Raw genomic sequence first — 72089 nt, 5'->3', positions numbered from 1 at the left:
ACAATCATCATCATCGGTGCCTGGCCAGGCATGCGCAGTGGGGGTGTGGACGCCGCACAATGGCGCCCACACAACGGCGGAGGGAACAGGCTTGACCATAAGCTGCTTCGCATCTAAAATATTGAAAAATGATCACTTATTGGGTAGTTAATTACACCAGAGTTTAGAGAACCAGAATCCAAATTGGTTATGAAAAGATCTAACAGGGTTTCAGATGTTTCTGTCAGCCTTGTTGGTAATGTAATTACATCACAACAGGGTTTCAGATGTTTCTGTCAGCCTTGTTGGTAATGTAATTACATCACGACAAGAATGAACACTAACTAAGCTTTTAAACTGTTGTAATCCTGCTCCGATCAAGAACGTTGATGTTAAAACCGCCAACTAAAACTAATTTGCATTGTTCATTACTCACAAATTCTAAAAAAACCTTCCATAAATGAAAAAAAACCGACACAAATCAACACCTGGTGGGCGATAGCAAACACAAAACACACACCTACGATATCGAACCGTAAGAACTTCGAAGGTGGAAGTAACACAAGAAGAATCAGCAAGGGACTCGCATTCCGTCTCGTTTATAATCAGCAGACACTGCACATGCTTGCAGATGAGGTGATTCATGTCAGAATTGTATGCTGCTTTTGTAAGCCGTTGTATAACAGTTCGTATTACTTTGGTTGTTACTGTTTGATGTTGCATTGTAGAAACCTGTACTCAGTGTTTTTTTGCATGCTTCCCACCACTGTGATGACAACGTTGGTGCTGTGGCTATCGTGATAAATAAATAAATAAATCTGTCTGGCTTGTGGGGAACCCTGCGAGCACAAACTCCGAGTTTATTGCCGAAGCCACCGCTAGAGAAAGGGCACTTCAGCATAGGCAAAAGCAGTGCTACCGAGTTGATGCCACTATCTCCCGCGCAAACTAGACGACAGAGCCACGGAGCAATGATGATCTTCACGAACTTTGTGCGAGAAGAAATTTCTGCGAGAAGAGCGCTGCACACAGCAACTCAAACAGGTGATCTGGGAAGCATGGCAGCACCCCGCAAAATGCGCTAAGCTTGTCCTCAAGCTCCTCTGCATCCCGAGACAAGCTCTCGGCCGAGAAAAGGGTGGCGAAATGTCCCACGAATATCTCGGCTATATCTTCAGCCCTCGTGCTACCCGACCCATCGGCGAGTGTAACTTCTGGAACAGTAGCTAACCAGACCTCGTCAAGCGATCCAGCTCTAATATGCCGGAGTACGGAGGGGTCCGAGACGGGCCTGCCCAAAGTCTGCGCACGGCTCGCCGTTTGGGATGACTGCCGTAAGAGGGACTCGTAGCGTATTTTCAGCAGGTTGACATAGTCCCGCAAAGCGAAGGTTAAGTTGCCCCCTCCCTGTACGATACGAAGTCTCCTCAACGTGTCGTTAAGCGCGGCCGTGAAGCGCACCTTGCCCGCACGACCCTCCTTAACTAAAAGAATGCGCCAGTGTCCTTCAACTCATCCCAAGGGAGAGAACTGTACTTGCACAGAACAGTCATCGAAGCCGGAAGTGCTGCAGAACTATCCCTGTCGGTTAGCAGGCGCTCGTCCATGCGGTCCTCAGAAAAAAAGAAGATTCATGCCTACATTTTATGATCCTAAACTAAATCCACACACTCTTAACTTAATTCCTCCTCCCATTCTATGAAACTCAAGCGTAATGTACTTGTCTCTTCTTACATATGCGATAACTGTGTATAAGATAGTCATTGAATTTTTTACGTACGAGTGTTCAAAGTGCTTATGTTCAGTGTCCAATGGCATGACATTTGTATTTCTCACTTGCGATGCATCTTTTCTTCTGTTCTTCTATTTTTCTTCCTTAGCCAATGAATGTTCATGTATGACTGGTGATTTATGCGTGTGTAATCAGGTGAATCGGCGCTTTGTCAGGCCTCCTGTGCCTTTACGCCGATCCCCCCATGCAACTTGTGTCTTTCTTATTGTCTGTAATAAATTTCTATTTCTAAAAAAAATGGCAGAATCTCCACTTCGTGGATGATGGTGAGGGCGCGGAGTACGGGAACTCGCAATTACATTCAAGTTGCCCCCCAGTGACATCCGGTTCGCGCCCCGACCATCATTCGATTTTAGCCGTGAGTTGCACCTTGAATATTCCCTAAATGAAACTGCAACTCACGGCTCAAATGGAATTTCGCTTGATTTTTGCTTGATGGTGCTGTGCGCACAGATGGACGCGGATGGACATTGGGAGGTCCTAAGGTACTCCGCACTGTTAGAGGCGAGGGAAAAAGCCGTTTGACTCTCGGGTACTAACTCACGGTCGTAGCGCAATTAAAGAGCGGTCAATTGTCACTAACATTCACACCACTCGAAGTGTTCTCGAGTGTTGTGAGAGCCTGCAAAGTGCCGTAGCAATGCTCCAGATAGATTTGAAGAAGGCTTTTGACCTGGTGTCACACGAACTTTCCTTAGAAGTTGTAGAGCACGTCAACGTAGGTGGTGTTATCAAGGGTGTACGCATGTCCTATAGTGGGTGCTCCACAAAGCTCGCCGTCAATAAGACGCTGAGTAAATCCATTCAAGTTAAGCTAGGCGTGCGTCAAGGATGGCCGTTGTCTCATCTGCTTTTCTGTGTATATATTGAAGCGTTTTATGTGCGTATAGCTAGGAGTGAACGCGTCAACGGCTTCCGCCTAGAGTCATGCGAGGTGCGGATTTTAGCGTACGTTGACGATATAGCACTCTTTTGCGTTGATAAAGGTAGCATGAGCGTTGCTACCCTGAAGTTGTTTCGCAAATATAGTGCCAGTGACGTTAATTGGCAAAAATGTTTGGCTTTTTGGCATGGCCACTGGGACAAGGCCCCGGATGTCTTCGAGTGTGTCAGCTGGCAGACGACGCCAGCGAAGTACCTAGGAGTGCCTTTAGAAAATTACACCGATAGCGACCCAACCTGGCGCAGGCAGGACATCGAGCTGCGCGAAAATGCCGAAAAATGAAAAAGCACTGGTCTGTCAATGTTTGCGAGAGCCTCAGTGTGCAATGTGTTTTTTATGAGTAAACTATGGTATGTTTTACAGGTATTGCACGGTTCGCGGATGACAATACAGGCACTCCACCGTGTTTTTGCAGTGTTTATTTTGGAGACGACATGGGAACAAACGAGCCGCATGAACCTGTTTCGGCGCGTGCGCCTCGGAGGCCTTTCGCTCTCACATTTGTTTTTGCGGCAGGTTGTCAATCGTTTTTTGTTTCTGCGGGACGTCCAGGAACCTTTCTTGCGCACTGCGTGTCAGATGAAACTAGCTAGGTCACTGCCTGATTTTATTGTTTCGACAGCGTGTTTTTCATTTGGCGCACCCAGAGGATATTTCCGTGAAGTGGTTCTGGCAGCCCAGTTCTTACAAGCCCGCTTCAATCTTGAATACTTGTCCAGTGTGACGCGAAAAAAACTTTACCAAGACCTTGCAGATATTGTATTACTTGTGCCATTGTATAGATCAATCGACCGCGCAGGGCCAGGCCAGGATCTTCTTAAGCGTGTCAAAAGAAGGGCGGTACCACTGTGGGTGAAAACATTTTTTTTTTAAACTTCACGCTGGCGTGCTACCCGTAAAGACGTGTAAGAAAGAGAAGGGTTTGTACCCTCCAGGGGGCGTTCAGTGTTATCCGTGGAAAAAACCCGAGTCGATCGAACATGTGTTTTTAGAGTGTTGGGGTGGTGTGTTTTTCTGGGATGCGCTTCAGCGCACATTAAAGAAAGATTTCTCGCTAGATGCACATGGAATCCGGTTTTTGCCCATCGAAGGTGAGGATGGTGTACCGTACGACCTCGTCATGGTTCTGGCCCTGCATGGCATTTGGAAGTCGCGTATGGCCATACGCCATCGTGATGTTGATGCCAAACGCTCTAAGGAATATTTTTCCGAGTCCATTCGGTTGATTATTGAAGTATGGAGGGCTCAGCCTGAGCCTCCAGAATGGTTGCCTCTGATGTAAACATTAACAAGCATGAAACAATTTTAGCTGGCTTTCTGCTACCCAAGCGTCAGTTAGCAGTTTTATAGATGTAGTGTTTTGTTGTGGTTGTTTGTATTGTCAAAGTACGGCAATAAAGAAAAAAAAACGGTTGTAGCCCAATGGGTACTAACTCTGTCTGGTCTACACGACACAGGCTCGAATCCTCCCAGTGCCTGTGTGGTTTTTTTTCGATTGTAAATGCTATGCGCACGAATGCGGACGGACATTGTGCGGTCCGAAGGTACTCCGCACCTAATAGTAGCCGATACAAAGACCTGCTGTGCTAAATAACACGAGTCGCCTAAACCATACACACTGCATGTATCACTTCACAACTATATCACACCACTCATTACACACACAGTTCCCTCTACGGTTCTCCACAGTTCACTAGTACACACACTACTAGAACCACTATTACACCGAAAGATCACAGTAGATCACCTCCTCGACAGTTCACGACAACACTTCACCATCGATACCACAATCAATGGGGTAGAATAGACACTTCTGTTGGTTGTTTACCAGACGAATACACCAAGTGGACCACCGCTGAAGGAACTTCTCTTCCCCCAGTGCGGCGAGCTCAGCCTCCACATGATCGCAGAGACGCGAGCGAATTTTCGTAGCATGAGAAACATGCACTTTTGCGGCCGCGCTCTAAGCGCCGCAAAGCCGCTCCTTTTCCAGATGATCTGGGCACCAACGCACAGTAAAAACAGAACAAATGCGTCGCGCGACATTGTGCGTGCGTCGAGTTTGTGCCCAAACATCCGAGATAACAATTTCCAGTAGGTCTTTCCAACCTGACAATCGAATATCGCAGGCTGCGCGGTTTCACGCAGCCCGAACTACGGGCACCTAGCTGTTCGAGGGTGCCACACCCCATGCTACGATGCGTTCTGCGGTGGGCAGGACCCCCCGGCCGCGTTGCCAGCTGAGATCTCTGGCGCCGGCCGGTAAAGATGAGGCCTTCAGGTGCTTCCACCTTACTGCCCTGCTCTTTCGGAGCTGGTCCTCAGTGGGCTGCATCACTGCTAGGGTTTCGAAAATTTTACTCGGTGATGTGTTGAGGACGTTCATGTTAGGGAGTTGCCTTTTGAAATTTCTGAACGACTTATAAGACGGGGGGAGGGTGCTCGGCTGATGGTCCTACCCGCACACCATCGAAATACAATGCTCGGTCAGTGCTAAGGAAGAACTCACAGCGCCTTCTCCCCGGGTATTCCTCATCACGCTCGAGGTTGAACAAGCTCCTTATTGCGAGGAGACTACTCGTAGTATCTAAACAGGGGAAACTGAAACCGCCCATGCTGCTTGGAAGTGGCAAGCAAGTGCGGGCCACTTTTTCAGTTTTCCCACGCCAGACAAAGGAGCCGAGAATAGTTGCCATTTTCCTGAGCACATGCCGCCGTGGCCGCGCCACCCTCGCTACGTAGTAGTAGGCTGCCGACACGCAGGGTTTTAAACATAGCTGCTCTCCTAAAAACAAAGAATCAGTGTAACACAAATTGTAACCGGCTTACAATCAGGTACTGCTTGTTCTTGAAGATTGCCGAAACAGACATGGAGCATTACATAAATCTTGAAATGATGTTAGCTTATTTTGAACCGCTTCTATTCATTATATAAATTTAGTACGTGCTACGTTGTAGCGTCAGGCGTTGGAAAAGAAATGGCCGGGTGTTTCGCACCGTGACCACATGAGAATACGTCATGGGACGCTGACAGCCCGAGATCCTGAGGGGCTTTGCGCCTAAAACAACGAAAACATCACCTACTTTGGAGTATGAAATAATTTAGAAATATATCCGGGATCGCCCGCTGCATCTGGCGGCGTAAGCCCAATACGAGACGCCTGCTTTTCCCGTTCTAACCAAATAATGATTTCTCAGCCGGAGCACTGTTAACACATTGTTTTCATAGAAAGGAGAATTTATTAACGGAGGCCCTTTTGGCAGCAATTTTTCAGATAAAGCCGCAATTTGCATAGCCAAAAACCCGTTTCCGGCCAATGCCACGCCGCACTTCCAGGTGAACTACTCACTGCGGTTGCACTCATGGAGATATGGAGTGCTTTCTCAGAATCACGTTGACACTAGCCCCCGATTCCGCTTTATGTAGCCTAGTGAGAAACTCTGTGGATGGTGCTTGTAAAGCAGCTTATCCCGCACCGCTCATAGAAATATTTATAGCGGCTTTTTCTTTTTTGCAGTTGGAAAACTCGGTCTGAAAAGAAAACGTGACAAGGACAATTTAGATGTGAACAGTCCGCACAATTCGTCAGTTCCCTAATAAGAGGTGCGGTGCAAATTGTTTTTCGGCAGCCCGAATTTCATCGTCACGGGCGAGCTACATCAATGTTCCAGCAAGACCTCCCCTATTCGCCCCCCCCTCCATTTTTTTAGGGGCGAAGCTCCTTAAGTCATGGGTCTGTCCATTCCTTGTGTCTCGTGGTACGTGACCGCCGCATGCTTTCGGATTGATTGATTGAAAAACCTTTTTTAAGACAGGAAGACCAGAGGTCCGAGCGTGGTAAGGGAAGAAAGGAGGGAAATGGAAGCCAATAACTTAAGCACTTGTCCACATTGATGTCTCGATGAAGTCCAATAGTTGAGGCAGTCCTATACATATATAGGCCGGAGTCTTAATTGTGTCCACTGCTAAATAGTCCAAGCACGACAGTCACAGATGGCGCTCTTATACCAGTCGTGCTAGGCCACTCTTTAGAGAATACGTCGCTATTTGTGCGAGTAAGGACGTGTCCAGTAGAGTTGGGTCTGGTTGAGGGCTGGGGCGGTGAAGGTACGGTGGCGATTGAAGGCTGGACATGTCCAGACCAAGTGCCGGAGGTCGGCTGGGAGGCTCGACTGGCAATGAGGACATCGGGGAGGAAGGTGAGGCGTGTACCATTTACGAACTGTTTCCGGTGTGAAGGCAGTGTTTGTGATAAACTTGTTGATGAAGATCTGGCCACTACGTGGTAAGGGCGGAAGAGATGTCGCAAAGTGGGCCGCGTTGCACGCGCAAGAACCGGCTGCAACCGGCAGCGCAAACTCGGCACCGGGAGCGCGAGATTGTCTGTGTTCGCCAACGGAGGCGCGAGCGCACGTGCACTGCGAGGGGGAGATCACGCAAGAGATCACGCCACGAACGCAGGCAGTCGTTCTCGGAGATCGAACGAGACGCAATGACCTTTGCTCGTTTCCTCTCGTCTTGTTCGGGCACAAGTTCGCCCTAAATAAAAGTTCTTTCTTTACCGTTGTGTCCCATCCTACGTAACAAATTGTGGTGGAGGTGCGGGGTAGTCCTCGATGGCGCGGGGTCTTTCACCAGGTCTGGGCCTGGGAGCATTGACTCCGAAAATAAAACCAAAACTCCCACCTCCCCTCGCGGGAACCCCTGTGTAGATGCGACGCATAGGCGGAGTGGCGAAGGGACCGCGTTTTATAGCGCGCATAACGTTGAGGGGACCGCGTAAGCCGGTCCCAGTCGATGACGACGTTGGCGTACTTGTAAAGCGGCGTGGACTCTAGGTGTTTGAGCCAAGCGTGGATGTTGCTTCGCCCACGCTGCAGCGCGCCCGAAGGAGAGGAAACCGCGGGAGAGAGTACTGCACATGCGCCGGCCCCAGCGCGCCTGCCGCGGCTATGACGCAACGTGCCGCGGCTATGACGCAACACAATCCAACACAATCCACTTTAATCCAATCCAATCCAAATCCAATCCAATCCAATCCAAGCCAATCCAATGCAATCCAATCCAATTCAATCCAATCGAGTCCAATCGAGTCCAATCCAACGCCCCTCACGAGAGAGTGTTCGCTATCGGAGAGGAGAGGGGGTGAGCGGCGGAGAGCGCAGCTGGCGCGGCGAGGAGAATGGGGGAGGGGTGGACAACGCCGACAACGACGACGACGCCGGAAGGACAAGGCGAGTGAATCAAATGTTCTGCATCTAAAAGTTGATTTGTACAATGTACGCACACAGTCTTACGTCTTTCTTAATGATGTAATGGGCGAACTTTCACTGGAGAGTTACGGTTACCGATGATCTCCCCCTCTCGAGCTTCGCCCCACTTATCATCATTCATTCCGTGGATATGGCGTGATTTTTTTTTTCCTGTTCAGCACAGCACTTAAGCACCCGCTGCTGTGGTTTCATGGCGTCGCCGGGCTTATAACTGACCGAACGAAGAGAATATAGAAGACAGATGGAAGACGGAGGAGGAAAGTGTGATGAAAGGGCCAGGGGGAGGGTGGTATGCCGAGGTTACGCTACAGAAACCCAGCACGCGCTTCGTGGTGCACGCGCATGGGTCCTCAGAGGACTGCTCATTGCTCCCTGCTCTTTCAACAAAACGAGTCTCTCTCTCCTCTTCGCTGCACGACTCATCCGAACCCACGTAACATATGCGCGGGAGGTTCAAACGCAATTCGCAACAACATGCTCGGCGGCGGCGACAAGCTGCAAGATAACGGCAGAGTAGCGCGCGTCGCCGCGCGTTCGCTGATCAAACGATCACTTCCCGAGACGCAGCAGCTATGCGCCATGACCGAAGATACTGCAGTTCGCGCAGCGCACAAATTTCGCATTAGGACGTATCGTATTCGTCAGCCATTTTTTCGCCGTAATTTTTCCACCACCTGTCCTGCGCACGTTCGTCATTTCTTGTCGGCTAGGTCAATCCGAAACAGATTGAGATTGTCATGAGGCTAGTAGTTCGAAGCCGCCAGTATGCGTGTACACGCACACGGAAGCCGATTGCACAGTGGACGCCGGGGGTGACCGAAAGGTGCGGGAAAAGGACGGACGCGCGTCTCAGCGTTCGCCGCATTGCGCAAAGCGACGCGGATCAATCGGTCGCCTTCGCCGTATCGCCGTCCATCGGAAATGCAGATGGATTGGACCTCACGGCTCCGGCCGTCCCCGCGGTCAAATAGAGGGAGAGGGACAGTGGCGTGTACGGCAGCACCTAGCGACCGCTTTAATATTCAGCGATGGCCATTTAATCCCGAGCGCAAACAATGTCAGCGGACGCTCCCGGTAGACTGCGCCTCGGGCGGGTGCTTTGATGGGGGAGGGGACGAATTCATGATCGCTTGTCCCATCGATGCCCGTGGCATGTGGGAGGCCCCCGGGGCGAGATGACGCAAGCCGCTGCTTTCTTCGGAAGCGCGTGGCAGCGGCGGTGCCGCGCGGTTTTCCATGCTTGCTGAGTGAAGGCACATAGACCAAAGGGCAAATAGCGATCGATGTTAAAAGGCATTATTTGAGCGCCTGCTTTCACAGGGATTTGCCCCACGCTACAAAGCCTTTTTCCTCAAACACTGTCGCTAATTTTGTCCCTTCGTGTGCTGTTTCTTGATTTTTTAATTCATGTCTTTCTTCCTTAGACTGGTCCCTTATTCTTCATTTTAAACTTCTTTCCTTGTCTAACACGGGACCACCTACAATAGTGCGTGAAAAGGGCCAAACATCTCACTTTTGGAATCCAACAGTGATGTTGCGGATGTTGCCGGATATTTTGAAAGCCTTTGCTACCAATCCGCCAATGTGGTCCATTGTGATTCGGTCGCCTGCGTGGCTAACCATCCATTCAAAGCAGGAGTCGCTGTATGCTGTATTGAATGCCTTGAAAAACCTGACGTCAAGGGGTTGTAGCTTGTGCGATAAATGTGAAGGCATGGAGAGCATAACGATTCCTTTGTCCCTGGCATATTGGATGACATCGAAGTTCCTGGTGTGGCTGGAAAGACCACCCAGAATAATCAGTACCTTGTGGTCTCGGGAATAGCTGACAACCTCCACAAATGGCTTGAAAAAGTGAAAAAAAAAACCGTAATTCCCCCAGCCATTATCTGACACGCATTGTATTGTACCAGACGATGGGGGGCGCTGTCAGTGACGGTCTAAGATGCTTACGAAGGAATTCCCTCGCTGGATAAATAACAAACCCCGTTGGACTGGCGCAGCAAATGACTGCAACTATGTGCGGCATTGCCGACACACTCCTTTTACCTATTGAGGGAATTATTTCTGAAGGTTTGTGCACATTTTGGACACCAGCCTCGTCTAAATTGAGAATTCGTGAACGTGTCAGCTTCTTTTTAGTTATAATGCATTCAGGAGCGTCGAAGTGTTCAGTTGCTGGTGATATGGAAAGCGACAGAGCTCTCATAATTGAAAGTCCTTCTGGTTTTCGAAGCAACAGAATCGCTTTGTGACGCCTAAAGAATGAAGACGGCCAGTGTTTGACTGCTAATTTCTTTTCCTTGTTGAATGAGTGTTCGATGTTAAATGCTTCGTAAAAATGATAAACTAACCTTTGCACATCTTTGCACGTCAGCCCGAACAAAGCTCTCCCCATGCATAGGATGTGTTCGAGGATTGCTTCTCTTGTTCTTCTGACGAAACTCTTCTTTTCGATCCCAACACGCGTTTGTTACCGGCTTGGCTTTGAAATACTTCCCGTTTTTTTACGCGCCTATGGAGAGCATCCTTAGGAACACGGAACAACCTCTGTGCAGCGCGAAAGGAGTGAGTCTCGTCCTGACCAGCATATAGTGCTGTTTAATGTCGTTTTTCTCCCAGAAAGCTCTAGAAGATATTCTATTCTACGTCCGCAAAATTATGAACCAAATAAATATATTGTATAAATAGCGCAACTAAACAATTGACTTATTACGACAGTATAAGCTAATTTAATGCCTTTTTGTCGCGTTTTACCACCCTCACATGCCCGAAATCAATACATTTTTACCTTTGGCCCAGGACACCAAACGTACTGAAATTTTGGTGGAATGTAGCCACCAGTATAAAGTAACAACATAAATACTTACGTTGTTGTAGTGACCGCGGAGTACCTTCATGCACGGATCTTAAAATTTTTCCTAGCAGATTTTCACCCCTTTTTGGCTAGTCATGAACACACTGATTTCAGATGCGCAATTTTTCCCGCGTGAACGCTGCGAGCAGTAACTTAACTTTTTCACCAATGAACGTGCAAAACTACCGGTTATTTTTGAATGACAGAAACAGAACCTACTTTTGTACTAGCCATAGAAAGCGGCTGCAAAGTCAAAATCTCGCCTTTTGCCCCGTGTCTCGTTTTGTCCCTCCTTACACTAGTATTTGGGACCGCTTGAAACAGCGTGAGGCTGATTCTTTTCTGTATATTTTTGTTTTAATTTAGCTTTTTGTATCGCCTACTTGCGACGGAGTTTTTAAACCCTGGTTTCGCATTTATTTTCTCAAAATCGATGCATATTTTAAATAATTGTAATTTTTCTTTATGCAATTTTGTTTATTCCTAGCAATTCCCAGGCTACCTTCGCGCAAGTAGTGTTGACATGTATGATGCGTGTAATCGTTGGTAGTAATTTTCAAATGTTTTGCTTTTATTTGCTTGGACCTAGCGGAGGCATAGAGCGGGCGATAGTGGTTCTTCGCTCTATGAAGAGCTACCGCAGCGAGGACAGCGCTGGTTACCCCAGTACCACAGGTTACGAGCAGGACCGGATTAACAGTGCGCAGGGCCCGGTAAAACAAAAATGAGGGCCCCTCCCCCACTACCCGCCTTACCCTCTCGTCATTCTTCAGATATGACGCTTTTTAGAATTCACTACAACGAACACATGCCGTGTTCCTTCGAAGAATCTTTGGATTGTTGATGAGCATCGTCCGGGCTTGTACTTTCTCGCAGAGCATACGCGGAGAGATCGTCGTTAGAATTGTACTATACCAGGAGACCAAGAGACATCGCAGCAATAATATTTGTTGGGATAGTCGGTTCATATTGAAGGCCGCGGCGGCCGCTTTTCTGATGGAGGCGAAAAGCAAAAACGGCCGTGTGTACGAGATTTCGGCGCACGTTAAAGATCCCCAGGTGGTCAAAATTATTCCGGGGCCCTCCACTACGGCGCGCCTCCTCATCGCCTGCTTTGCGTCGGTGCGTTAAACCCTACAATCAATCACTGGTTCACACTAAAAGAAGGGTAAACTGATCGAGAAGTTACGACGAAAGGAAGAAATACATACGAGACTTAGAAGTTCAGTGTGAGTGTCCTATGCGTTTTTTTTCTATTTGTCTTAACCTTTAGCGCTGTTTGCCTTTGTTTGGATAGACATCTTCACTCGAAACTCGGCAGCCGCATTCGAGAAAAATGGCTTCTTCTACCTGCTTCACTAATTAGGCAGCACACGCTTTGGTTGTCGGCGTGTGAGCACTGCCGAAGTAGCAGGTGAGCCTCTTTCAGAAACTGTTCTCATATCTCTTCAGCAAATACGCTACCGATTGTCTGGTTTTTTGTGATTTGCTCCCGCAACAGAGATTTAAGGTCTCCTAAGACAGCCCTTCCATACAAACAGTGATATTATGTATATTGTATATGTGAACTGAGCACAACAAATAATTTAGATGGTTGATTATTCAAATGTTTTCATCATGCAGGGAGCGAAATCTTTTAGAAATGTCGGTGCCCATAGAAAACACAATCAATACCGAACTTAAAAAAAACGTTTTTGATAATATTCTGAAGTAAACAATCACAAGTATTTTCATTTATGTACAGACAATTGACTTTTAAACAGGTAGTTCGCTTGCATTCTTGCAGGCAATATCCAGTTTTATAAGAGCAGGAAATATAAAAAGATTGCACCCGCCTTTTCTGGTATCAAATTTCGGAATTCATATAAATTTGTCAAGAATTTGCTACTTCAACAATGTGCAGAAAATAGGTTATGTGTTTCGCAACAATTCAACCTTCAAATGGGACAGGTGCGCGTATTACCTTGTTTTCTCGTTTTACTCATCTTTTCCGAAACAAAGGATTGTGTACTTCATGCCTTGAATGTAGTACGTTTCTACAAGCGTTTTTCTGCCCTTTGCTAGGTTAGCTTGTTGATGAGATCTCAACCCTTCACGCTTCAACAAATTCCAGTCCGGCTGCTCTCTGTGCCCACCAACTGAATCAGCTGCGTCGCTGTACGCGACGCATGGTGTTTTGAGAGGGAAACGTTTTTACCTCAGACAGAAGAACTATTTGCATGATATAAGGATTATGCACATTATGCAACGAACAACATTTTAGAAGCATCCATTATTTAAATAGATGATCCATGTCCTAATAAGGCCAAATTAGCAGGAGGCTCAAACTTTTCTGAACCAGACCACAAAGTCTGACATTTTTTTTCAGCCCTCGGGGACGCCCCCTTAGCCGTGGGGGCCCGGTTCATTTGAACACCTTGAATCACAGATAATCCTCCCCTGTTTACTAGCAAATAACTCTATGCATTAAGAGGCAGGGAGAGAGAAAGGGAAGTTAACAATCTCTCACGCGGTCAAGGAAAAATGGGCAAAACATAGAAACTATAAAGGTTGGAGCAGGGCGCAGACAGGTATGCCCATGGTGAGAGCACTGAACGCCCAAGTTCAGTCATTGTCCCGGGAATCTTCCGTTCAATAGTTTGGCAGCGGCAGGAAGTGCATGAGCTCCTTGGTCGCCTATTGGGACAGAAAAGGCTAACGAGAAAAAATCTCCTCCTCAGAAAATGACGCCCGAGATTCCTCGTGGCGGCAGTTTGTTTCTTTCAGACGGGTAAAATGGGCAATCACGCCAAATCGAAGTAAGAAGGAATCCAAGGAACAAGCAGGTGGACTCATTCTGTACGAATGATTCCCGATAGCAAATGAACGCACCACACTGCGAAGTAATTGTGACTGCTGGCAGTCACTTCCCCACTGCTTTTCCCAAACCCACCAGCCTGCACCCCCCTCCTTTTTGAACATGCTACAAGTGTTCTGGAGCTACTTGCCGCTTTTATAGGCACTGAATCTCTCCGATAATTTAGAGCACCATGGTCTGTGTGACGACGTAGCCTATGTACTCACGGTGAATGGGGTAGCGTACGTGTCGATGGGGGTGGTTGCAGCAGCTTTTTTTTGTAGTCATTTAAAGAGAACGTCTTGCTACAGTGGTATAAACGACTCTTCCTTACCCACCCAATTCTAACGCACGGATTCCACCAGAAACGCTTCCGGCCTGCAGAGGTGGTTAACGGAAAATATCCAACGGAGGTGTGGTATGAACAATATTTTTAGCATGGAGCCACGAGGATATTCTGGCTTTGAGTGGGTACTCCGATATCCATTTCTCGTGGGCTCGTGTGGGGTTTAACTTTCTCCTACAAACCGTTTCGAATCAGCTATTAAACGAAGGTTGTGTTGAAATCACTTCTAACAACGTTTTGAAGTTTAGGCCATGTTATTGATAATTATTGTGCTTTTCATCACAATTTTAGTGCTTCAGTTTTTATGTAATGGGCGGTAGAAGAAAACCAGCATGCGCGGTTTGCTGTCGCCGCGCCAACTGCCACAGGTACAACATAATATAGAGTTCGTATTCCGCGTTTTCTTTTACTAGTTTTACGAAATATTCCATGAATATTGTTTGAAACAAAACTCTTAGCCCTTTTCGACTGCCGAATCAAATTCCCACAGGAATTATCCAATCACCAGTTTTAGGAGGTGAGCAACCACGAATAAGTTCAATCCGAACTGCGGGGATAACTTGTAGAGGCGCCAGCTTCTATAATGGGGTTATCTGCCGAACGCGTTAAATAAAAATTGAGGACAATCAACTATCACTGACAATTTCGATCAGAGATGCGCGGAGCGTTACACTGGCGGTCACGAGCAGCAGTCACATTCGGGGATCGACATAATATTCCGATAAAACCCCGAAGATAGTAAATGCTTCATTGCAAATAAGCGCAGTGTAGATACGTACGGCTTCAATTAGTACTGTTGCTCAGGCCGCACTCAAAGCAATTACATTCGGTCTCCAAACTTCAGACCTCCTAGACTTGGGCAACATTCCTTCGTCTCCAATCTCCACAGGCCAATCCGAATCGAAAGCACGTACCTGCTTGCGAGTTCATTTGAACGCGGCGTTCGATCGCTATGACAACCAGTAACACGTGATCGGCGCACTCCTCAATCACGAAAGTTTCGCGAAGCCCTACTGTTTCGCAATAGCCGAATTCGCTTACACTGGAGCGCGTTGTGGCGATCGATTATGTTCAAGATTGAATGTCCTGCCCAGTCCACCCACCCTTCAGAGCAGTCTAGACGCTGTCACAAACGCTTCCATGGTCTCCACGGAATGTATTTCCACACGCCTTTCCAGAACTATAGGGTACATAGAACAAGCGCCCCTACGCCCTTGTGGACGGTTTGCGTAATTTATAACTCTTACTCGTGTTAGAAAGGCATGCACTTTGGCTCGGAATTGTACTGACTTGAAAACGTTTCAATTTCTCTTAACAGTGACTAGTGTCGAAAAAACAAAAGAAAAGTGTGAGAGTGGGAGGGCCAAACTTCAGGTTTGCTGATGTACAAGTTCACTTGAAACAGCAGCTAGCCGCGCGGTTCAACGCGCCTCATTGGCCGATCGTAGCCCATTACGCTAATGGCGGCTGACGTGTTCGCGAGATCACTTTTTTCTCTCTCTCCCATCTCGGTGCCTTCCGCGCTTGTGTCTGTGTCCTTTGTGACCGGCAATCTGCAGCAACCGATCGTGAGCTCGCACAACACCCAAAAGCGTCGATGCCCGGGCCACTCGGATGCTGCTTCCCTTCTCTTTTTTTACACTTCCCGCGTATTAATCACTCCCGTCGGCAACCGACTCGCTGCAGAAACGACGCGCTGCTGCACCGAAGGGCACGTCGGCCCCGAACTACGTGCGAACGCGTATTTGTGTGTGTCTGTGTGCGCCGCGTCCCAGGGGGGACCGCAGGGTCCTCCTCTTACTCCACTCATTTTCAGGCAGGTTTCTGCCGTTGTGTGCCCGGTCCGCTGTGTCGTGAGCGGCTGAATTTGGTGCGTTGATTTGGTCATACAAACGTCGTCCGTCACGTAGCCCAACACAATGACGCAGGGCCCAGTCGATCCGACAGAAATGCAGCAAACACGCGAGTATAACGTTTTAAACAAGTAAAGTTTTCCAGCGGACTTTAAAAATTTGGCGCGAACTTTCGTAATGTAAAAATAAGGTTTAGGTTCTTTGTAGTAATAGTTACCGAGCCTTCACCAGAATTCTTGTGTTTTTAAAGGGAATCTGTAGCGGTGCTGATGTACGCTTTCAGTCATCTATGAAGCACGGCGAAAGCTGTAGTTATTACCAGAACAGAGCCGTACTTCGGGGTTTACTCGCCACAGCAGAAACATATTTTAGTCTCTACTCTGCTTTTGCTCCAATTTTCTTACAGAACCTTTGGGATCATTTTATTTTCTGTATTTGAAAGGAAGCCAGTCAATATCGCAGATTGGCTTCAAGTTCCACAAGCACACAAAAAATGCCCGCACCTTGAAAAACGCTTGGAAAAGAAGGAAAAAGAGCCTTTCAGGTGAATTTCTAATTTATCCAGTGTGACAGCGTAGGAAAGTAATGCTCGACTGGAGTATTTCCTATTTCGTGATCCATTAGCTTAGCGGCTGGATGCGTTTATTTACTATGTGGTAAAAGCGTTCTATGTCTTTAAAAAGGTTGAAAATGTATTTCAGTAGCATTTAAAGGGACACTGAAGTGATATGTAAACATTGCGGGATTACTTGCGCAAATTGTAGTCCGGAGTCCCCAGACCATGTTTCGACCACCCTGGGCGCATTTACGCGATTTTATTTAGTAGAAAAATTAATTCGAAAATGCTGTCCTCCTCTCTTTACGCTCGCCCATTTTCTGCGGCGTTTTCGTGTGACGTCGAGAGGAGCCGAGCTCGCAATTGGCTGCGCTACTGCACGGCTCCCCTGCCTTCAGACAGTCAGTCGGCCCAGCGTTTCGTCCGCCGGCCGCCGACGGGTCGTCGCAATTCGTTCGCCCAGTTGAAACGAAGCCAGGACACGTTTGTGAATGGTAGAATCTGCCTTTCTTTACTTGGTTAGTTTGTACACTGTATCTAGCTCCAAGTCAAGGTCGCTTCACACAAGCGCTGCGACGCTTCGCTGAATGGTACGCCAGTAAGGCCTCTTGAAGGCGGGAGAAGAGTCAGCGAAGTCAATATAGGTACTAAGGAAATAAAATCAACTGATATTTTTACCGTACAGCTTAAAACTAGGGTGCGGGAAGTACTTTTTTGCGCTGGGCGAACATACACAGCGGTCAGCAGCACGACTACGCATCTGCGAACGCTTTTCCGTCTACGAAATGCAATTGCTAGACGTGAACTATTGTGGAAGCTCGGGCGACGCTTACTGCACGAGCGCAATACAACAAATAGTCACCTAAGCTGCTTGAAATGCCAAAACTAAATAAAAGTGTAAACTGGTTGTACAATATATACCCTATATTACCAGTGCCGGCGGAGCCCGCTCCGTGGCCGAGTGGTTTGGAGGGTTGGATGTGCCACCGCAAGTATTTTGGAAGTCAAGAGTTCGAATCCCCGCGGGTACGTGCTTTTTTTTTTTTCTGTACGTTAAAGTTAACTTTTTTGTTTTCCGCCGATGTTTTCTATATTGAGGTCACCTTTTTTTGGGCCGCAACGTTCATGGCTCCACGAACTAGTTCGCAAAACGCGCGCAGGCTGGCACTGGCGCGCTAGCGAGTTCTCGTTGGCGTGCTGTTGCCATAAGCACCGACTGCTTGCAGGCAGTGGGCAATGAACAGACCCTTGGCCTGGTGCGAACACGCTTTTTACGATACAGGCATGAGGGAGGCAAGCTCCAAATATGGGGGAAAAGCGCATGACATTTGGGCGTCTGCGGGTACGCGGAGGGCGTTCATGCACTGCGTAGGTTTCGGCTAGTGAATGCTACGATTCCAAGCCGTCCTAGGAGGCTTATCTTTATGCATTTTTACAGCTGACAACATGGCAGAAGCACGGTACGATGATTACTGAGTTATTGAGAATGCCCATCCAACAACGCCACCGGTTGTGTTGTACAGAACCGAAACCGAAACTTGTTTGGTTGCTCACCTTGGGCATCGTCCAATCACGGTGCTCGCTCCTCCTAACGTCACAGTTTTAGTTGGTGCGGCCGCCGCAAACCGCGCATGGTAGTTTTTCTTCTTTCGCGCTTTGTAAAATAATTACCGATTTGTCAATCGTAAAAACGATGAAAAGTGTGCTAATTTGAGCCAGTCTACGCAGTGCAAGCAAAAACGGGAGCTTGACAAATTCACTTCAGTGTCCCTTTAATGGACTCCGACGTATTCCTGGCTCATTTACATAGATGTTTGAACCATAAATATATTTATTAATGTCATGTCCCTCGAACCTTTCTCCTCACCGATGTTCCGAAGTTTGCAATGACGGCACACTGGCAAGTCCTCAGGACTAAATTTCGAAGATTACTAGCATGTTTAGCATGTACAACCTGTGCTCGAGCAATAAAACAAAATCAATAGTACCATATATGCTGCAAATATTGAAATTCCAAATTTAAAAGCCTGAGGTACCATAAAACGCGTTAAAATGACAGATTAGTGTGCCGTTATTACGATAACTGGAGACTTAACCCCGAATGGCGCTGGTGTTCTTTATTACAGAGCAAGTAAGACTTTGAACCTCCGCTAAATAGGCAAATAATATATAAGTCGGGACAAACTGCATAGATAAGTCTTCTACTAGTGTACTTAAGTGTACCTTTAAGCATGGATATTACGGGGAATCGGTAAGACTGAGGTATTTCAGGCGTTATTGCAATCGGCGTTAGAAGGCTTGAGGGCGCAGGCATTCGAGGTTAATGCTATTGGAGTTGCCCAATCGGATGAACTCGTGCGAATTTCGCAACATCAAACAGTAGGCACACACTTCAACTCCGTACCTGCAGGTAAGGTCCCCTCAAACTGGTACCTTTGGTACGATCACATTTCCCTAAGAACCACTGTATACAAGATCATGATTTATTCATGAATGTTGCATTCATTTATGCAGACTACCCTCACCAGGATCTGTAGAAAAAAAAATTTCGCTTATCAGCGCCTGAATTTGATTGGACCTGATTATGGGGTTTAACGTGCCGAAACTACACAGGTTGTGAGGTGCGCCGTAGTGAAGCACTCCGGAATAATTTTGACCACCTGGGGATCTTTAACGTGCGCCGACATATCGAACAAGCAGCTCTTTTCGCCTCCATCAGAAAAGTGGCCGCCGCGGCAGGGGATCGAACCTGCCTTCTTGTGCTGTGCATCAGCACGCATTAGCGACTGAACTCACTCACTCACTCACTCACTCACTCACTCACTCACTCACTCACTCACTCACTCACTCACTCACTCACTCACTCACTCACTCACTCACTCACTCACTCACTCACTCACTCACTCACTCACTCACTCACTCACTCACTCACTCACTCACTCACTCACTCACTTTATGCAGGATTTTAAGGCTTCCAAGAATGCATTAGAGGTAGATTTTAAGAACAACCATTCCAGCTTTTGCCCGACCAATGTTACTACAACTGAAAATTTTCTATACATGAATAAATCTTACGGGTGCCAAAAAACACGCAAACATGTTTTATAGAACCATGTAGAGGTTTCCTTGGGCGCTGTCTTCTACTACATCTGAAGGCGTAGCCACCACACGGTTTCGCTAGTGTTTGAATTAGCGTTTACAGATTCGATAGGGCTGCCCTTTGGAGCTGGATGAATGGAGGAGATATACTTTTATGTTTTAGCAGCAGCCCTGCCTTGGATGAAAACACGACCCGATTTCCACCACGTGGGTTCTCGCACCAACACTGCGCACATACCGCCGGCAGTTCTAGCCCGACTACATTCCTCACAAACTTCCAACTGAGTTATGCAAGCAGTATACCCCACCCCGGGAGCAACAACTTTGAGCATTCGTGGGTCTGTGAATACTTCGAGACACTATAGCAGCTTTGCCTAATACAGGGTATTTGCGGTAGACCTCCACTACCGTTATTCGGTCCGACATTACACAAGGAATTAGCAGCAATCATGGAAACTAATGACACGAAAAAAATAGCAGTGGCTTAGCTCGGCTATGTCAGGATATACGTAGCGTGAGCTAAGGTTCATCAATCCTATCCGATCCAGTCCAATCCAACACAATCCAATCCAATCCAATCCAGTTCATTCCATTCACTGCTCTTCACGCATGTGCAGCACGCTCTCTAGGAGCTACGCCAAACGGCTATCAACGGCTCCGGCGCAGCGTCAGACTTGGCTACTGTGATTGAGGCGCACACCTGGGCACGCGCTGGTGCCAGTGCGTCTGCCACGGCTATGACATCCCTTCTCCTCCAGAATGCGCAGACCGGCGAATGTGCAGACCGAATTTGCTACACACCCGTACTCCAATTGGATTGGATTTCCAATTCAATCCAATCCAATCTAATTCAATGCTCCTTGCGCTGGCGCAGCACGGCCCTTCAGGGTCCACGCAAAACTGCTCAACCTCGGCTAGTGTAGCTTACGCTACAAAAGGAGAGGTGGTGAAGGCCTTTGTATGTTTTTTTTTCTAGAATGCTTCGCATCCAGAATTTCGTTTGGTTTTTTACAATTTGGCGCGATGTAAACCGTACCTAGAGAACAGTTTTCTTGTACATGCGTGCGTGCAGTCATGGACAAGTGGAAAGTGGACAGGAAAATATGAACCAGAAAACGTAAAACCGAAAAAAATGTGGTTCATGGAGATCACGCAATCAGAACGTCGGGGTAAATTTAGAAAGTAACATTTCCAAACTTTGTTACTGTTATGGAGCCATGCCACAATGGGAATTTCGTGGAAAGAAGTTGCATTATTTGTGTGGTTAGTTTCGCTCTTTCGCATTTCATTTTCCAAAAACTGCGCATGCATCATGACCTATCCCCATCGTAATCACATCCCAACAGGTCGTCAATATCTTTCCACAGCCGACGTATACTGCACATCGTGAAGTGACGAATCGTGGAGGGAAGGTTTATATTTTTGGAGGGAATATGCGCAGATCTTGCCGTCTTCCTTTGTGAGCTGGCGACCTGTAACAGCCACAAAACAAACCCCGCCATCGTACACAACTCAGGGATACCAGAAGGAGCGAACTCCTCTTTTCCAATGACAAATGCTTTCTTATCCCCTGTTATCTGAAATTACAGCTTAATCGATAAAAATGGTTTTGCATGGTTTCTTGCGTGTGGTCTCCACAGGATACACCTCCATCGAACAACCACACAACACCACTACCAAGCGCTCTACACCTGCGCCGAACAACCGCACAAGACCACTACGAAGCCCTCCTGCCAGGCCAACTAAAAATGCTAACAACTGGCCCGTTCATTATGCATTCCAACAACTGCGCCCTTAGAAGCTCCCTTCATGTGTTTTCCTTGCCTTTCCCTTTCACCCACTGCCGTATTGCATCGCAGCCAGTAATCCTCCTTTTCCGGTAAACGGCCTACTATTATTACAACTATTCCCTATTCCTCTCACTAGGCTATCATTCAAAAATTGTATTGTGGCGTTCGGCCTGGCAAGAGCATTTAACGGGGATGTTTGTGCCAAGGGGTAGCTAGTTGCAGTGACCTTTTTAGCTCCGTTCACTAGCGGCCTGGCCACCATAGCTCGTTTTTTTTGCGTTATTTTTCTGCATGACATTATCCGACTGACTATCGTCACCAGAAACCATTGCTCTCACTGTCATTGGGTTCGCTCTTCGATTTGTCTTCTTTCCGAATGTCAAAGCACTGTCCCGTCTGCACCTTCCTTCAGCTCACCAATGGTCCCCTCCCATACACACTTTCCCTCTTCCCGTTCTCGAAGTTTCGGGTCACGAGCGCTTTTCACTGTAGTCGTAAACAGGGAGACTTGAAGGAGAGAATCCGCCACCTCTCGCCCGGTGTCGGCGCCATATACGCCATTGCCGGAGTTCTCAAAACCGCTCGTACGCTCCTTCTTTCCTTGTTATTTTTCTTTATTTCCTTCCCGGACTTTCCTGCGGGTCCAACTTTCTTTTTCTTTGGAGACTCCGAAATGCGCATTGCCTTCGTGTCCGGCGGCTGGCACGCCCTTTGTTTCCCGCGGTTGTTTTCTATGATACGTCCGCAAAACATCGCGGGCTCGACGCTTTTCTTCCCTCTTTTCTTCCCTTTTGGCGCTGCGCTTGCGGACAGATTTCTCCTCTCACTTAGTTTTCTGACTGTTGCGTGCACGTCTGTGTATGGCCGGAGGCGAGAGCTAGGATTAGTATACCCGCGTGGCCCCGGGGCGAGACAGGCGAGAGAATAGCTGAGGAAAAGGGAAAAAAGTAGAAGCGCGTATGAATGGAATGCCAAGTGCAGCGGCTGCCAGGCCTGGTTGAAAAGCGTCGAAGAGGTGCATGGCTGGGGTGGGAATGCGGGGTGTGTTGGCCGTGCTTGGGTGTACGTGCCCAGGTCCCTCTACGACGAGTAAATTCGGTTTTGCAGGGGCGAACGCACCGGATGCGTTTATATGCAATGGGAGGAAAGGAGGGGAAGGAAGTTAAGGAAACAAAAGAGGGCGTAGGGAGGAAAATAGAGTGGAGGCCGTTGTTCTACTTTTGGCCCTTTATCTGCTGTTTGTTGAACGTGAGCGCCGAGCAGGGAGGCTTCTTTACAGCGGAACGTTGTATAAAGGACGAGGAAGACGGAAGTAAACTCGTTTACGTGAGCCCTGGCAGAAGTGAAAATTAACGAAGTTCAGCCGCAAAACACAGAAGCATGGGGACGACGAAAAGGGAACTGGGGAAATGGTAAAAATGCCGGCAAAACGGGGAGCGGTGGAAATGATTTGGGAAGAGACGGCGACTAAGACGTGAAGACAAAAGGATGCCAGGAAAAGGGCATCGTGTGAAGAGGAAATAGCCTGGATCAGGCTCGAGCAGCACGCCGCAGCGGTCCCAAAATGGGCGAGGGAGAATGGGGAAAGTTGGAACAAAAGGGCGGGAAATTCAAAGAAATAAACAGCTGCCAGAATGAGTTGACGGGCACGAAAAACCAAGAGGGTGAAGATGTCTCGGAAGGGGAAAACGAGGAAGCTCTCAAGGGAGCGGGAATAGTTTTCGGGAAGATGGTTGAAAGGAAAGGGAAGGGTGCACTTTTGAGGTGAAAATTGATGCCCAGCCTGTTTGTCAATTCGCTTTGGTTCTTAGAGGGCCGAGCCGCTGTATATTCCTCAGCTCGGGTTGTGGTGGAGAATACTTCGTAGACCTCCTCGCGAATAATACCTTGCTGCTGTCCGACCTTTTTCTTCCCATTCTTCTCTCTGCTCGCTTGGTTCTTTCCGTGTTGGCGTGATAACGCCCCCTTTTTCGTTCCCCACATTTCCAGCCTTTCAATTCTGCGTAGTGCTGGGACGACCTCCTTGGTATGCCCAGCCGTTTTGTCTTTCCTCTTCAATGATAGGCCGATTTTTTCCCATCCGTTGCCGCCGTCGACGTCCTCGAGTTTCCATCGCTCCTAGCCACTCCACACCCCCTCCTCTCGGTCGGTGCGTTATTCAATTTGTCTCCGGCTTTCTTCGTCATTTCAACTTCTACTCCGGTCTCATTTTTTTTCCCTCATCCTCTTTCCAAGTTTTCTTCGCGTCGCCTCGCACGTCGCGCCATTCGGAGCCTTTACGAAACTGCGTTCCCGATGACCGCTCCGGGAGTCCACGCCTCTCATGCTCACCGTACACGGCCGATGGAGGCCCCGACGTGCTTGAAATTTGCCCAGCCTCTTGTGCCAGGCCATGTCCTGAATGGCCAAGTCTGTGATGCATCTTGCCGCTCTCGGGGTTGTCCGCCCGTCGTGACAAATGGCGCCGCATTCTTTCCGAATCCGAGGTCCGAACAGCATATAAAGGGCTGTTACGCAGGCGCAAGTGTGATTCAGCTCATGCGATAGCAACTGAAATATTTACAAAAGAACTTTCGAATTCGTTGAGGGAGAAAATGTATGGCAACTGACCACTGCTGAGCGTCGTTGAGCAAGCACCGCACGACCAAGTCCACAAAAGGATTAGAAAATCTCTCGTATTTGATCAAATCTAGCAAAACCACCAAAGTCAATATGAGATTTCTCCACACTGTAGGAAATACCTACAACTCGAAAGACAATAAACACCTTTGACCGTGACGCGTTAGTTGACGCCGCCGCAAAGTGGGAATCGCTGAGACGTCGCCAATCCCCTTGAGCGGGTATGTGAGGAATGTGTTTCGTTACGTTGATGCCTCGACCAATGAATTTTTCGCACAGTCGTAGGTATGCAAGTCGCACTCTGGATTAGCGCAGGATGGTCCAATGAGTCTCTCGTTGAAGCTTGCCAAGCTGATATCTAGCTATCCGGACGGTTGCCTGTGACTTCAATATACCCAAGCATGCACACTTGGCCTATCCTGAGGCGAGGAGTGCCCAAGAATAGACGACTATAAGCGCCATCTGGTACTTATGCGCCCTTGTTTGCTCTTCTGTTTGGTTCCTTGCTTGCTTACTATGTGAGAAAGGATCCTCACCTTTCCTAAACTCCGTGACTTTTTTAGAATAAAGAAACCAACTGCAATGTTGTCTTATATAATTAAATTGACTACCGGCGATGCTCATTGCTTGCTCTTAAAACTTCCTCTTCCACTAAAGGAAACCTTTATGTTGTTGACCTTGCATTATTGACGGTGGCCGAAAGTGGTTTAGCCATAAATATACTCCCCTTGCCAGAAAATATTTTACACAAAAGCAAGCTACAAAACAGTTTAGCCGCGCTGAGAGACCGGGTATAAAAAGCGCGACGACGAAATTAGGCGATGGCGCACCGGCAGGGAGGCATTACGGGCGCGCCGCCGAGCTCGCTATTGTTCTTTAACCATCAACATTCCACGACCGAAGCGATTAGGACGAAGCCAGAGGAGATGCAAGAGAAAAAAAGCACGTCTCGGTGGCTAACCCGAGGGGAATTCGAAAAATGCGGAAGCGCCCGATCTGTGCCGAAGGCGACGAGGGCGGACCGCTATAGAAACCTTGATAATCTCCGGCACCCTGCAAGGGCTGGCTCTGTCTCCTCTTTACTTCCGTTCTTACTGGTTTCACTTTTAGCGCATTTCGGGCGAGCAGTAAGACCGGGCACGCCGCGGAACGACCGCGCTTTGCTAATGCGTCGGTATTAGTTCACTGCTCGCGTACTATAGGCGTTGCACAGCGGATATGCTTCATGCATGTGTCACGCACCAAAGGGCGCCTCCGCGTTAGCGTACGAGAAGCAAAATGGGAGGGAGCTAAAAGCTTTCGTGCATTGGGGTTTCTGGTCTACTAAAGCAAACCTATTTTTTCTCTTTCGAAAGGAAATAGCTACATGGTAACGACCTTGTCGGCAACAGTTTCTCCCGAGAAATAGTTGCGCGAGTAAGGAATCATGGGCTTGCATCTCGGCCTTTATCCAGCGTCTCGTGCGGCTTTTCGGCGCCCGTCGTCGTCTCTGACACAGCGCATTATGCGAAGACGCGACGTTTTGCTACTGCTCGTTGGATCCATTTCTTTCTCGCCCGGGGGGTGCGAGCGAGTGTTCGTCTAACGAGAAACGAGCGCATGTGGCTCCGCATCCTTTGTCCTCCGGAAAGGAGTCCGCGGGAAACACGAAAGCTCGCTTTGCCGAAGCGCTCTCCCCTCTTGCCCTCTTTTTGAGCCCGTGGCCATTTGTGCGCGCCCGTGGGCTTTGTGTGGAGCATCGGCTAATTGGTATGCCTTGTCACCCTTCAACGTTGATGACGCGGCTGGCTCAGAACAAGCGCTGAAGGCTGGGGTCGCTTTTCTTTCCCGCTATCTTTCTTTACTCCGTTCTATTGTCGTTTCCTTGGTCCACTTCGGAAAAGATAATAGTAGGCAATGAACTGTACAAAAGTAGTAAAAGCACACGTAGGTGTAGCGTGTTCTAAGTGTTGGGATTGGGTAGGAAGCGTGGAATTCACGGATCACAAAAGGTAACTGCCGGCTAGATTGGCACTTTCAATTTCAGTTTTCTCAGTTTACAGTTTTAAACGGCTATTATAAGAAGAAAACCGCAGTGTCACTGATCGACAATCTATTCTTAGAGGTTCCCTTTATTCAGCCCCATTGGTGCAGTCACTGTTAAACACTGTTCCCATAACAGCAGCAGCAGCAGTAGTTGCGGTGGTTGGACCTTGTAACTGACAGTCTGCTTCCCTGCAGGTTTGTTCACTTGTATTTTTAACCTTTCCGTTTTTCTGACATGCCTTGCCGCAACTGCTGCTGATTGCTGATTTTGTTGGATCGATCTTGTTTGCACTATCCCTGCCACTGAAGCAAACTTGCATTCGCTGTGCCGACCTGCGCAGAGTTAGCGAGGAGGATAGATGAACTCGAATCAGGCTTTAACGATAACCTGTCAGGGGTATTTAAGGAAATAGAAGCGCAAATTAAACTGAAGTGCTGTGAACTCGGTCTAGATGAGACTGCAAATGTCCTTGAAAGTATATATTTCATGGGCAAGAAATTTGATGAATTGAGTGCAAAGCAGAATGATCTCGTCGCTGCCAACAAGGCCTTGATTGAGCAAAACAAAACACTGGGTAAAAAAGTGGTCGATTTGGAACAACATTCCAGAAAGAACAACGTTGAAATAAACGGTGTGCCTTCAACTCAAAATAAAGACTGTTCTGCGATCTTGAAACGAATGGGCGAAGTCGTGGGCTGTCCGGTGTCCACGGCTGACATCGACACCATTCATCGCGTTCCCTCAAAGTCTGGCAATAAGGCTATCATAGCTCGTTTTGTCTGCAGGGACAAGCGAGATGATTTTGTGAGGAAAGCACGCAAAGCGCGATTGCGGACTAATCAGATTGGCTTTTCCAAAAGCGCCGATTCCACTATCTACGTAAATGACCACTTAAGTATTGAAAACAAAATGTTGTTCTCGAAAGCTCTCGCCCTCAAAAATGAACACCGTTGGCAGTACATCTGGACGGAAAATTGCCTGATAAAGCCCGGCAGACTAACGACAGCGGCCAGTTCCGCATATCCACGGAATCGGATCTGCGGATCTTTGGTTAGACCGACAAATCATTAGCGCCAATGTCTCTGATTTCCTCAGACGAATTCAAACATGTTCTTTCCGAAAACAATCGCACGTTTATTCATTTCAAATCTCGAAGTTTTCGTAAAAACCACAACGGCATCACAAATTTTATTTCCTCTCTAGATTATTCCTTTTCCTTTATTTGTTTGTCTGAGACTTGGCTCACTCCTGGTGACGGCAACTTATATAGCATAAATTCTTACAATGCAGAATTCTGCCATCGCTCTAATAACACTCATGGTGGTTCACCAATTTTCATATCTACTGACATCGCATACACACGAAGGTATGATTTATCACTCGACGTAGCAAATTGCGAGTCGGTTTGGGTTGAAGCGAACTCATCATTCTTAGCTATCGACAGTTCAAATTTCGTTTTGGGCAGCATTTACCGGTCTCCATCATCACCAATTCAAGACTTTCTTCTTTCCCTTGATAATATTCTTCAAAAACTGTCGTCCGAAAATAAATACGTGATCATTGTGGGGGACATAAGCATTAATTTACTTGATATTCATTCTACAGTTTACAAAGACTATACCGACTGTTTTACACGCTACGGCTTTGAGTGTTTAATTAACTGTGCTCACTCGCTAATTGATCATGCTCTGTGCAACCTACCAACACGGCCAATATCTGGTGTCGTTGAAACCGACATAACTGATCGTGACCCTATTTTTATTGTCCTCAAAGCCGACGCCTCTCGTTCTGATGTTTCTTATTTCGACTCAGTTTTCAATGAAGCAAAATTTGTCGAAAAAATTGGCGATACTGATTGGTCCTTTATCAAAGTAATGCTCGATCGTGTGGAGGTCGTTACTTCCTTCTGCTAGACATTTTTACAAGCAGTCACTATGAGCACCACGACTGTGAAATGTAAAAGAAGATATAAACAATCCTCCAACCCGTGGGTAACCGATAGCTTATTGATGTGTATGCGGAAAAAAGATAACCTATATAAAAAACTAAAAAACAACCATTTAACAATTCACTTGATATACGTTATAAAAAATATTGCAACATTCTTAGTAGCTTACTTAAGCAAGCCAAAAAACGGTACTACGAAAAAGCGCTTTCCCAAAGTAAGTATAATGCTAAGAAAAAGTGGGAACTGTTAAATGACTTTTCATACCGACGCCCACCAAGATCTCCGATATTTAGCATTAGCTACAACGACACTGTCTATCACATGCCCTCCGACGTTGCCAACGCTTTCTGCGATTACTTTTCCTTGCCCCAAACGCATCAACCCTTTGCGGCACTTTCGAACCCACGTCATACACCTCACTCATTCTTTCTTCATCCCGTTTCTACTGAGGAAGTATGCGTTACTACCACTCAGCTTAAAATTACAAGTCCCGGCCTAGACAATACTTCTATCCGTCATTTAAAATTAGTTGCCCATCTCGTTTCCGACCCTATCTGCCACATAATTAATTTGATATTCCAGTCAGGCGTGTTATCCCTGTGTTCAAAAAAGGTAACAAAGACATCGTTTCTAATTACCGACCGATTTCGATTCTGTCCTCTTTCAGCACGTTAATAGAGAAATTATTCTGTAAAAGGCTAACTAAATATTTAACAAAGTTTAATTTAATAAAATCTTGCCAATTCTGTTTTCGCTCGGGCAGCTCTACCAGTCTCGCTTTAATGTCTTTACTCGACTTTGTCAAAAATTCGTAAGATAAATCACTATTCGTTGGCTCAGTGTTTTTAGATTTTACAAAAGCGTTCGATACAATCAATCATGATATTGTATTTAACAAGCTACAGTCCTATGGTGTATCCGGCCCCCCGCTAACCTTCCTGAAAAACTATTTACTTGATAGACAATATGTGGTATATGCTGCGGATGCTTTCTCTGAGACCAAAATATCTAACCAAGGGTCCCGCAGGGGTCCATTCTGGGCCCTTTGCTTTTCCTAATTTATATCAATGATCTGCCTGATATCGCTAGTTCACCTCATTGCGTCTTATACTCAGATGATACAACCGTTTCGATGTCCGACAAATGCTGAAATTCCTTGACAAATAAATTAAATTCTGTTCTCATTAATATTTTGGATTGGTGCGAAAAGAATCATTTAATTATTAATCCTAGTAAGACTAAATTTATGATTTTTAGGTGAAGCCACAGACACTTGCCGCTGGTCCCTTCCTTGTCGCTCGGTAATACTTCAATTCCCCCTTGTGATTGCACTACATTCCTAGGTAGGCGCCTCAATTGTTGCCTTAAGTTTAACTATCACACAGGCCACCTAAAAACAGCGACTGCGTTCGGCAGTCGAGCACTACTCAAGTCTAGGAATTATTTCCCTACTCATACGTTGCTGTCGCTCTATTTTTCATTCATTCAGAGCCACTTGAATTATGGTATCATTGCATGGGGCAACAATTATAAATACATTTTGCACTCTGTTCAACACATCCAAAGCCAAGCATTGCGCATCATTTCAAATAGTACTGTTTACTATAGTTCGACATTACTGCAACGCAAGTTTAATGTATTGTCAATCAACTGCCTGTTTAATTACAACATTGCTGTGATGTTGTTTAAACTACTCAGCCATTAACTCTCTTTTGAATTTATCGATAATCAGTATTTGCGTAATCCGAACCCCACTAGATTTGCCTGTCAACAAATTTTTTTACTGCCAACAGTTTACACTACGGAAAAAGGAGTGCTCACTTCACTTCGATTTCTTTGTGGAACACTCTGCCTCTGCACCTAAAACCCGGCTTGTCCCTACCGGCATTTAAAAAAGCGCTAAAAGACCTTCTTTTGCAGAACTAGTATCTTTTTTTGCAGTTCATTCACCCGTGGTTAAAAGTAATTTTTCAATGTATCTCATCACACTGTGTTTTAAACTTATCAACTGATTAAGATTACTTTTATTTTTTTCGGGCAAGTGCTGTCTCTATTGCACGAACTATTATGTATCCTGAACTTCTTAGTGTTTAGCATGTGTGTGTTTGTGTGTATAGCTATTGTATCTTTGTACAAGGTTTCTACCTACTGTATAATGATGATCTGATAATTATTTTACCTTTGCTATTGCATAAACTTTTCATTGCTGTTTCTTTAAGAGTCATGATTTGTAACTGCTCATCGAGGGTCCCGCGGCAGTCATGGGACTTTGGGACCCTCGTCTGTATATTTTAAGAATTGTACCTCTCTCGGACGGCAAATAAACTTCTCTCTCTCTCTCTCTATCAAGGTGAAAGCCTTGTATGTCTCTTTGGAGGGTTCACCTGCAATGACCTTGGCATCGCATGATTTATGCAAAAACCCAAGTAAACCAAGTAAGGCCAGAAGCGAACCAAAGCACGCCAGCCGTGAAATATATACGGTTATTGATTGATTGGCTACGGATAGGGATGGCTTGTAAAAAGGGATTAAGGTGGATTAAGACGAAGGAGAATGAATTTTAATCAATTAGATGGAATATTGATTAGTTATTGATTGATTCAACAGCGAGGTGAAATTCTCCTGAATTACGATGAGTGAAGTGGAATAAAATAATTAAAATTGCTTAAGGTGGGTTACGAAGGAGCGCGGTGGATTAAAAACGGGATTTGGGAGGTCTAGAATATGTCAAGGTGAATTACGATAGATTGACAGATTAAGGCTGCTTTCGACGTGATCAAGGTAGATTATTTTTTTGCGGTAGGAATGCGCTGGATTACGGCGTGACTAAGGTGGGTTGAGATAAAATATAGTCAATTAAGGTATGTTAAGAGTTATAAACGTAGGATTAGGATGGATGAAAGTCGATTTTATAAATATATGGTGGATTAAGACGGATTGAGAACGGTAAAATGGTGTGGGTGTTGTGGCGACGCATGCGGACATGTGTATAAAACGTACCCTTCACAATATTACGACAGGACTTCGTCTTCAAAGCATATAAGAAGGCTTAAGCATCCTGATAAATTTTTTCACGCTATTTGTCGTAATGAAAGACGAATTGCTTTTTTATATTCAAATAAAGAAATGGGGCCACCCCACTGGGCAGTGCAAGAATAAAATTGCAGCACCATTTGTGCAGCTGCCTCTTTACTTGAGGTTGCCTCAGCTTTATATGTTGTAAAGAAGGAGGTGATCTGTTGAGGAACAGAAATTTTTGTGCCATGCCAGACGAACGTATAAAATTTGGAACAAGTGCCTGTTCCCGCATGTGTTACTCTGATTTAGCACTAAAATCATTCCGCCGAGGGTTCACCCAACAACCCAGCAACAAGTTCTTTTTGTGCTAGCCGGACGCTTCTCCCCTTCTGATGCGGAACTGCCACGTGACCTAAAAAAGTAGCCAGATAAAGAAATGCTCTCGGGAATTTCAAGCAGACCCGAAAAACAACAGATTACATGGTTCCCACATTGACTACGGGATTTAAAGATCCGGGTTGCACTTTAGGCAGGGCCTAACAACTTACTACAAGGTTACTGTCGTGGGCACCGGCATGTAAGATGTGAGTAGCGCAAAGGGAGCTTTTCAGCGTGCACGTTGAGCACCTGGTTGAAGCTGGTGTGTGGTGGTTCAGGTTGAGTGGCTATTACTCATAAGCACCGTGAAGGTCGGCGTTCCTTGGCAATGAGACCGAAGCGAGTCCTCGTCTATTCGGCCCAAGCCAACCGTACGGAAGATATCAGTGAGGTGCAGTATCGGGGAGAAATAGAAACTACAAGCGCTTCCGAGGAGGATAAGAAACTGAACTGTACAAACAATCCGTAATTTTACGAACAAATTACGGACGCAACGACCGGTAAAATACGAAATAGACTTCCGTTTTTTACAAAGCGGACAGAACATTTGTAAGTTCACGGAAATGCGCGTTCTTCCTAAAGGTAAGAGCGCTCCCTCAGTTCTACATATAACGGAATTTACTCTGTTCCGTATGATCAGGCCTCTTATCCGTTGTACGTGAAACGGGAAAAAAATTTAATTTATTTAGATCTGTGTGTACAAATACATTGTTCCGCACAGATCAGCTACAGCGATACTTAGGGCTGGGGTCACAAGCTTGAGAGTTGTTGTGTGTAGAACGGAGCTGAATGGCCAATTTTTACGTTTTTCAGGATCCCCAAAGGCCTCATCACTCCTGTGATACATATTATATGGGTCACTCAGTGTCATTGTCACTTGTCATGCTACTCTTCACTCTTAATTAAGGGCTTATGCACCCACGAATCACTTCTAATAGCATCATATCCGACCCATAATTGTTTTGCTCTTTTATTGTCGCCATTATCAACTGCCCTTACCAGTAGTAGTAGTAGTAGTAGTAGTAGTAGTAGTAGTAGTAGTAGTAGTAGTAGTAGTAGTTGTAGTAGTAGTAGTAGTTGTAGTAGTAGTAGTAGTAGTAGTAGTAGTAGTAGTAGTAGTAGTAGTAGTAGTAGTAGTAGTACTACTCATCATCGTCGGCCTACTCAGGTCCATAGCAGGATGAAGGCCTCTCCAATTGACCTCAAACTTCTCCTGCCCGATGCTGCTCGAGCCCACAGTTTACTCCCGCATTGCTTCCTTTCATCCCAACATCGGGTTAATGCCCTTCCCCTTCTAGGCCGATCTTTTGGTATCCACTGTGTTACCCTAATTTTCCACCGATTGTCGGTTCATCTCATCACACGACCAGCCCAAATCAAAGTCTATTTACTTGAACTATGATATCGTCGACTCTAGTTTGTTCTCTGAACCAGGTAGCTCGTTTCCTATCTTTGCGTGTTCTTCCTAACAACATTTGCTCCATACCCCGTCGGGCAGAGATAAGTTTTCTTTCTAGTTGTTAATTAGGGCACTAAGTTTCAGCTCCGGAAATGTCATCACAGCCAGTATGCACTGGTTGTGAATTTTTTTCAAATGACAGAGGTAGCTCACTGTTCATTATTTGGGAGTGCTTGCCTAGTGTTCTGCAAACCATTCTTTTTTCTACCAAATTTCTATCTCATGGTTGGGGTCAGCGCTAACAATCTCTCCGAGGTAGCTATAATTCTTTCAAGTGTTTTAGCGTTTCGTTTCCTAAGTTGAAGGGGACGTTTTAGGCATATTTACTCCTCGCGACTTTAAATTTTTTCATATTTATTTTTCTTCCCACTCCGTGGTTTCTGACTATTGTTCCTCAAGCATTCTTTGCATGTGTTCTTCAGTGTCACTCTGCAAGACTATGCCGTCAGCAAACCTCAGACGTTTCATGTATTCCGCGTTTATCCTTAATCCTACGTTTTTCTAGTCAAGCTTTTAAATACCTCCAACAGAAGTGCTGTGAATAGTTTTGAAGAGATAGCAACTCCCTGTCTTACTCCCTTTAAGATCAAAACTTTACTTATTTTTTTGCTTGTTGAGGGTTAACCTGACCCTAGATTCCTTATATATGTCTTCTAGAAGTCTTATGTTGGTTTCTTCGATTCCTTGGTCTTATAGGGCGTATAAAACGGCTGTGTGGCATGCGCAATCAAGCGCTTTCTCGGAATCGTTATCTATAAAGGCTTGACGACATGGATTGACGACATGGATGGGATCAATCTTTGGAATTTCCCTTCTTATGAATCAGAATAATATTGACGTTTTTTCAGGTTACTGGAACTTTTTGTGTCTTCAAGCATTCCAAAAATAGTGCAGCAATCTTTTCCAGTACAATATCTCCTCTCTCCTTCATAAGATTTACGGTTATGCCGTCGCCTTTTATAGCTTGTCCTATTTTCAGGCCTTTGAGAGCCTTTCCAACTTCCTCTTTAGTTACTAGTGGGAAATGAAAATTTGAGTTTGTACTCTCAGTACTTTCCCCTGGTCTAACATGGCTGACACGCAGCCTAGTGTAGAATTGTTCTGCTACATTTATTATTTTGCCCAAGATTGGCGTAATTTTACCCTGCTCATCTCTGAAAGCGTACATCCTGTCTTTGCCGATGGCTATCTTTCTCTTAGTTGCTTGCAAGCTACCTCCCAGTTTGCAGCGTTTCCTCGATCACTGCTATGCTATAGGCACGAATGTCGTTTGTTTTACTTAATCAGTTTCGTCAGCTCGGCTAATTCAGTCTGATCCGCCGCACTTGACACTTTGGTGTTCTTACGTTCGGCAATTAGTTCCTTCGTTTTCATAGTTCGTTTTCCCCTTTGTTCCCTAGATTTTGTTTCTCCCACACCTGTGATGATTCACTGAGTGTCGATTAGAGGTTGTCATTTAGCCTGTCTACCCTGACCTCAATCGGCTCGTTAAGAAGCGAGAATTTGTTTCGAAGAGGTATTTTAAACTCCTGCGATCTTGTGCTGACTGACTCCAGCCTGGGTTTCTTAGATTTCAGGAGATTCCTGCCTTCTCATTTGAGATTCAGACTTAGCTTGCATTTAATTATCCTATGATCGCTGCTACGAATCTCATTTAGCACCTCTACGTCTTACACAATACCGGGGTTCTCAATTTCGTTTGTCATATTGCCGCGAACCATGTATGGGCTTGCTCATTTATTGTTTGTTTTTACTGCCGGACCACGCCCGGCTGTGTTATCTGCGTTTCAAGCAAAGCGCGTCTTCCATTCTTTATTTTTATGCTGCACGGGCTATCACATTCAGATAAGCAAACTGTTTCGCCCTAACGTTGCTAGCCCAGAATAATCGTCTGTAATCTACAATGTTCTGGATGTGAATCGACGGTTCCAGAAACACTCGCGCCGAAAGATAAAAAGCCTGCAGAGCAGACGCCTCGGCATTCGATTCTGCGACGCTCGCCGACGCTGTTGACAGCTGCTTCGCCGCCTCTGTATTCTTTTGAGTTGTTAGGGGAGCACAAGTTCGCTCCAATAAACTTGTTTCTCCTTCAAGACAACTGCGTCGTCCTAGTCTTCGTGACAATATGAAGTCACTTTTGTTTTTGACGTACCATCGGGGCTTTTCCATGTCCATTTCTAAATCTTTCGTTTGTAGAAGAATGCGTTCATCAACCTCGGGTTATTTCTCGCTGCGAATCCTACCAGTGTATCTCTGTTGCAATTATTTATGCCGAAGTTTCCAACTACCTTACTCCCATTGGCTACTTGCTTACATTTGTGTTAGTCTCCCATCACAATTGTGAACCGCGTTGTGGCCTCCTTCATTGCTCATTCGACGTCCTCGTAGAAGGTATCTAAGGCTTCAATATCATAGCTGGTTGTTGGTGCATAGGCCTGTACTATCTTTAACCTGCCTCGCTTGTTTAGCTTGATCACAACAGCCGCTTCTCCCTCGATAATGCCGAAAAACTCCTCCACGTTTCCTGCTGTTTCTCTGTGGATTGAAAATTTCTCCCCGGGTTCTTCTCTTGGAGTCCACTGTAGCATAGAATATTCACGCGAGTGAGCTATGTGAAGCCTTCTCCTCTACTTCTGAATTTGCCTAACTCTTAATGTATCAGTTAATGTCCGAGGGCTCCTCTAGTAGTACAGATAAGCTTCCCTCACTAGGCAACGTGCTTGAGTTGAACCTTGCCAAAGTCAGTTAACAAATGCGGCATGTCCGTACTCAGATAAACCTAGCCCCCTTTGCTGCATACCTGTTCTGACCGCTGCCGTCGACAGGTGGTCTACAGCTGGTGGACACTGAGGGCCGAGAGTTAACTCGGTTAGCCATGGGAGGTGGCGGCCAACTACTACACCAGGGTGGCCAGGTCCTTCTCTGGTGAGGGAGTGCTGTTTACGTTTCTAAGAGCCTTCCTCGTACGATTGAACCCTTCTAGAGTAGCTCCTTAAGTATCCGGGATGATAGTTACTTTTGGAGCAGGCAGCAGTCCATACATGCATGAGTTGGGCATAGAGAGCCTGACGAAAAAGAGTTCGAAGCGTGCGAAAGAAGTTTTCCCAAGACGGCGTCCGCGCTCCTTTGTAGGGATATTGAGGCAGCGTTGGTCGGTTTTGCTTTTTATAGGCACGGCTCAGCAGAAATAAGCTAACACGCTGGCTTACTGGTGAGATTCACTGACGTCTGGCCGTTGTAATGGCACGCCACTTCCATGATGAAATGTATAACTACAAGAAATGGCTAGTTTGAAGCTCAGATGACGCAAAAGGCCGCTGAAGTTGTTTTAGGGTCCCTCCTCGTCCCAAATGTAAAAATTCGTTCAGCTGCGTCTAAACGCGTCCACCATGACAGGAAGGTCCTCGAAGCTACGGTGGCTGTTTGTTTTACTTCTTTACGGTGTCTGTTGGTTTGTTTTCTTTTCTTCAGCACTGTGACAGCCGCGCGCGTTGAGTGACACGCAAGTAAAACAAACCTAGCTAACTTCCGCGACAGGGTGACAGCTTAAAGGCCATACTCGAGTTATCGCGTTGCTGTTGCGATAGTTAAACAAGTTAAATCATCTCGCTAGCACATCTTTGTTAAAGGATGAGCGAAAAGCCGTAATTTAAACAGTCACTGTAATTTCGCGAACCTTTCCTTCATGGCGGAGGCGTTTGGCCGGAGCAGCGCGATCTTTTCCAGTTTCGTCATGAAATCTGCTGTGTAAGTTCTAATCCTTTCGCATTCCTCATTTAACAAGTTCTAATGCACATTTGTACCAAAAATGTACCTCTCAGCACCAATATTTTCACAGATGCAAACGTTTTTTTTCTGCGCTTGAACGGCCGCGCATGTTAATTTACACGCAAGTAAAACAAACCTTGCGGACTCCGCGAAAAGATGACCGTTCAAAGACCATACTCGCGTTCTCGCGTTGCTGTTTTGGTAGTTTGAGAAGTTAAATCAGCTCCCTATGCTTTCTTGGTAAAGAGACAGCGAAAAGCTTAAATGAAACCGATAGCCCTAGTAAACATGTATGGGACCTAAAGGAAAGGGGAAGAGGGTGGTGGGAAAGTGTCTCTTGTCCAGTAAGGCTTTCGAAAAGGTCGACTCAATGCCCGAGAACCCACCATTTTTAGCTGCATGACCATCCATTAGTTTGAAGTGCTGTAATCCAAATAGCGCTTTTCGGCCTTCACTGCCAATGCGTCACAAAGCATAAACAGAACAACCTCGCTCTCTTGAGTTGCCCCTAATTCCCCCCACGATCAGAATTGGAAGCCCGTATTCATCGTCGTCACTAGTGCTGCAATTTTAGCATCATCTTAGAACTCAATGCCACGTGCTGAACTCAAGACTTTGGCTGATTGCATCTAGCGTGGTGCACTTCACCGATGCACGGAACCATGCTAACGCCACACGCGTAGCTCAACAAGCCTTACCCGCTGCAGACAAAGCCATCCTTCAAGACAGAGAAAGCACAAATCGAATTCTTTCTTGTCCAGTAGACATGACGGCAAAACAACAAACGTCGAAACACATTACCCGTTTCGAAAGGCAGGGTTTAGAAGACGTGCTACGAGAGCTATGTGGAAGTGTTTAGACAAGCCTCTCCCGAGATGGGATGAAGGCACTCTAAGAGAGGCGCATTGTGACCCACTCCGCCAGAGTTTACACGTTTTCAGAATGCGCTTCGGAGTGAGCGCACGAGCGCGACATTTCTTCGTCGCACCGCTTTCCGTCGTCGAAAGTGAGCTGAGCTCGAGCGAATACAAACGCCCCGCGGCAAACATTGTTTCCTTTTCTGTTGCCGCGCTTTGCACAATAACCAAGAAAAACCACAAGAGAGCAAACCCTAAACAAGAGAGCAAACCCTGTCTCTCAGTAAACCGATCGCAAGAGAGAAAGAAACCTGAAGACCGGCAGCAGATGGATATGGACGTCGATTGGCGATGATGGACCCGTGCACCATGAAACACCGCCCTTATAAAGCCGCACGCACACACGCAGGGCAGATGGGGAGTTCTTTTGTGATGTGTTGTCATGGAAGCTGCCTCTGTAGAATGTACATAGAGCATCCGAGGGTTTCTCGCGAAAACGACGAAATACCGTCTCCGAGAGAAGACGCACAGCCACCATACTTTGTCCTCAAGAGGGTCGCCGCCTCGCGGTGCTCCGGGTAGGTGAATTGAAGGGATGTTCGATGGAATGGGAGAGAGGTGGGGTGGTGGCTTTTAAAGTGAAATGGGCTATACGCGTCTTGTGAGCCCCGAGCGACGCGCGAGGCGATCTTTGAAAGCCCGCCCCATCGCTCTGAACACGACACGAGGCGGCTGGTACCGAAGGCTTTTACCGAACGCATATAGATTTAAAAGAGCACACTCGCACAACATCGCGGCGAGCCTGGCCAAATACGTGGTCCTTCCTCTAAAAGCTCCGTCTCTTCTCTCTCTCCCTTAGGTCGATGGCATGTTCGCACACGGATCCGAGTCTCCCTGTCGTGCGACGACCCAAACCTCGGCTTAACAGGAAGAATTCCCCGAACTGGAGCCGCTTTAAGTGCGTGACCCTTTCGTTGTAGCGTCTCGTTTGAAGGTGTACAGCCGTTCCGACCCTTCAGCCAAGGTTCTCTGAACCACATGGGAAGGCAGCAGCATTGAATAAGTGACCTGTCGTAGGTAATAATGAACACGGCTCTCTTCAACTGCACACCCATATGGGAAAGCGTCGCGGTGCAAATTTAAGGGGCGGCATGTCACGTGATTCCAGCGCTGGCGCTGGCTGATGCCCTAAGGACGCCTAGCTATAGTGTCGGGCCTGGTTATGGGGTGATATCTGTCAATGTTCCGGCTACGTTCTTCTAGACGGATTCTGTTGTCACAAAAGAGATAAGAAACGTCCTTCTAGAAGCAGGTGTGTCGGGATTAAGTGCATTACCTCTTTGTGAGTGCCAGCCACACATTTTTTAAAGAAGGCAAGAACGAAAGAACATTTTGTAAGCCATGCGCAGGGCTTTTCGTTTACTGAGTTTAGTGAGTAAGTGTTCTTTGCTGAGCATACCGCCGCAAAAACGTGACGGTTTAGAGCCGCAAAATAAACGCAAAATTTAATAAGTGAACAGTAGTATGTGCTGCAGTAGTGTAAATGTGGATAATTCGGTGCCGTAAGAACCCACAGGAAAAGATGAAAAATGAAAAATAAAGCAGAAAAAAAGGGCGTTTCCTTTGCAGGTGTTTTTAGTAGAGAACCGGACTGGCGATTATGTCTGCAACGATCTAGTGTGCAGCAATGCATTTGGGCACAATGGTGCAGCCAACTTTAACCTTAGTGAGTGTGTAGCGCTTTACATGGAACATTTAACCCCACAGCAATAGGTCACTTGTAATTTTTCAAAGAGGATAGTCTTTCTTGGGCTGCTTAAACCCAGAAAGTTTGGTCTGAATGTCTGTCTGTCTGTGACTAGATTCAGCCACCCGGGCAAAGTAAAACATATTGCGCAATAGCCTCGTATACTCAGCCAAATGTAAACGTCTAAGCCCGGTTTATATGTTCATACTTGCCAAATTTGTTGAGCAAGAACAAGACATTAAGTAAATATAAGACCGGAAATTAGTACACAAGGGATATTTACAGTGTTTCTTTATTTAAAAACAATTCATGTGTGCGTGGGTTTTCGATAGGAAATGATATTCTACATCTACTGCAGAAAACCGCCGCCTGCGGTTGTCCGCGCCACCTCGTGGCGGTATATGAGAAATCACGCGGCAACAGCAACGAAAGGTTCCACTAGCTAGGTTCCACGTTCTGCTTGGAACGCACGTGGAGCACGGCAACGCCGTTCTATAAACCTTGTAGCCGGCCGCCTCAATTCACGCGCGTCTCCACTGTACTTTAGCGCTGGTATCGAGGAATCCGGCCTGTAGGAGTGAAACGCGGTAAATTTTGCCTTGAGCAAACCTTTAGTGTGCTTACCTTGGAATGAGCGCGACGGGACTGGAACAGCATGAGAGGTGAGCGGGAAAGCAAAGGGGGGCATTTGCTCGGCAAATGTCTACAAAGACTATCGTCTTTTGACGACATTTGAAACAAACGGAGCAGATACGGGGCCGATTTTTTGATGATAGCCTTTCTTGGGCTACCTCACCCGGAAATTTTGGTCTGTCTGTACCTCGCTTAAGCCGCCCGGCCACAAGTTATAGAATTTCTGCAACGAGATTATGAACAAGGCGTCCATGCTGGAAGCCGAAACGTCAAGAATGATGTTTTTTGAACTGGTCGGTGCCTCCTTCTTACTTTTTACGCGAGGTTTATAGACCTTTTCAACTTCTTCGTCCTGGGAGTTGCCATTTTACCCGGGGCTGTAGTAGCGACTCTATGATTGGCACAGTTGACAGAAAAATGTAAATGCGCATGCGCAATGCAGCCAAAAATTTGTCCTGATATTATTACAGATTAACAGATAAAAAAGGTTTATAGGAGGGAACGAAACCTTTCCAAACAATTAAACCTAGGAACCATGCTCCATACTTAACATTGTTCAGCAAAAGAAAAACATTAGGCACGTAACAGGCAAAACATCAATACATGGCTGCTACTTGTGAGTTTTCTCACATTTGAAAATATGCGTGGGCTTGGAATTTGCGATAGCAAAAAAAATTCCCTCTCACTTCCCCGAGGGGGAGAGTGTGTAAGTGCGAATGCACGGTCGTTGATTGCGCGATTACGGTGGATATCGTGATCTTAATGAGTAGTCGAGAGATTACACACACGCACATAACTACAAAGAAAGATATTTCACTCGTTATTGCTGGTACCGTTGCCCGGTCCGCCATCATCGTTATCGAGATGCAGGACCAGCGACCGCTCTCGACGACGGCGCGCGCTCGACTAATACCCTCCCGCGCTACGCGGCCGCTACACGAGCGCCCTCACGCGTCGGAATGCGGAGCGCCCGCTACGCGAGCGAGAGCTCTCCCGCCCGAAGTGGAGAGGAGGCGCCCAACACCCGCAGTCACTGAGCGGAGAGAGGAGGAGGAGAGTAGCGTCCGCCGTTACGGCGAGGGCTACACGAGCGCCCTCACGCGTCGGAATGCGGAGCGCCCGCTACGCGAGCGAGAGCTCTCCCGCCCGAAGTGGAGAGGAGGTGCCCAACACCCGCAGTCACTGAGCGGAGAGAGGAGGAGGAGAGTAGCGCGCGCCCATCTCCCCCCGTTGCTAGGGAAGACGAGGAGCGCGCGCACCCGCAGCTGTTGCTATGCGGACGACGGCGGCGGACGATTCAGGCTCGCTTAAGAAGTGCATCCGCACTTAAAAAAAAAAAAGGCGTGTTGAAAACCGCATTTTGACCCTCACAGAACAAAAAGTGCTCGCTCTCGATACTAGACCTCGTGGCGCAATGCTAAGTCCAAGAGTGCAGAAAGGTTGCAAGACATGGTGCGCCCGCAGGGTGACGCGTCGAATAAATTCAACTGACGTTAGCAAACCTCCCCGGTGTTTATCGGGGGATGAGCGAGACGTGAGAAGAAGAGCGTGAGAAGTTGGAGGAGGAGAGAAGAATGAAATTGATGTGGAAGGGGCGGCACAAGACTACCTTCCTTGAACGACACTGGCAGCGACGTAAGAAAATACGCGGCCATTTTTTTTTGGAGTGATACATCTGTGTATAATTTCGAAGCTGAAGTTTCAAAATATCTGGAAATAGATTTTTTAAATCACAAATATTTGTCTTATCTAGCACCCTTTCGCGATTAACTCAAAATAGGAAAGAGGAGGTAGAAATTGAAAACTGACGTTGGTGAAGCGTAGAAGCGCCGTAAGAACGGGCACGCATGAGGAGGCAGTTTTACAAATTCTGTACATTGTTAGCTGGTAAGCATGTATGTTGCGTACCCTACAAACCAAAACGCGTAGCATCCAACATCTGCGCAAAAAAGGTATAAGTGGCCGAAGTAACACACGTAAACGTTCTGTAACATTATTGGTAGAAGAGGACATTTAGAAAAATTTAAAAGTGCGAAAAGCGGACACAATAACAATAATAAAAATGAATTAAGGAAATCAAAAATGGTGGTCTTATGCAACATCACTCTCAAACGAGGAAAGCGAAATTTTAAATAACAGGGAAAAATAACCCCAACAGGAATAAACATGCCGCCATCAGCAACAACCGGGTAACGCAATGCATCTGCGCAAAAAGGCATAATTGGTAGATTTGAATTACAAGATTTATTCGCTATTAGGAAGTAAATAGAGAGAATGTGACGAAAAGAAATGTTAGAAATACGTAATACAACAAATGCGGAAATAAAGAAACAAGTATTTACAAAGTAAATAAAGAATGTCTGTCTTATGCACTGTGCTGACAATAAAAAGGCAAAAGTATAAACAAGAAATTTTATTAAAACGGTAAGGAAAAACGTTAAAAAGTACCAGCCATGTAAATCTTCATATTTGCACAAAAATGCCTAATTTTGTAAGTCAAAAAATTTCTTCGTCGTAATAACGCAAAAGTACTTTATTTTTCGAAGAAAAAAAATAGGCTGATATAGTTACCCGGTGGTTGATTTTCAGTATATTCCTACTTTCAAAGGTTATTTTGAATGTTTTGATGTGCTTTTAAAGAGAGGGGTGGTTGAAAGGTGGTATGGGTTCCTTTCCTCCTCGAATACATCGAGAGACCGCTAACGAGCTCCCAGGGCCACATTCACTCCAATGACATGTAGGCCGTTTTACCCAAAGAAGGTCGGCACAACAGACTCAAATTTGGATGTTTAACTGAGTTGCATTCGGTTACGTGAAATCTGTATACGGCCCATGGTTCAGGACAACAAACACAAAACACACGTTCGGGTGGTACTCTTTCAGACCAGTAGCCTCGTAACACAAAGGGCGTAAACTCCACGGTAAAGTCCTGCTTTTATAGGGAGGTTCCATGCAGTATGATGGGTTAATAACGTCTTCGTAGTATTTTAAGCTTTAGTGGCAACAATAGCATTCTAGTGCTTTTTTTTTAATCTGCGTTCGTGCCACGGCTTCTAAATTAAGTAAATCATTAAAACAGTCTTCACTCTTCACTGTCAGCTATTTGGTTCTCCGACAGCTATTTTGTTCTCCTGCCTCGCAATTGGTTCCTATATTTTCGTAATGGAGGACTATTATAATTGAGAATTAGTTTTATGATCGACTCCTCACTGCATAGGTTAAGGAGGATTTGGCAGAAAAAATTAATGAGAAAGCATTATAGAACTCATAAGGGAAAAAGCCGGCGTTGTGGGTAGCGGATGGCCCCAAAAATCCACTAGCCTTGAATAAAAGACGGAACCGTAATAGGAGTGGTAATCACGCGCAGGGACGAGGGGTAAGAGTTACATGACTCAATTATTACCGTACACCTACGCCACTAAAAACGCCGCTTTTGAGGTAGACTCAAGTGTTTGTACGTACTTTGAATACGGTAGAATGATGATTTCCCCTGGCGATACCTCACTGCTACATCGAGTCAGCGGTAGCCAGCGGCGAACCGATTCGCGGTTCTCAACATATTGTTTTCGTTCGACAGAATTCCCAGGCAAGCCAAGGGGCACCCCGGATCAATTGGATCTACTTGGGATGCAGCTTTCAAGAACGCCCTTCTGCGCATACGGACCTTCTGTAGGCGCTTTTCTAGAGTTTGGCCAATCATCGTCGTCATTCCCGGGTGCCACCAGTAGAAGCCACGTGGTACCTGCCAGCGCCTACATAAACGCCATCGGATCTACGCTTCTCTGCAGTCTGCGGCGAGCCGATTCCCGGTTCTGAACACATTGTTTTCGCTCGGCAGGTCAGCCCCTCAGACCAATGCCTGTACCTTTATGATTGTTGCCGCTGACTGCATCTCAGTTCATTTCAGTGTTTTCCTGTGCGTTGTCTCCTGCAAGTGTTTGAATGAAAAGTTCCTGACTTGTTCAGTGTGTAAGGAACGTTATCATAATGGTAAAAACTGCTAGAGTGTTACCAATGCCGCGTATAATATGTCCGCAGCCAAACGCGATGCCTGGATTTGCCGATCTTGTCGGTCTACCACAGGCGATTCATTAAACCCAGATGAGCCATCTTGTGCGCAACTATCGAGTGTCATTGCTAAGTTGGATCAACTGACAGCCACTGTCGCGACATTGGCGGAGAAAATGGAAGTAATGCTATAGCCTTCAAGGTGACAAGTTAAAAGCTTGTGGGATCAGTAAGCTTTCTCTCGCAGAAGTACTACAACGCCCTTCAAAGAGCAACCACCAACAAGGTAGAATTGGCAGAGCTAAAGGCAAAAGTTGCGTCCCTTTCTTTGACCGTAGCGCAGCAAAACGACACGATTGATAAGATGACCACAGAAATCAATGACTTATAGCAATACACAAGGCGAGCCAACTTCGAAATACATGGTTTTCCGGCAACTCAGGGTCAAGACCTACTGGCATTTATGACTGACCTTGCCGTCAAACGCAACATTGCCGAATTCCAGAAAACCGATATTACAACAGTACATCGCTTACCAGCGAGACAGGATGTCATTCCTTTCATTATTGTCCAGATGAAAACTGCAGCTAAGAAGCAAGTTTGGATGAACGCCCGAAAGGGTCTTGCAGCTCTCGAGTCGGATACTTTCCCACGGCTCTACTTCAATGAGAACCGGACACGGACTAACCGCGAGCTATTTCGATTTGCTCGATTTCGAGGAACAGAAAAGGGCTTCAAGTTCATCTGGACGCGAAATGGGAAGGTTCTGGCTAAAAAAAGTGTGAAGGTGCACCTGTCATTCGCATCGACAGCTTATCTGGCCGGGAAAAGATAGTTTAATTATGGGAGCCTTCGGCACTACAGCGACGACCTTTGCAGGAGTTAAACAGTCGTTTTCGGCAACTTCCGGCAATGCTTTTCGGGCTTGTCACGTTAACATTCGAAGTGTGCGCAAAAGGTGGGAGCAATTCCGAGTACTAACCTCGCCGTTTCCTTTTTTCTACGACCGTTTTATATTGACACAGATTAATGTTAATTCAGACTGCATGCCGCAGTATGCCATCCCAGGTTACCAAATGTTCTGCTACACGCGTCCAGTAGGGAGAGGTGGAGGGTTTGCCGTGTTCGTTAAAAGCACTTGGGCTGTAACAGAGGAAGCGCTGTCATTTACTCAGGCCGAAGTATTTGCGTAGCGATTAAGCACGCATACGTTTTCATTAACTGTGTTTTCTATCTATAGACCACCCTGCTGCAATGGACGCATTTTTTGGCCAGAGCTTGATTCAGCTCTACCTGTGCAGTCCCTAGAAGAAAATGTAATTATGCTAGGTGATATTAATATTTACCTGCTTCGTCCAACTCTCGGTTTGGTTTCCGATTATGAAGACGTCATTTCTAAATGGGGGATGCAGGAAACTATTCAAAAAGTAACTCGTTCTGAATTCCTATCCGGTCGCCACGTGGAATCATGCCTTGATCATATAAACGTTCCAACTCAAAGGTGTACTGTCCAATCTGCAGTCGTAGAATCGAAACTCGCTGACCATTACTTTGTTTGTTGTTCATTGACTGTTCCACCGATTGCGCAGGGGCAGTCAAACCATAGCAAAAAAAGCTTCGATCACTGAATACAAAATGTTTGATAATTTAATTGCGCAGTACGACTGGGATACATTTCTGGTCAATACGGCACCACATGAAATCTATGATAATCTTGTTACACTGCTTGATTGCTTTAGGGGGACAGCTACGCGCAAAGTTAAAATTTAACAAAGGAATTCAGAAAATAAATGGATGATCTCGGAAATTTTGGCGGCAATAAAGGAGAAAGATATTATCTGGGCGCAGTCACTACGAGCACCTCCGAGTGCCTTTTTTGCGTTCCAAGTTTAAGGAATCTGGAAACAAAGTTAATGAGAAATTCGTTTGGTTAGCGGGTTAATTTTCGGAAAACATTTGAAGACGCACGCTCAGACAGCAGAAAAACTTGGCGTTTGATTAATGACTTTAGAAAAGGTTGCGATCCAGGCGCAGTAGTAATCATTTCCCTTCTAATATTTCCAGTGATGATGAAAGCATTGCTAATGAATTCAATAGTCTTTTTTTACGAGTGTCTGGTAGTTTGCCTTTCAGTACAGGAGTGTGCGCTCTGCGTTCTAACGTTTCGGAGTCCGCATTTCTTCCATTTTTGGATTAAAACGACTTAAGAATGATAAATTATAGCCTTAAAGCCAATAAATCGCCTGGTTCTGGCAATATGGCGATTAATGAATTACGAAAAAAGTTTGAATCCTTAAAAAACATTTTCTTGCATCTCTTGAATAATATCATTGCAACGTGTGGAATACCTGTGCAATTGAAAACGTCAACTGTCTTTCCACTGTATAAATCCGGCTCCCGTCTAAAAAAAAAAAAAACAAAAAAACTACCGGCCTATTACCATCTTATCGAGCATAGCCCAGATACTAGAAAAACACCTGTTATTAACTATGCGATGTTTCCTAGAGAAACATGACATATTATCGCCTACACCATATGGTTTTCTTGGAGGTAGGGGAACGCAGACGTTACTGGAAGATTTTACTGATCTTTTAAACTCTTCTTTCGGACGTAATAATGGGACTTGCGGCCTCTTCCTTGACGTCACCATGGCTTTCGACAGTGTTTGTCATCACCTGTTGTCAGAGAAACTTTCCTTACTTGGCTTTTGTTGCTTAAGAATTTCCTTCAGGGCTGATACCAGTGAGTTAAAATATAAACCTGTCAAAGTGTTGCTTCATTAATAAGAGGTGGAGTTCCTAAAGGTTCTATTCTGAGCGCGTTGCTGTTTAGTATATGTGTGAATGATGCTGTCAACGCTGTGGCAGTTTTTTTGTTTCAGTATGCTGATTATACTGTTCTGATAGCTTCCGCGAAATTGTAAAAGGCAACGGTGGTGTTATTACAAAAGGCAGCAATGAATATAATGGATTGGTTTAGAGATAACTTAATTAAAGTCAACGCTGCAAAGACACAATTAGTTTGCTTTCATAATTCATTAAAAAAGCGAATCTTGATTATTCGTTCTTGCAACATACATCTGATTGTTTCCGTTGCACGTGTAAACCTGTCAATTATGTACCCACTGTAAAGTATCTCGGTCTACATATCGATAATGACCTCTCCTGGAATTCGCACCTTTCGCATTTCTGCAAAAACTTAGGGCTGAATCCACTCGGCTTTATAATATTAAATACTACATGCCTAAATCTCTACGGAAAGCTGTCACGCATGTCTTAGCTTACAGCAACTTACGCTACGGTGTAACAGTGTACGGTCACTGTTCACGTCGTTGGAAAACTAGAATTGACGGAATTCTCAGATGTATTTTAAAAAGTGTAGCATGCGATATGCTCTGCTATGAAGATGATTTCGACGTCTTTAAAGTATTATCTTTACCGAATTTTGATCAATTAATAATGGAAACTGTCATAAAAAAACATTTCTAGACTAGCACATTCAAGCAGCCATATACACCTGTTCGTTGTTTCCGACCGAAAGACCTATACTGCATTCCTCGTTGCTCAACTATGTACGGTAGAAGAATGCGTCATTTATATGTCCCTTTCTACTTTAAGAGATTGCCACCCAGCATTTTTCTGTAAAAACGAAACGCTTATTCAAATAGGTATTACGTCATGTAAACATATAATTTGCATTTCAGGGTCTAGTCTTGCCGAAATTTTGTTTATCGGTTCAAACGCCTTCAGCCTTCAAAGCAATGCGAGAAACTTTTCTGTCCAGTTAATATTGACCTTTTACAATTCCGTTTTTTTTAATCAGCACCTCATGTTCTGTCTAACCATATCACGTGGTGTGTGCTAAACGCTGTTTGTGAGTTGTATAACGTTCGAGCTCTTGAAGACAAATTTCTGATAAGCTGTGACGCGTTTAGGATACAAGCTGATATTTTAAACCTCTAGTGCTGTTATTCTGTCGGGTGTAATCTATGTGTCATAAGTCAACTTGTTTTCCCTTTTTTTTCTTTGTATATATACTTAAGCGTTCTGCTATACTATGCTTTGTACTTGTGTAAGTGTTATTTATTATTTGCAGTTTCCGTTGCCTGCCAAGCACTGCCGCGCAAGCCCAATGCGTCTTTGGCAGGCCTGCCTCCTTGCAATTTTTCAGTATTTTGCGCAATAAAGCATTATTATTATTATGTGTGCCTTGCCACTCATCTCTCCAAGATTTTTTCACTTTTTTTCAGGCTTCTCATCTCCCCGAAGACTGAAAAAGGCCACAATCATTACCGCATCAAGCGGCGATCGCATACCAAACGCTGTTTGCTCGCCCCATCAGATTCATTATGCGACTCGTCCGCGTTCACGTCTCCCTGCCCGTGTTTATACACGCCCGAGTGTTGGCAGTGGAATCAGCTTAGCCCCTTTTGTATCTAATGGAGAACACGAGCTGGCTACGTGCGCTGGGCTGCCGATATCGATTCCTCCTCCCGCCATCCTGCAACGGTGAGAAAACGACGGTAATGAGACAATAGAAATCCCGCTGCATTGTGCAAGAAGAGCATGGCAGAGACAGGGAGAAGATGCTGCTGAAAGCGTCGTGCGGGGAGAAGTATAGCGGGAACACGAAGCCGAGCTTCTCTTCCGCATCGCCTTTCCTTCTGCTGCTGCCCGCACAGAGACAGGGAGCCAAAGCAGCAACGAAATGATCAACGGCCGGCAGAAGAACGGAAAGACGACACCGCGACAACGACGACAGCGGCGTCCACGTCAAACAGCCACCGAGGCTTGCTCGTCGGGGAAACGGGACGCCACTGTTTGCCCAGCCTTATTACCAAATCGCGCGATGTTGATTTTGGCAACACGCTGGTGCGCCCGACGACGACGTCGTCAAGGCTTAGCCCTGCGGTTGGTACGGGGTATATTTGCAATCGCCGCGTTCTTTTGTTCCTCTCCGACAGACGGCTTACACGCGCTTCGTCAACACCGCCAAGATAGCGAGGTCGCAATAAACTAACGTCGACAATCTTATATTTGCTATGGAGTCTGCCCTTACAAGCCTCGGTGTGGATACTTCTTGCAATGACGATTTCGCTGACTGGCCATTCGCACGGGTAAATCACCAGTGAATTATGACACGGTACATAGGCCTTCTTTGGGCAGTGAATGTCGGCTGAACACGTGTGCACTCACGGTGGCCCGCCGAAGGAACAGCAGGCTTCCAGTAATGAGGGGACTTTTGGGAAGATCTGGGAATGAACCTCGGCTGATGTGCTTGTTTGCTCTATTGGAAGAAGGACTGCTTTCGTGAGTGCGCGGCTTAGCGAGAGCGGTTGGGGGCGTGTGAAAGCGTAAAAAAATTAGGAAGGTAATGTATGTCAGTCGCAGGGTTTCGCACAAGAGTGGAATGACCTGCCACTGCAATCTGAAATCCCGCCCTACACGTGGGGCCTCATTTTTCCATTGTCCGAGTTTATACACTACGCCTTATTTTATTTTACGACGTTCATGTTTCTACGGGGGCCGCTTAAACGGTTTATTGATGCGTACTATACCATATATTTTTTTTCGTAAGTGGCGTTAAAAGTGTTATTTTTATTCGGTGAGCAATAGGTGGGCAAAGTCGGCCAAATTTTCTGTGCGCTCTGTTCAGTTACAAATCGCTATAACGACCCAGACAGCGATAGAACAGCAATAACCGAGAGAACAAACAGACCGCATCGAGAGAACTGCCTTCGCAACGCTGGCCACGTTTCCATGGAGATGGCTAGTCGAACCGCGCCTTCCCAGCTGCCTGTGCCTCTACGGGTCGTACGGCTCCCGCCACCGCATGTACGCGTTGTAGAATCGAGTCTGCAGTCAGAGTGGGCGACAAAAAGGGCGGGAAGGGGAATGACGGTGACGAAATGCCCACCGTGGTGGCGACGAAAGGGGCGACAGGCAGTCAATACCGTTTCTAAAGCGAGCGAACGTGAGAACCGAGACTGTTGGAGCGCTAAACATAGTTGGCACGGTGCGCGAGGGGCGTGCGAGAAACGCCGCGTTGCGGACTTCTGAAGACGGGACAAGGCATCCGCATCTGGCCTCGTCACAAGTTCGCAAGAGAGATGTACGAGGTGCTCAGACATTCCTACAGGTTTAGCGACACCATTTTTCGGCGTTGATATTATTACATAGTTCATTTCCTTTACGCGAGAGAAAACCGTGGCTGAAATCTGCGACGCGTGGAACATACTGCAATCTGATTTAATTTGCCGCGCCGACGGAACAGCACGCGGAGCGCCGCGCAGCAAATGGATATTGGGACGACATCACTCCGTGGTAGGAAAAGTAGTGTCGTAGCTGGGTGTCTTCAAAGCTTGTTAGAAACTCGTGACGTCACTTCAGAAGCGCGGCCCGGCAAGCGGTGAATGGGCGCTTGCGGGTTCACGAACGGATGCACGTATCTAGACCTACAGACATATCCGATGCTCAGAAAGGTGATCTTGGCAAAAATAAAGGTCCACACACTGGACAGAAGCCGACAATATAGCCCAAACTCGCAAAAGAAGTCGCCATGAAGACTTTTGTGGAAAGCGGTCATCAAATTTCCTCAGCACTAGGCCTAAACCCTTTCAGGGAGATCAGCTGCTCAGGTCCGATGGTTGGGCGGTAGAAAAAAACGCCTCCAGCGGCCTTGAGGCGTTGTTTTGGCGTCCGCTCCAAACGGTGAGCTCACACCGTGGTTCTGTCCTACGCAGCCTCCGGGCTGGAAGCCCGGGAAACCGAAACTGACGATTTTCAGACCATTCAATGCAATTAATTGTAAGGAGCTCAAGTGTTTAGAGGGATGTTTTGGGTTTGCCAGGCCTTAAGCATTGATAAAATCAATAAGAAAGGATCATCAAATTATGGCGTCAGTACTCCTTTAAAGGTCTACCAATGAATGTTCAGTTAACATTTTTGCGTACCCCAGCCTATATATACTTATACGATACGATTACATAGGCGCTGAGCCACCGGGCAAGCTCATGAAAATATGTCACACACTCATTCGCGCACTCCCGCGCGCACGTACATACAGCCCCACTCACAAAAAAGAACGCATACATCGTATAAGCAGACAATATAGAAGACTTTGTAAAAATTCGGGTTACTAACTTTTACCGGCTCTCTCTCGAGTTTGGCCGTATTTCTGCGAACTAAGCATCGAATTAAAGCTCCTGGTGGTGCGCTCGGCATAGCTTATGCATTTAAAGTGGTAAGGTGCGAGTTATCGTCGGAACGTGTCTGTGAAAACGAAGTGGTTCGAGACTAACCCTGGTATTTTAAATCCCTCCTCAACTCGCGGAGATCCTTGAAGTCGATGTGTGCAAATAAAAGCGTTGCAGTATCCTCCCCTCGGCCGAATCGATGGAACACATGGAGTGGAGTGGACTCAGAGTACGGCCATAAGTAGCTGCAGGTCTGCGTTAGTGAAGTCACTTTGCGCTAGTAACGAAACTACTTACCAGAAGTACGCGATTATTACTGAATCACGTTACAGACATTGTATGGTCAAGTTCGCTTTTTCCCCTTCTTCGAGTTTCATATCCCGTGGCGGTGCACATTTTATGCGTGTTTCTTACCTGAGGTCGTAACAGCGAGAGTGACTGACGCCCTTCAGTGGTAGGCCAGTCTTGCATGGGGAAAGGCAAGCCTCGATGTACAGTTAAAACCCGATCTAACGAAATCACCCGGAACGGCGAGTTGTTTCGTTAAATCGAGAACTTCGTAAAATCGGGACTGTTAACCTACAAGCAGTTGATTCCATAAATTCGATGTTTAAAGGGGCGCGCATCCCACCAGCTACCGTGATATCGTAGATGCAGCAGCCGCGGCGCTTGCTTGCCGATAATTCAGTAATGCGGTTAAATTCCGTTGTGAAAATAGTAAGCCAGCCAGGGCGTGCCCTGAAGTCTTTGCACCTCAGCAGACGCGCGAAACACAGCGCTTTTTCTTGTAGCACTTCTCCGCTTACCGGACCGTTCTTGGATCTCACATCCTTCAACCATGTAAACAGCGCTTCCTCCAACTGCTCGTGCAGGGTGGCCTTGAGGTTCTTTTTCTTCCATAAAATTCAAGACGAAGGGGCATAGATGATGGCGTCCTTTCCCTTCTAGATTGCGGAAAGTGTGCTGGCCGTTATGCCGTGTTCTGCGACCACGGGAACGCTGAGTTTATCTCGCAGAGCACCCGCCGCGGTGGCTCAGCGGCTAAGGCGTTGCGCTGCTGAGCACGAGGTCGCGGGTTCGATTCCCGGCCGCGGCGGCCGCTTTTCTGATGGAGGCGAAAAGCAAAAACGCCCGCGTGTACGAGATTTCGGCGCACGATGAAGATCCCCAGGTGGTCAAAATTAATCCGGAGCCCTCCACTACGGCGCGCCTCATCGCCTGCGTTGCGTCGGCGCGTTAAACCCCTCAATCAATAAATCAATGTCTCGCAGAGCTCCGTAAAAACTAAATTTGATGACTCGTTTTTTCTGACGTGGCGCAATAATCTTCGTGACGTTCTGGCGAAACACATTTGAAATTAATCCTTTTTTGAATGTCTGTTTCTCGAATGGCTTCGCTAAATGGGGTATTACGCTGAATCTATTTCGTTAGTTCGAGTTCATGGAAGCGTTGAGTCGTATAAGGCACCTGCGGAGGAATCCGAATTTGTTCGTTAGATCGCGAAGTTGGCAAGATAGGGTTCCGTTAGATCGAGTTTTGACTGTAATATCGTAGCCGCATTAACCCACGTATTGATCCCGAAATTTGCATTTTCGCGCCCTCATACGCCGCAAATTTATGTACAGATTCACGAATCACCTTATACTAAAGCCCGACAGTCTAGTCTAATTTGCGATACAAGGACAGTGAAAGCCTCTGCCGATTAGCGCAAACCTTTTCAGATGTACACCCTGTATAAGGTTAATGCTTTGATTTTGATTATTACGGCAGGGTGACTGTTAGCCCTATTGTCATGAAAGGTAGCTCGGGCGCAAAGTATGTTACAATGGAAGGTACATGGACAACAGCGTCTTCGTATGCACCACATAGAGCTCCGGCTTACGTATTGTGTATTTTCTAACCTCCAGCACTCAACAATGTGTTCACATAAGCACCAACGATATTCACCGCGCCGGTGTATAGTTCCTTTGTACCTCAGGGTTACTTTAAGCCCCCTCCGGCGCGGCGTAAGTCTCTCAATATACTTCCGGCTTTCGAAGTTTTAAATTTAGCTCAAGTTAGATAGGATATTTCGCTCACGTATTAAGGCGTTCGGCGCGCTTCTAGAGCATTGCAAAAACAGGGTTACGTTAGTCTAAGACCCCCTACAAGGCGGCTCAATAAAACGTGTTGGTGGGTGGGTTGGTTCATGAATATAAATGAAGGTTTCGCGCATCGCCTACCAGTACGGTTACCAGACGGACGCTTGCGTGAAGCAATACTGCTCCAAAGCTTCCTGTTTACCTCAGCAATTGTATATCTCAACTTTGGAGTGCTCTTTCAAGACGTAGCACTTTGTACCTACTTACCGCTGCTGAAAAATGTTTCGAAGTTGATTGCTACCGGAAAGCGGTGAAATACAAGCGTCTAAAGAAAAAAAGAGTGAATAAAAAGTGCTGTATTCTGCGAAATATTCATATGTGAAACTTCCAAAATATCTAACAATTACTGGCCAATTTGTTGGGGTGACTACACATACGGAGATGCTTGCAGAAGCGCTCTATAAAATTTGAAAAAAGAAACAAACTGTGCCCAGCCGCTGGAGCGACCCCCACCAACAACCTGTGCCCACGAAGGTACCTGCTGGGGAGATGTATCTTTGCGAAATTTCGCGAAACTCACAAAAACATCTTCCGAAATTTGGGAGAATGAGCTTAGAATTTGGTAAAACTAAAATAAAATGTAGGACTGCCGAAGAATGAGGTTAGAATCTCGTGAAACTCAGAAGTATTTATTTTTTTAACTTATACCCCAATTCGAAGTCAGTAAACCTCTGAAGGTGCAAAGGACGAGGCATTTCTGATACTGAAATTTGAGAAAAGAGTTCCCAGGTTTTCGATGCTGGTGATGTTACACAACGCAAAACTGCGTTATTCAAAAGTAGTTAATGCGTGTGAATTTAAGAGGACCTAAACGTCAACGACTCATTCTCTCACAATATGATCTGGTGCTACGGCTCCGTGTGATTACGCATGACAAATAACAGGACAGCTACCACGATATCATGTAGGCGCTTGCGGCCCACTCCCTTCCGAAAGGAACCAAGCAGAATAGCAGCATTGTCCAGCGCTATCTGCTATAAGAAGAAAGGATGGGGACACTCTGAAACGGTTTGTGCGAAGATCTCATCATGGTTGCAACAAAGATGAGCAGTACACCCCATTGCTCAGTCCCGCCTAATTAAATATAAGGAAACTATGCTTTGCAAGAAAGCTAAACGCACGTGGTGGTATGTTGTGAAAGCAGCTACGGCGGTTTCTTCATCATTTGCACACTTTTCAAAAAGTTTTGTGTCCAGGAATTTGCGTAAGATACCCGAATTTAGACCGTTATGATGGTATGCAAAGAATCGGGTTGCTAGACTATGGAATAATCAAGACATTGATTCTCATCACCAACCAAAGTCGACGAGAAATATTGGCCCCCTACAAGTTTAAGTGTACGTGGCCTATCGTATGTAGTAGGGCAGCTGTGAAAGGTTTTGTTTGGAGGCGAGAGTCAGGTATGGTTAAAGCGATAGCTCCTCACCCTCGCATCATGCCGATTGACTCCGATGAAGTTTGGATCGCAGCACACGTTTAAAGCAGTTTCTTGTACGCATGTACTGATTACCCGTGGCGCGCTTTCTAACCGAGCATGTGGGCGCTAGGTATACGTATTCATCCAGTGTATAGGTCACTCGAAGTGTGCCTGCAATACACAACGTCCCGCTTCTTCCGCGATAAGTAACCCTTCGTGCGGAGTCCTCTATTCAAGTGCTGCGTGGGCCGTTGGGCTCAGAAGAAGCAGGTGCGGACGTCTTTATGTGCTTCTCATTGCGGAGGCGTCTCCAAGACGCCAACCGAAAGGACACAATCTGCTGCGCCGGTCCCTGCATCCCCCAAGGACGCGCTTTTGTCTGCGCTGCTCTTCGAAGGGGGCCCTTCGATTCTTTCTCTTTTTCTTCCTCCCGTTAACGAGCTTCGGAATTGCCAGGAGCCAGTCCCACTCGAGAGCTGCGCAAACGGGGCATTCTCGAGTACAATTCGAGGCGCCGCTGCCAAAGGCGACACTTAATTTTAATGCTCCCGCCCTCGCCGTTGTGGGTGTGTGCCAGAACAGAGCCAAGCAATCGATAGCCGTGCGCCCAGAAATCTTTCTTTGCCTTGCGCTCGACGATTTGAAAAGGCCTCTTCTATGGTCGCCAAACAAACTCGGGAGTGCCTCGTCGCAACGTGTGCGTAGTCGGGGCCATCTACGGCCTTTTGCTCCTTCCACGCGCCTTCTTCGGTGCGCCTATGCTATCAGCGCGATTGCGACAGGCTGCAGCCGCGCACCCGCTTTTGCGGTTTTGAACATTGTCGTCTTTGTCTGGCCGTTTGTCCTTGCTGTCCGAGAAGCTGCACCCTTTTCGAAGAGTCGACGACAAACTTTGTGACGGGATGGCGGCGGGTGAACGCCAGCCATCTTTCGATGAGCGGCCCAACCTGAGACAAGGCGCTGTCGAAACCTCGTGAAAATGTGGTCACGGTACACGAGGTCACTTGTTTCCACGTTAAAGGTTTGTTACTTGAGGTATGTCAACATATTTGTGTGGACAGTCAGTGAACAAGTAGCGTAAAATAAACTGTTCGACCTACATTTAGCTAATCGGACTAACGTTGCGTACGCGCATTGCGTTTGTAGGGGAGGCATAATACAGATGACAAACTTACCTCCAGCAAAGGAAGGATTACAACAAAAGAATGAGCGTCTCCTCTGGGAGCATGGCGTGCGGAACGGGTAGGGCATGCACTGCTGAAATGAAGGCATGAATGCTTGAACAACAAAAAGATGTGTGCCCAAATACAGAGAATTTTCAACTAGTACGCAACATCCTTACGCCTCTTTTCTTTATTGTGGGAGTTTTTAGACGGATTTGTCTGTGAACAGGAAAACTCCTTTGGTTATTTGGTTGTTATATGGTATTCCTTTGTTTCTTTTAGCCAATGATTAACGCTTCCACTGTTTTAAGAACTAAATGCCCTAACTTCACCAATTATGTATTTCATTGCAGATACAAGGGGTAATTTCACAATATTTTATTCGTGTTTCTGTAATTGTTTTTTGTGTTTTTCATATTTGGTTTAGCTTTGTGAGGGCGGCGTATACTTGGATTGAAAACGTTTATGGAGCATAAAAGTGGCTGCATTTCTTAGTCAAGAAAGCCGTAAGCCAGCGCAGCAGTCTGGGAGCAAGTAATGAGGCATTCCTGGTCCTCGCACCGTGTATAAGAGATATTTTTGAATTTATTAGGTCACTTTTGTTCTATTTTATTTTCTGTATCTTTGCGTGCTACTTACGTTCCACAAGTTTTCTACGTTTATGTTTTATAACGTTAAAAATTGTTACACTCCTCAATTATGCAATTTGGTGGAAATGCAGGGCGTTGGACGGTTGGGGCTGTGGTGGTACGCGGCAAGGAAGGCTGTGTATTGACACGAACGTACGCAACGTGCGTTTTGCCAGTATGAGGACCCTTTCAGAGCCTGACAAGGCAAGGCTGTACGTCACGAGACAGACTAGCAAGCGGTCTTTAAAAAATGTTAGTATAATAACCAGTTTAAACTATAAGAACTGAAGGTGTGCAGTATACAGTCTTTGAGTTGGTTCCAATTCTTGTGGTTGACTAGCAGAACGTCGCTCACCGTTTGTGGAGTGCCTCGAAGAATGTTTGTTAGAGAAACAATCGGAACGACCGCTGATTCTACCCATTTCTATGGCTCAGTTCCAAAACATTGCAGGCAAGCTTGCCATAGCCAGTAACTTCAAAATATTGGCCGTAAAGTGAAGCTCCAAACGACGAAATGTCAAAAGGTCGTTGAAATTCTCGCCTTGTTGTCATTTTCTCCAAATTCTAGCCCTCAGGATTGACGAATGGCAAAACTATTCGTTCCATTTTTTCAGAGGTCTTACGCTACCAAAACAACGCTCACGTCGCTCCGTGCAAAAGAAAAGTCAAACATGCACTTTGAACCGTCAAAGAAGGAGTCGCGCCGCAGAAGGCTGCCATTAGGTTTTCGGAAATCCCAATCAAAGGAAAATAAGGGACGCTGTAATGAACTATAGATAAGCGGAACTGGTATATGGTCTGAAAAGAAGATAGGGTGGGAGTTTTAGCAGCATACTTAATCTGCAAGCAGGGTCTAACCACATGCGTGGTTAAACCATGCAGTGATAGATGGACGAGCCAAATGATTAGAACGGAACTTTACATGTTCATGCTGATAAACTTCAACAAGGGCGTTAAGACGCGGAAGAACACGCAAAGTAGTGCTCTACAGTCTTAACAATCACTTGTTGTCGCACTATGTATAGCTGCTGCACTTCAAACACACTTTGAGTCTCCCGGCAAGATGAATTCCCTGTCGGGGTCGATTGCATGCAAGAAATCCTTCATTTAAGCGTTCATTTCAGCTTTCCTTACTCGCTGCGTGGATGCGGGGAGGTGTATGACCCGCTAATTCTGAAATAAAGCAAAAGGTCGCAGCAAACCAGTCATCTTTCCTCGTTAAGGCTACCATGCGAATGAGCTTATACCATATGAAGTGGCGCAAAGCCATCAGGCAACCTACAGAGAATTCAAATCATGGGTAACGCATATATCCAAAGCACTCTGCATGGACAGTCCGTAAAATGAATGTAGTATCTTTATCATTAGAAATTTCCATTTCCTCAAATGGTAAACTGCTCGGACTGTAGAAGCCGCAACATTTGTCGCGGCAGGCTTTTGCATTGAAAGCTCCGAAAATTGAATAAACAATCTGTACGGGAAAAACTCCTGATAGCGGATTAGAAAGTTACAAATACACCGAATATGACCTAGTTGTGACATAATCAACTAACACGGCTGACCTCTAAAGAACAAATATCACGACCAAGGACATTATCGGGCTTTGAACGGGGACGTGCAAGATCTTTATAGGGATCCTGACAGGTAGCTAGTGGGAGCGCCATTTTATTTTTGGTAGTACCTGCAGCAGACGCTCAAAACTAAAGTGGCTGCGAACGCTAGCGGCGGCGGCGGCGGTTGTCGCGACGTTCCCCGCAGAAAGTCATGTAAAGTAAGGTATTCCTGTGTCTACCAGTGCAACAATCACGAAGGATTCGATGCGAATATTACGGTCTACTCCTCTCCGCCAAATTCGCACGAGGTCGAGCGGCGATAGCGCTGGATTCAGGTGGTCCGACGGGCGAGGCAAGCAATCCGACTTCTCGTTGCAGCGAATCTTGACGTTGCGAACTTTTGCGCGGCCGAGCGCGGAGAACAACGATCTCACGAATATTTATTACAACCACAGCCTAGACTGCCCACCATGGCAGCCGACATTGAACACCAGGATATGCAGCGCGCTTTTGGAGAACAACGCTAGGGGCGAAGGGGTGATCGCATGCGGCGGCGAGCGACGTAAAAACCCGAACTCATCGGGTACAACTAGCAGATAGTGTGTGCGACAGCGACAGGCTAAAAAATTATACACGGGCCCCCAGGGTCGACGACAGCGGCAGGCGACGGGCCGTCGCTGTCACTCGTTTTATTGCCGGTCAGCAGCGGCCCACAAGCGACCGGCAGTGACGAGCGATGACGACAGAGAGCATTGGCGGCAGTGTATTAACTTTTTTTCGCTTCAAACTTTCCCCCACGCCATCGGTTTGTTGTACACATTGAGTTACGCACGTTTTTCACGTCGCTTGTCACCGTAGCTGCATGTGGTTACCCGTCAAAAACATGCCCCGTCCGGCATACGTTCCATTCTTTTCCTCATCGGCGTATCACTGTGTAAAGCCTTGTGATGCTTGATCGTCGGTGGAGCTATTCGAGAGGTCAGCCCTTAGTGCGCTAAACGAAGTCGTTGTGTTAGTAATCTGAACGTCCTTTTTAGTGTACAACTGCTGTGCTAAACCCCTTCCTCGTTTTTGTCCGGATCGCCCCGTCGTGACTACAAAGTGTGGTGAGTGGCCGAACGATGGCGCTACCTGCGCGGAAGAATCAAAACAGGCCACGGCAGCTTCCTGTCACCGATAGCCTCAAAACGCAGTTTCTTGCGAAAATAAAGCTCCGCATGCGAGAAAGGGGATGATAGTGTGGTAAAAAGTTGTGTTACGGTTTATCATTTGCAATTGTACAGATAGCGGCGATCAAATATCCACTACAATGCTAAGCCTAAAGTTCCCAACACCCGAGCCGACCCGAGCAACGCAGGCAGGTTGCGGGTTGTTGGGGAAGGCCATCTAAAAGGCCGCGTGCAAGTCAGTTGCGTTTGGGTTTTTTTTGCATTTGAAGGAGCTTCTTTCTGTCTACGTGCAGAGGTGGACAACACGAACTCGGAGCTGCGCAAGCCCAGCGGAGCTCCACATCGTACACGTAGCTTGCTGTACACAGCTTCCGTCCTTCATCCGTCAAACGTTCTCGTAGAAAGTCTTGGTAACAATTCGCAGATCCATACCGCGAAACGACCGGCGGCATTCTCCCCTGGCAAGCACGGCACAAAATATGTTAAAACAGCTCATGCGCAACCCGCGCGCAGGCCGATACACGCACGGTAACGGGCGGATCGTCTGCTTCCGTACTACTAAAAGTTTCCGCGCCGCTCCCCTAGGTGGCGCTCAGTGTGAGCATGAGGGGTGGCGGGAATTAAGGGTGGGGAATAGTGCAACGGGCCCTGTGCCCAATCACTGCTTCGCATTTCCGACAGCTTTCACGTTGAGTGGAACTGCTTTAAGGTTTCGGGGGGTATGGAGGGGGGGGGAATCTTCAATACAACAGTACAAGTCCGGGAGCGAAGGCTGAAATGGAGGTCTTCCAGTATCGACCAGAATGCACGGGATGACAAACCCAGTGACAAGACGAGGGATGTCCTTAATGGTCTAGCCCTGATCTGTAGTTTTCTAGTACGAGGGCTCACATGCTTTGGAACTGTTGGGTTGATTGGAATTGCGGCTGGCGGGTGCGACAGCAGAGCAGTTTGCTGCTTCGTCAGTAGTAAAAGAGTTGGCCGCAGTACCAGGAGGAGGGGCCACTTCAGTTGCGTTGACTGCTCCCTAGCATCCATTAGCATTTCGCTGGAATAGCATGATAGCCAGAAATCTCAAAGCATGGCGTCGTGCTGGTATACTATTGCAACGATTTACACTATACAGCTCAATGTCCACAACAGTTAACATTGGCCAACACAGTCTGTCACTGGCGTACGCAGGCGGGAAAGGAAAGGGATTAGGGGGAGACGTTCTTAAGCTGGAAGGGGGGTTCGGAAGCCGTTAGATATGGATATCATGCAAAATTAAACATTGGTAATTGTTTTAAACGCGGAGCGTTTCTTAGTCGCACGATGTCCCTCGACCGTCGGCGGCGGCGTCCACACGCTCACTGCGCATGCGCGTCGCTGCGAGGCGCAGGTGTGCGTCTCTCCCCCGTACCCTCCTCGCGCTCAACAACAGGTGCAGCGTTGTTGTCCGTCCGCACCCCTCCCCCTACACTATAAAAAAATAATAGTTATCGGCGCCTGGTTTCGATCCCACGACCCTGTGGGCGGAACGCGAGGTACATGGTGCTCTTCCCACTGCGCCACAAAAGCGACACAGAATCAAAGGCTACGAACGCGCCTTACATCCTTGACTCATTCAAACTACGTCAGGAAGCTGCTGATACACGGCAGCAGTTGCATCGATATCGTCTTCACCAGTTGCTGCAACGCACGACCACTGCTTAAAGACCCCTTAACAGTACACTTTAGCGATCACAAAGCCGTCGTTCTCAGCGTCCAATACAACGACAACAGCAACAAATAAATAAATAACGACTTACAACAACCTACTCCTTGCCTTCACTTCTTGCGTCACACAAAAAAGAAAAATTGGGCCCATCTCTCCACGAGGGGTGACTCGAGTCGCAAAATCACGAAAGTAATAATTAATATATGAAAGAAATAATAGTAATTAATAGTAATAAGCAATAATAGTTAACACATTCACTACCACCCTACCACCACCCCCCAAACACTAACGTTAACGCAATGCACCCACCCCCTACGCGACGCATTTACTCGAGTCCCCCCTCGCGGGGAGATGGGCCCAATTTTTTTCTGTACAAATCACGTATAATTTCTACGCGGCCTCGACGTCTACTTACACCGAAACAATCAGCACCTTGAAAGTTTAGACAGCTAACTGAAAAAAACAATCTGAAAGTCATGTAGAGCACTACCTGGGCAACCGAATCTACTTTTCTTCATTTAACGTCGATTCTGTGTACAGACCTTTAACAGAAGAGTTATTCAAGCCGACACATAGTTCTGGGGGAGACAAGAAACCCCCAGCGCACACAAGCCCGCGCCTCGAGGCTACCGCCCGGCGTCCCCGGCGCCGGGCGCCGGGCCCGACTTTTGCGCTGTGGCTTAAGCGAAAAAAAATTGGGCCCATCTCCCCACGAGGGGGGACTCGAGTAAATGCGTCGCGTAGGGGGTGGGTGTATTGCGTTAACGTTAGTGTTTGGGGGGTGGTGGTGGAATGGTAGTGAATGTGTTAACTATAATTGCTTATTACTATTAATTATTATTATTTCTTTCATATATTAATTATTACTTTCGTGATTTTGCGACTCGAGTCCCCCCTCGTGGAGAGATGGGCCCAATTTTTCTTTTTTGTGTGACGCAAGAAGTGAAGGCAAGGAGTAGGTTGTTGTAAGTCGTTATTTATTTATTTGTTGCTGTTGTCGTTGTATTGGACGTTGAGAACGACGGCTTTGTGGTCGCTAAAGTGTACTGTTAAGGGGTCTTTAAGCAGTGGTCGTGCGTTGCAGCAACTGGTGAAGACGAGATCGATGCAACTGCTGCCGTGTACCAGCAGCTTCTTGACGTAGTTTGAATGAGTCAAGGATATAAGGCGCGTTCGTAGCCTTTGATTCTGTGTCGCTTTTGTGGCGCAGTGGGAAGAGCACCATGTACCTCGCGTTCCGCCCACAGGGTCGTGGTATCGAAACCAGGCGGCGGTAACTATTTTTTTTTGTAGTGTGGGGGGAGGGGTGCGGACGGACAACAACGCTGCACCTGTTGATGAGAGCGAGGAGGGTACGGGGGAGAGACGCGCACCTGCGCCTCGCCGCGACGCGCATGCGCAGTGAGCGTGTGGACGCCGCCGCCGACGGTCGAGGGACATCGGGCGACTAAGAAACTCTCCTTTGATTCTGTGTCGCTTTTGTGGCACAGTGGGAAGAGCACCATGTACCTCGCGTTCCGCCCACAGGGTCGTGGGATCGAAACCAGGCGCCGATAAATATTATTTTTTTTTTGTAGTGTAGGGGGAGGGGTGCGGACGGACAACAACGCTGCACCTGTTGTTGAGAGCGAGGAGGGTACGGGGGAGAGACGCGCACCTGCGCCTCGCCTCGACGCGCATGCGCAGTGAGCGTGTGGCCGCCGCCGGCGACGGTCGAGGGGCATCGTGCGACTAAGAAACGCTCCGCGTTTAAAAATATACCGGAAACACCTGAGGACGGGCTTCGCTGCACCACCCAGCGTCCCTACGCGCGGTGACTTTAGCGAAAAACAAATCGAGCGCACGTGAGCACATGCCGCGCGGTGACCGACCAGTGTCGTTTAGGCTTGCGCGTTGGCTTACGCCACATCAGGAGCTCCCGCCTTCGTAGTAGTCATCGCGTAGCAACCGGTGCGCCACGGGATTTCCGCGCCGAAAACGACGACGACGAATGTTGCAAGCCATCCCTTCACATTCCATGCTTGGAGACGGCCAACGGAACAGACGACGAGGAAATGGAGGTCTATCGAGGCAAGAACGCGCTGAAAGAGGATTTTCCCTACGTGGCTGTGCCGTGGGAAGACGACGCAGAAAGGGATGACGACGATCGCGACTGAATGAAACACTGTGTTTACTTTAATGGCCTTTTTTACACTGCTGTTTAAAGCCGCTTTGCACTATTGGGGTCCGCCTGCTCTCTCTCTCTCTCCTAGGATTCGCTGTCAGTGTGGGGAGATGCTAGCTATGTTGACCCTGAGCTCTGCTGTTTCTCCAGCCTTGTACAACTAGTGCACGCTGCGCCAATTTTTCGCTTTGGTTTTTATTTTTCATTCATATTTTACCGTTCCTTCCCCTTTTAACGTTCTTGCACTCCATTGTTTGTGGTCTGCCCTCCTAAACGAATACCACGTACGCCGTTCATTGTCTTCTTGCCAGTGTTAAGCAACATGCCCAGGCTAGCCTAGTTTTAATTCCCAGAATTCCTTAAATACTCGCCCCACCGGCAAGGGCTGCCTTTATACATCTGGCTGTTCGGACCTCCTACTGTGATTGCGCACGAATGCGTCAAAACAGCTGCCCCTAGCTTAAGGAGCTCTACATCGCGTAACAAGGCGCACGCACACGCATATGCACACACACATCGGGCCACAATCTCCAGTACTCAGCGAAAAGCACTCTGCCAGCCCCGCTTTCAAGCGATATATGCAAACGCAGCGCTGGACTTCAAAGTGCGCTGATCCGGAAGCAGCTTGCAAAAAGCTCCTCTTACTTCTTTGTTTTATTCTCCTTTTGCGAGATGGCGCAGCGGATTCCCAAAAATCTAGCACAAAAGTCGTTCCAGCGCTAATTTCCCGACGCATCGCAAACTCAGAAAACGGAAGCAGAGCCGCTTACATGTATCGACGTGCGCGAACGCAGTGCGGTGCGACAATTGCGTTCTGAATTTCTGCCCACCCCCTGTTTGTTCCCCGCTCCCGTTTCAATATTTCTCCGCTCGCGGTATAATCATTATCGTAAAAAGTGGAAGTACGGGGAAGACGAGGAAGGGCGGATCGTCAACGGCCAGCGAAGCATGACGAAGCTCAATGCACACTCGGTAACTTATGCACTTGGGACGCATTTAACACGCGTCCCCCCTCCGAGAGATTTCTCAGAGGGGGAGGGCGAAAGAATGCGAATGGATAGCAGCAGCGTTCGGAAACTGAAGTTACGCTTCGAAGAAAACGCCACTAACATCTGCTCCCAAGGAAAGAGTCGTTAAGAAGGGCGACAACTGTACCCAAAAGGAGCGAAGAACGCAATGCTCCATTGTGCGTGATCATATTGTTGTGCGTTTGTTTGACGCCTTATTTAGGCCGATGCCGATGTCATTTACGGGAGCCGCGTCGTATCACTGCTTTCCTCGATCGTTGCGTTTAACGATGCCGTAAATGCCCCGGCGATGCGCCGAGAGCAGAGGAGCCTAACGCACTCTTACAGCGAAACGTTCATAACACGCAGGCATCAGCGCAACTTCTTGTGCGTCAAAAGAAAGCAAGCACTTGAACTTAATAAAACGAGCAACAGAGTGAGAGTACAAAAAAGCATTCGTCGACACGACTGAGCATCGAAGAAATTACGTAGAAGATATGCCTATTAGGAGAGGAAAAACGAGATTAAGACATGATAGGAAAAAAGAGAAGAGCAAATGAAGAAAAAAATGTCGGGAACGTGTTTCTGGGGAAGAGCACTCAGCACTGGCCCAGTACAGCGGCACGCCTTTGCTCTCCGGGCGCTAAAATCTGCGCGCTGAGTGCTTCGTTGAAAAAGCCCGCGCTGCTGTGTCATGGGCTGGAAGGAAGCTTCGAAAGGCGCCATAGCAACATCGTGATCCTGATGACGTGGATAAACTTTTGTCACACTCGCGAAGCACTGCACAACTGAGCCGTTGATGGCAGTTAGAAAAAAGGGGGAGAAAAAGTAAAGAAATGAAGTCACGGATTCGGGGAAAAAGAAAGTAGCTTTTTATATGCTCCTTTTTCTTGTTTAACTCCGATTTGTTACGACGGGTGAAACGTGCTCGAAGCTTTTCTCATTTCCCGCTCTTTTCGTTATGCTTGTTGAAGGTTTAGAAAGTCACCGAGTAGCTAATGAGGTTCCCTGCAAAGTAAAAGGCTCTAAAGTGCGCCATACCACCGGGAGAGTAGCAGCGATTCGGCATGGACAGTGGGAGCCGGCGTTTCACAGCGCTTCCCGCATTTGAGGAAGACGCGGTGTCGTTAGAAGCGCATAGGACTCGCTGCGAGGAAGGGAAGAATGCACGGAAGCCGGCAGCTTTATTTCTATCTCACGAGGAACTGCAGCGATATGGGTAAATGTAAGGTATACGAATAGATTCACAAAAAACATCACACGCCATTCTAAGCTGAACTCGGGATATCATTTAAGGGTTGTATCATTCACTTGATCCGGGAAGATGAGGGAAGTAACGGAAGGACGAAATAAACGTTTATTTCCTGAAGTAACTAGCTTTGAGTTGATCCTTTCTGGTCCGAAGAGGAAGTGTCTACTCAGTCCAGCAAACCCTGGCGGTAGCTGCTGTCTTCTCCTGGTTCACCATATCCCTCTAGCACCCCGAAACTTCGTCGACCAGAAAGTGCAGAAAACGAAGAGTTGTCGTCGACAGCTGTTGACACAAAAATGCGGATGCAATACAGCAGACTCCGGTTAAGACGAACTCAAGGGGAACCCCGTGGGGAACACGAACAAAACTTTGGTTCTATTGTAACGTCCACCGCGCACAAAACCTCCGCATAAAACGTAATTCTGACAATAAGAACAAACCTTCATTGCCCCCTTGACTTCGTATTAACGGGAGTCTACGCATGCTGATTCCGTTACGTCAGGAATTTTCAACGTGCTGCAAAGTTTTAGGGTGCGTGCCGGCAATTTGCAGGCTTAAACTAGTTTTTTGTGTTTTTGCGTGTAAATGGTGCGACATTCCGTTTCGATATATACTAGTAAAAACCCTACACATCCCGCGCGCACCCACCACTTGGAACCCTCCTTCTGTTCTCTTGAGCGATTGCCAGAACAACTCCGCTGTCCGGCCGAAGTAGCCTAGTGCTAGAACTGTGGTGCTGACGTGAACGGCCTTGGTTCGACCAACAGCAATCATAAATGTGTCCCTAAAAAACGTGAGGTCTTTATTGTAAAACACTCTCTTAGGTCAATTATACGCATTATTTTCGTAAAGGGGGTTGTTTGGTATTTTAGGCGTGTGCAGGGGCGAAGAGCGACCCATCAACACGAATGAATAATGTGCCGCATCGGCCCGGAAGTGCCGGACTTGTACTTAACATGGAACGGAATATCGCTTTTGAACCTGATATAGACCGTTCCAACGAGGGCGCCGCCATCTTGCGTTCGCAGCGCCCTCTGGTAGCTGGCCGATTTGCTGCCTTGGGCGTTTGCTCCGCGGTGGATGCGCGCCAGCGGCGGCTCGGTGAATTTTTTGCCGTAGCGCTTTGTACGTTTTTTCCCCGTAATATACCTTAAATGGGAAAGTTGTTGCATAGGACCAGTTTAAGAAATCTCACTTAGATTGGCGGCTTTTTGGGCAGCGGTGGAGCTGACATTCGTCTTGAGGTAGCCTGGTCCACGGCAGATAAACGATCTCGTGTCGAACATATGTTTGCAATACTTCGTAACAATTTCTTTTGTTTGCGTGTGTGTGTGTCCGAGATCACGTATAGCGGGTATTTTGATCGCTTTACTGCAAAAACTGGTGTTTTTTTAAAACGATCTAACCATACGTGATACGCTCGGCGCTCATGGGTAGCAAGCAGAAACGCGTGTCAGTGTAACAGACTTCTCGCTCCATATCCTTGCAGGGTTTAATACATGTAGTTTTGGGTGAACTCAGTATTTGGCATATTACATAGTTTGTATTAAATTTGATCGATATATCAAACATCACCCATAGCCACCTCTGCCGCCAACTATAAACAAAACTTCCTCTGTCTAGAATTTAAAGCTGCTCTGCAGCACAATTTAGCCGTGCAACTAATGTACAACATCAATAAAATAAACAACACGGCTCCTGGAGAGCGTCATATAAGGACTTATCAAGCGTCCACCGTTGAGCAACCAGACCAGGCAAGTGTTCGCTTTTGCGTTGCTTAGTTTGAGGTTGCCGGCGAAGAGACATCCCTATTTGGCAATAGACTGAACTCTTGGCTGGAGTGAGTGAGTGAGTGAATAACTTTATTTTGCCTGAGTCAGGGTGGGGGAAGAAGGGAGGTGGAATTCCTTTCAGTAGCCCCCGTTCCCCCGAGATCGGTTAGGGAAAAGGACAACCTACGGAGGTAGCAGTCACCGTAAAAATCGCCAAGGCCAGCCCAGGTAATACCTGGGCCTGGTTACGCCGCCTCGTAACCGCAGCAATGGTGGAGACGGAAATAATACCATCTGCGGCGCAGGCAAGTTTCAGTGACCCTATTTAGTTTGGAAAGAAGGTAGAAGAATTTTCTGCCGCCACACCAAAGTAGGTGTGCAGAAAAAGCTCAGCATAACAAAATTGCCAAAAATCTTGTGTGGTAAATCACCCAAGCAACTCACACGCTGCTAGTCTGGCTCATTTATTAGCAACATTTGATTAAAATAATGCGTAAATTACTGGTAAACTCGCACGTGCAATGCCTACAAAGCGTAGTCACTACAAAGAAGCAGCCGCGCCAGGCCCGCCGTGATCGGCGCGCGCACTCCAGAGATGGGGAAACTCGGCCTGTGCGCCGCCACCGCGGAGTGTGAGAGTACGTTTTCCCCTTTCCCGGTAGAATGGTAGTCATCATCTATAGGTTGTCATCATCTTAACTATCGCAGTTATCCTCCTCATCAGCAGAATAGTTAAATGTCCACTACAGGATGGAGGTCTCTACAACCGACGTCTAACTGCTGTCCTGTCCTTCCTTACTGAACATCATAACTTCACCCATCTCAACAGGACAAAACCACTCCCCGTTACACCTCTCCAACGCACGGCCGCAAGCAGTTATCAGGGCTTTCCTCAGGGTTCAGCGCACAGGGGCTTCGACAAAAGTCGTGGGCGACGCTTCCTCTGGAATTGAAACAAAAGCCCCTTCCGGGCAGGAAATACTACGTAATAAACACACGTGTATCAACGGCTTCCTCTCTGGAACGGGCCCAGCGTCCTCTGACTGCAGCAGCACCCTCTTAACGCTCCCTGGTCGAGTCGAGGCGGCTAGATCTGCAAACGGAAACCCGTTTCCGGAGTAGAACGGCCCCTCGGTGGCATTTTGGAACCCTGCAGCGTAGCCGACATCACAGTTCGGCTTTCGCCTTTCTCTCAAGTTGCTATTGACTGCGACCACGTGGAATCGTATCACCGAAGCAGTCAAGAGAAAACCGATAAAGCCGAACCTTCCCACAAAGGGCGATGACCAGATATGGCGAACGCTGTATTGCTGGATCATGGTGTCGGCGACACTCAGGCGATGCGATCGGCAGGATCTAAAAGCGTCCGAATGGATAAACGTGGGGGGGTTGATAGTCGAACGGATCGATCAAGGAGCCTGACTTTATACTGGAAGTTCCACGGAGCTGGTGTTGCTGCCCGTATAGACACGGATAAGAATCATAGCAGTCTGCTTTATAGATACGCAGTGAGGCAGTCAAAAACACGTCATACACGGCTCAGCTGAGCCGTCGTATTGCAGGTGCTCCGTTGCTCCCAACTGTGGGGGCGGTGTTACTCAGCACACTGGAGTCATTATAACTTTCTTGAAGTGCACTTAAGAAAGCTCTTGTATGAATATCGTGCAGAAGGGATTTGAGCATGGTGAGAGAGTATCGTGTGACGTTAAATTCGTTGCGAAATGAGGTAAAACTTTGTACCAAAAAGAAGGCACACGTTCGCTTGGTTCGGGGTCAAACACACACTGAAGAGATTCGGAACCGAGGGTGGCTGCCCAGCTCAGCAGGAACTATCTCAGCATGCCAAGTGGAAGTCCCCGGCCGTAACACCTTCTCTTTGGCATTATTAATGCGCACACAGTAGTATATTTCTATCAAAGGCTTCTGTTTCCTTGGGGATCTTTGTTCTTGAACCAGCATGTTTAAATGCTGGAACTACCACCGCCTTTTCCCATGTAGAAAAAAAATGCATTACGAGCTATATATAAATCGGCACCTCTTGAAACATTAAAATGCAGTGGATGGGGCCACTTTGTGCTTTAACTCTGTTACACGTTGTACCTATGATAGGCGGTGCTTCAGCGATTCAAGGTAAGTGTTTAAGTTTGACATCGTGTTACAGATATGAAAGTTTGTTGCCAAAATGCGCCCTTTTCGGCTGTTTCACTGTTCCGAGCCTAACACTTACGCAGCACGTCAACATGTTAGTGACAAAATTAGCCCCATTTTTTTCTTGCGAACTTGCGACAACGCGATAAATATAACAGAACATATGACTTAATGTGGAGGACCTCTCTAGGATCATCAGGGCGCAGAAACGTTCAGGAAAAACTCAGTTATTATAGCATTTTTTCTGCTCTGCGCCTTCAGACAAGACTAGAATTGAGCTGGAATGTGCGTTTGCTCCTAGAACTTTAATTATTCGGCCGGTGTGCACAATTATTGCAACAACAAAATACTACAGCTTTCCTTTCGGTCTTATTGCTCTCGAAAACCAAATGATCATTCATTTAAGCATGATGATTCCTGACAGCAAGTTGTACTAATGGTTCTAATTTCTCCCACTTCTTTCAGGTGCAAATGCCACTTTTTTGGTCACGTTGGGGTTCCGACCGCAAGTTGCGGCCACAGGCACCACCGCTCCCGATGATGAGGGCTCAGGTTCTTCATGCCTGCTTGGAATCAAGCCCCCACTCGATGTTCGTTTGGAGGAAATGGCTGTGAAAGTACGTCTTCTTTCCTGTGTGCCAATTAATGTAGTCTGCTATTAAGGAGAAAGCCTTATATGTCTGATTGAAACGTATCTTTGGATGATCGCGGTGTCGAAACGAATGGTACAAAAATGCAAGGAACGGCCGAGGCGAACCGTAGCATGCCAGCCGTGTGTGAGGCCAGTATTGGATTACTAAGTTAATTATTGCCTAATTATTGTTACTAATGATAAGTAAGGTGGGAGTAGAGAGCTAAGATTGATTAAGGTGGATTGAGGTAGATTGTGATTGTGGTAGTGTCTTAACATGGATTAATGTAAATTAACATGTAAGCAGGCGAATTAAAATGTACTAACGACAGTAAAAGGGCTAGGCTGCGGTCTTGACGGGTGGACGTGCATATAAAAAGTGCCGTCACAACACCACGCCAGGCATTCGCCTTCGAGGCGCGTAAGCACTCTTAAGTACCCCGGCAAATGTAATAGTTACGGACGTAATTGTGCGAGCTTATTAGCCGTTCCGCGTTAGGATTTTCAAAGCCCAGTCAAATTCGCGCAAATTACGAGGTCAGAAATTTCCGTCACCATGCCTCAATTCTCGCACAGACCGATCCAAAATAAACTGCAGCAGCAAGAATGCAATCGCAGTTGTACTTACCTGCGTTTATTTGTCGATTAGTATAGTTTACTTTAATAAAAGAACACCCTGTGTGGCTCATAGTTTTAATCTGGACTGGATACAATGACGTAATCAGTCCTGTAATCACGTTCCAGAAATCACGCATATAATCACGTTAAATATGATATATACAAAAGCAAACATTTCTCACACCGCGATCAGGCATGCTGACTCACTCCTCACAAATGCCAGGCGCGGAATAACGAGACAACATCGCTTGTGTAGAAAGTGAGTAGACCGCGAGTAGACCAATATGTCATTTATTAGAGTTAGTGTGGTGATTCACTTTGGCGTTACAAAAACGATCAAAACAACCAACCCGCTATGTGAAGTCCCTGACAATTTGGTATAGCCTTCCTCAAACAACTGGGGAGTTGTTGCTGCTGCGTCATCTAAGAAGCAAAATACAAACAGAATGCGGAGTTCACGGCAAGTCATCGATTTCATTCATTCGTGTCTGCGCGAAGATATGTATATTCAAGCTGCTTGTACGTATAAGGGCCCTATTTAAGCCTGTTAAGGCGAAAGCTGAACTTGATGGATACCTTTTGATCATAATGCCGTCGTAAACAAGCACCGAGGACCTTGGAGTCAGTATGTACAGGGGCATTTGGAAGCCGACGGTGACGTTATCAGTGTTTGCATTAGGCGTGACAGACGATAGGCGGCTCGTAGGAGTGCAGAAAAAAGGACCCCGTATCTGCATGCTAGCTGCAAGTGACGTCAAAGACGATGGCGTTTCTGCCTCCCTTACCAAGTGACATCCCTATGCTTCCTTCCCTCCCCTTAAACCACCTCTCTCCTCCATTCCCCTTTCCTTTACCTCTGCCCCTCACGCCTCCCTCTTTCCCTTCTGCCTCTTCCACAGTTAAACGGTCCTGTGCCCCAGAATCTCACCTCCCTTCCGCTTCCCTGCGACCTAACTCCACGACCCACCCTCCTTCCTTCTCCCTGTTTCATGTTTTATTATGATCCCTCATGCTTGCCACACCCCATCTCTCTCTCCGTCGTTCTGCCTACCCCGCCTCCTATCATCTACTTCACTACCAGTGGTACCATACGCCCCCCCAACTCTTCTTTCCATCCCTTCTCCCTCCTCCCTCTTTCACTTCTCCTACCCTCTGTCTATGTCTTTACTCCCTTTCACCTACTCTTCTTCTACCACCTCCCATCCCTTTCCGCACTCCATTCTCACTTTCCCTCCCCGTTCCCGAGGCCCTCATAGCATTTCTCACTCCCCTCACCTCCTACTTCTCCTAATCCCACTTCCTTCACCCGCTTTGAAATCCTACCTTCTTTCTCCTCCCTCATAACGTTCTGCTTCCTCTTTCAATTCCGCATCCTCTACTTCAGGACGTCGCCCTTCTACTCCTTCCTTCCCCTTGTGCTACAGTCCTTGTCTCTTCCTCCTCTCCTTCTTCTGTCGCCGCTCCCGCTATAAAACGTTTATTCGTCTCGTTACTCGCCCCGTCACACTGTTGCCTAGTTCCTTTGCCCACTACCTTCACCTTTGCGCTCTCACTAATCCCCCTTCCCCTGCCCTATCCCTATCGTATCCTAGGCCACGTGCTACAAGCGGGGGTTACATATGTACCACTGACACACAAGAAACCTACGTGTGTCACCATTGGGCAATAGTAATTTGTGGCCACGAGCTGCAGGTCAGTTGCTCCATTTTCCACCACTTGAACCACCGGTGCTCTCGGGTTGGTCA

Source organism: Haemaphysalis longicornis, unplaced genomic scaffold (genome assembly GCF_048455015.1).
Source record: "Haemaphysalis longicornis isolate Haplotype H1 unplaced genomic scaffold, Haemaphysalis longicornis Haplotype H1 scaffold_8, whole genome shotgun sequence".
In the NCBI taxonomy this organism is placed as follows: domain Eukaryota; kingdom Metazoa; phylum Arthropoda; class Arachnida; order Ixodida; family Ixodidae; genus Haemaphysalis; species Haemaphysalis longicornis.
Note: the sequence above shows the minus strand (reverse complement) of the source record.